The 72089-nt window shown below is 38.2% G+C and overlaps 1 long non-coding RNA gene across 1 annotated transcript; it reads right to left on the bottom strand.

The window, feature by feature from the left end:
- Positions 1–41704: 41704 nt before the first annotated feature.
- LOC139738124 (uncharacterized) lies at positions 41705–64180 on the bottom strand. Its single transcript, XR_011711419.1, has 4 exons — positions 64127–64180; positions 63616–63719; positions 56006–56068; positions 41705–44192 (listed from the first exon to the last, which is right to left on the bottom strand). It is a non-coding gene; the product is annotated as an uncharacterized lncRNA (long non-coding RNA).
- Between the last annotated feature and the right edge of the window lie 7909 nt (positions 64181–72089).

The following is a 72089-nucleotide window of genomic DNA, read 5'->3' as shown; positions in this document are numbered from 1 at the left end:
GACTACTTACTAATCTTTGCCATTACTAGTCTACCGGGATCGAAGCAACCTGCAGATTTCACAAAGTCTAACGTGTTTTGAAAAAAAAAAATCAACTTCAAGACTGTTTTCCAAGAATTCTTTGTGTTGAGTTACAACCAAAAAGCGCAAAATATAGTAGAAAATACAGTAGAATATATATATATATATATATATACATATATATATATATATATATAATATATATATAATCATATTTGCAACAAAAGAACATACTAGCATGCAAAGGATACATACAAATTGTACAACCAGCTTAACATACAATAATTTGGCATTTGGCAGCAAACAGTACCGCTCGTGCCGTCTGCAATACATATGTATCATAGATCATGTTACATGAAATAATCATACACAAGAATACACAGATATGTAAAGAAATAATAGTTGAATGTACGCCTACATTTTATTTTTTTTTTGGTACAAATATTAGTTATGTACCAAATTCAACCGGCTTTGGAATACATTTGCATGATTGGTGTGATCAATATTTGGCATAAATATGAATTATTTGGCTTTGGTATAGAAATTATGGTGGCGTAATAGTTTTCTTCTTATTTCAGTACTGACCAGAAATTCCTTAAAGGTCAATATAGACAAGTCGTTCAAACTTTCTATGATGATGTAATTTTCGACATTAGGCCCACATGCCATTTACTTGCACAGTTATTCTCAGAGCAGTGTTTTCAATGACCTGGAGTTTTTTGTGGTGGCAGTGGCAGTAGAATATTTGAATTAATCCAAATTGTATTGCAATCATCAAGGTGACGTTACTCCGTTCTTTTATACAGTGTAATAGCTGTATTCAAATCAACAAAATGGACATGTTTGTCTCAACACATGTAAGCTGCACAGTGCTTTTGACTTTAAGATGTACGTATAGAAAATTTTTAAAGCGATTTATCTCAGAATTCTTATCGGGTAATTGGATTAGATATTAACAAAAAACGCGATTTTAACGCGATTTGTCTCAGAATTCTGATCGGGTAATTGGATTAAATATTAACAAAAAAATATAAGATATTTGCCACTTCCCAATCCCAATTTTTGTTGTTGACGATACAGCCATTATTTCTGCACATCATTACATGGGAATTCATATCAATCCCTCCTTATGTTTTTCTTTTCTTGACCTTTAATGCATGGAATAATATGTTGATTTTATTGTACGGATATAAAACAAACAAAGAAACAAACAAACAAACCTAATTAATTTCAATCACACATCAACAACTCAATAGGAATATAACATACTCTAAAAACTAACTTTTACAATAACACTTCAAACTTTTTGACTAAATATCAAAGGTAAGATACATGCTACAATGTGTCTGACTACTTACTAATCTTTGCCATTACTAGTCTACCGGGATCGAAGCAACCTGCAGATTTCACAAAGTCTAACGTGTTTTGAAAAAAAAAATCAACTTCAAGACTGTTTTCCAAGAATTCTTTGTGTTGAGTTACAACCAAAAAGCGCAAAATATAGTAGAAAATACAGTAGAATATATATATATATATATATATATATATATATATATATAAAATATATATAATCATATTTGCAACAAAAGAACATACTAGCATGCAAAGGATACATACAAATTGTACAACCAGCTTAACATACAATAATTTGGCATTTGGCAGCAAACAGTACCGCTCGTGCCGTCTGCAATACACATGTATCATAGATCATGTTACATGAAATAATCATACACAAGAATACACAGATATGTAAAGAAATAATGGTTGAATGTACGCCTACATTTTATTTTTTTTTTTTTTTTGGTACAAATATTAGTTATGTACCAAATTCAACCGGCTTTGGAATATATTTGCATGATTGGTGTGATCAATATTTGGCATAAATATGAATTATTTGGCTTTGGTATAGAAATTATGGTGGCGTAATATTTTTCTTCTTATTTCAGTACTAACCAGAAATTCCTTAAAGGTCAATATAGACAAGTCGTTCAAACTTTCTATAATGATGTAATTTTCGACATTAGGCCCACATGCCATTTACTTGCACAGTTATTCTCAGAGCAGTGTTTTCAATGACCTGGAGTTTTTGTGGTGGCAGTGGCAGTAGAATATTTGAATTAATCCAAATTGTATTGCAATCATCGAGGTGACGTTACTCCGTTCTTTTATACAGTGTAATAGCTGTATTCAAATCAACAAAATGGACATGTTTGTCTCAACACATGTAAGCTGCACAGTGCTTTTGACTTTAAGATATACGTATAGAATTTTTTTTTAAGCGATTCATCTCAGAATTCTTATCGGGTAATTGGATTAGATATTAACAAAAAACGCGATTTTAACGCGATTTGTCTCAGAATTCTGATCGGGTAATTGGATTAAATATTAACAAAAAAATATAAGATATTTGCCACTTCCCAATTCCATTTTTTGTTGTTGACGATACAGCCATTATTTCTGCACATCATTACATGGGAATTCATATCAATCCCTCCTTATGTTTTTCTTTTCTTGACCTTTAATGCATGGAATTATATGTTGATTTTATAGTACGGATATAAAACAAACAAACAAACAAACAAACAAACAAACAAACCTAATTAATTTCAATCACACATCAACAACTCAATAGGAATATAACATACTCTAAAAACTAACTTTTACAATAACACTTCAAACTTTTTGACTAAATATCAAAGGTAAGATACATGCTACAATGTGTCTGACTACTTACTAATCTTTGCCATTACTAGTCTACCGGGATCGAAGCAACCTGCAGATTTCACAAAGTCTAACGTGTTTTGAAAAAAAAAATCAACTTCAAGACTGTTTTCCAAGAATTCTTTGTGTTGAGTTACAACCAAAAAGCGCAAAATATAGTAGAAAATACAGTAGAATATATATATATATATATATATATATATATATATATATATAATATATATAATCATATTTGCAACAAAAGAACATACTAGCATGCAAAGGATACATACAAATTGTACAACCAGCTTAACATACAATAATTTGGCATTTGGCAGCAAACAGTACCGCTCGTGCCGTCTGCAATACATATGTATCATAGATCATATTACATGAAATAATCATACACAAGAATACACAGATATGTAAAGAAATAATGGTTGAATGTACGGCTACATTTTTTTTTTTTTGGTACAAATATTAGTTATGTACCAAATTCAACCGGCTTTGGAATATATTTGCATGTTTGGTGTGATCAATATTTGGCATAAATATGAATTATTTGGCTTTGGTATAGAAATTATGGTGGCGTAATATTTTTCTTCTTATTTCAGTACTGACCAGAAATTCCTTAAATGTCAATATAGACAAGTCGTTCAAACTTTCTATAATGATGTAATTTTCGACATTAGGCCCACATGCCATTTACTTGCACAGTTATTCTCAGAGCAGTGTTTTCAATGACCTGGAGTTTTTGTGGTGGCAGTGGCAGTAGAATATTTGAATTAATCCAAATTGTATTGCAATCATCAAGGTGACGTTACTCCGTTCTTTTATACAGTGTAATAGCTGTATTCAAATCAACAAAATGAACATGTTTGTCTCAACACATGTAAGCTGCACAGTGCTTTTGACTTTAAGATATACGTATAGAATTTTTTTTAAAGCGATTTATCTCAGAATTCTTATCGGGTAATTGGATTAGATATTAACAAAAAACGCGATTTTAACGCGATTTGTCTCAGAATTCTGATCGGGTAATTGGATTAAATATTAACAAAAAAATATAAGATATTTGCCACTTCCCAATCCCAATTTTTGTTGTTGACGATACAGCCATTATTTCTGCACATCATTACATGGGAATTCATATCAATCCCTCCTTATGTTTTTCTTTTCTTGACCTTTAATGCATGGAATAATATGTTGATTTTATAGTACGGATATAAAACAAACAAAGAAACAAACAAACAAACCTAATTAATTTCAATCACACATCAACAACTCAATAGGAATATAACATACTCTAAAAACTAACTTTTACAATAACACTTCAAACTTTTTGACTAAATATCAAAGGTAAGATACATGCTACAATGTGTCTGACTACTTACTAATCTTTGCCATTACTAGTCTACCGGGATCGAAGCAACCTGCAGATTTCACAAAGTCTAACGTGTTTTGAAAAAAAAAAATCAACTTCAAGACTGTTTTCCAAGAATTCTTTGTGTTGAGTTACAACCAAAAAGCGCAAAATATAGTAGAAAATACAGTAGAATATATATATATATATATATATACATATATATATATATATATATAATATATATATAATCATATTTGCAACAAAAGAACATACTAGCATGCAAAGGATACATACAAATTGTACAACCAGCTTAACATACAATAATTTGGCATTTGGCAGCAAACAGTACCGCTCGTGCCGTCTGCAATACATATGTATCATAGATCATGTTACATGAAATAATCATACACAAGAATACACAGATATGTAAAGAAATAATAGTTGAATGTACGCCTACATTTTATTTTTTTTTTGGTACAAATATTAGTTATGTACCAAATTCAACCGGCTTTGGAATACATTTGCATGATTGGTGTGATCAATATTTGGCATAAATATGAATTATTTGGCTTTGGTATAGAAATTATGGTGGCGTAATATTTTTCTTCTTATTTCAGTACTGACCAGAAATTCCTTAAAGGTCAATATAGACAAGTCGTTCAAACTTTCTATAATGATGTAATTTTCGACATTAGGCCCACATGCCATTTACTTGCACAGTTATTCTCAGAGCAGTGTTTTCAATGACCTGGAGTTTTTTGTGGTGGCAGTGGCAGTAGAATATTTGAATTAATCCAAATTGTATTGCAATCATCAAGGTGACGTTACTCCGTTCTTTTATACAGTGTAATAGCTGTATTCAAATCAACAAAATGGACATGTTTGTCTCAACACATGTAAGCTGCACAGTGCTTTTGACTTTAAGATATACGTATAGAATTTTTTTTAAAGCGATTTATCTCAGAATTCTTATCGGGTAATTGGATTAGATATTAACAAAAAACGCGATTTTAACGCGATTTGTCTCAGAATTCTGATCGGGTAATTGGATTAAATATTAACAAAAAAATATAAGATATTTGCCACTTCCCAATCCCAATTTTTGTTGTTGACGATACAGCCATTATTTCTGCACATCATTACATGGGAATTCATATCAATCCCTCCTTATGTTTTTCTTTTCTTGACCTTTAATGCATGGAATTATATGTTGATTTTATAGTACGGATATAAAACAAACAAACAAACAAACAAACAAACAAACCTAATTAATTTCAATCACACATCAACAACTCAATAGGAATATAACATACTCTAAAAACTAACTTTTACTTTTTGACTTCAAACTTTTTGACTAAATATCAAAGGTAAGATACATGCTACAATGTGTCTGACTACTTACTAATCTTTGCCATTACTAGTCTACCGGGATCGAAGCAACCTGCAGATTTCACAAAGTCTAACGTGTTTTGAAAAAAAATCAACTTCAAGACTGTTTTCCAAGAATTCTTTGTGTTGAGTTACAACCAAAAAGCGCAAAATATAGTAGAAAATACAGTAGAATATATATATATATATATATATATATATATATATATATATATAAAATATATATAATCATATTTGCAACAAAAGAACATACTAGCATGCAAAGGATACATACAAATTGTACAACCAGCTTAACATACAATAATTTGGCATTTGGCAGCAAACAGTACCGCTCGTGCCGTCTGCAATACACATGTATCATAGATCATGTTACATGAAATAATCATACACAAGAATACACAGATATGTAAAGAAATAATGGTTGAATGTACGCCTACATTTTATTTTTTTTTTTTTTGGTACAAATATTAGTTATGTACCAAATTCAACCGGCTTTGGAATATATTTGCATGATTGGTGTGATCAATATTTGGCATAAATATGAATTATTTGGCTTTGGTATAGAAATTATGGTGGCGTAATATTTTTCTTCTTATTTCAGTACTAACCAGAAATTCCTTAAAGGTCAATATAGACAAGTCGTTCAAACTTTCTATAATGATGTAATTTTCGACATTAGGCCCACATGCCATTTACTTGCACAGTTATTCTCAGAGCAGTGTTTTCAATGACCTGGAGTTTTTGTGGTGGCAGTGGCAGTAGAATATTTGAATTAATCCAAATTGTATTGCAATCATCGAGGTGACGTTACTCCGTTCTTTTATACAGTGTAATAGCTGTATTCAAATCAACAAAATGGACATGTTTGTCTCAACACATGTAAGCTGCACAGTGCTTTTGACTTTAAGATATACGTATAGAATTTTTTTTTAAGCGATTCATCTCAGAATTCTTATCGGGTAATTGGATTAGATATTAACAAAAAACGCGATTTTAACGCGATTTGTCTCAGAATTCTGATCGGGTAATTGGATTAAATATTAACAAAAAAATATAAGATATTTGCCACTTCCCAATTCCATTTTTTGTTGTTGACGATACAGCCATTATTTCTGCACATCATTACATGGGAATTCATATCAATCCCTCCTTATGTTTTTCTTTTCTTGACCTTTAATGCATGGAATTATATGTTGATTTTATAGTACGGATATAAAACAAACAAACAAACAAACAAACAAACAAACAAACCTAATTAATTTCAATCACACATCAACAACTCAATAGGAATATAACATACTCTAAAAACTAACTTTTACAATAACACTTCAAACTTTTTGACTAAATATCAAAGGTAAGATACATGCTACAATGTGTCTGACTACTTACTAATCTTTGCCATTACTAGTCTACCGGGATCGAAGCAACCTGCAGATTTCACAAAGTCTAACGTGTTTTGAAAAAAAAAAATCAACTTCAAGACTGTTTTCCAAGAATTCTTTGTGTTGAGTTACAACCAAAAAGCGCAAAATATAGTAGAAAATACAGTAGAATATATATATATATATATATATATATATATATATATATATAATATATATAATCATATTTGCAACAAAAGAACATACTAGCATGCAAAGGATACATACAAATTGTACAACCAGCTTAACATACAATAATTTGGCATTTGGCAGCAAACAGTACCGCTCGTGCCGTCTGCAATACATATGTATCATAGATCATATTACATGAAATAATCATACACAAGAATACACAGATATGTAAAGAAATAATGGTTGAATGTACGGCTACATTTTTTTTTTTTTGGTACAAATATTAGTTATGTACCAAATTCAACCGGCTTTGGAATATATTTGCATGTTTGGTGTGATCAATATTTGGCATAAATATGAATTATTTGGCTTTGGTATAGAAATTATGGTGGCGTAATATTTTTCTTCTTATTTCAGTACTGACCAGAAATTCCTTAAATGTCAATATAGACAAGTCGTTCAAACTTTCTATAATGATGTAATTTTCGACATTAGGCCCACATGCCATTTACTTGCACAGTTATTCTCAGAGCAGTGTTTTCAATGACCTGGAGTTTTTGTGGTGGCAGTGGCAGTAGAATATTTGAATTAATCCAAATTGTATTGCAATCATCAAGGTGACGTTACTCCGTTCTTTTATACAGTGTAATAGCTGTATTCAAATCAACAAAATGAACATGTTTGTCTCAACACATGTAAGCTGCACAGTGCTTTTGACTTTAAGATATACGTATAGAATTTTTTTTAAAGCGATTTATCTCAGAATTCTTATCGGGTAATTGGATTAGATATTAACAAAAAACGCGATTTTAACGCGATTTGTCTCAGAATTCTGATCGGGTAATTGGATTAAATATTAACAAAAAAATATAAGATATTTGCCACTTCCCAATCCCAATTTTTGTTGTTGACGATACAGCCATTATTTCTGCACATCATTACATGGGAATTCATATCAATCCCTCCTTATGTTTTTCTTTTCTTGACCTTTAATGCATGGAATTATATGTTGATTTTATAGTACGGATATAAAACAAACAAACAAACAAACAAACAAACAAACCTAATTAATTTCAATCACACATCAACAACTCAATAGGAATATAACATACTCTAAAAACTAACTTTTACTTTTTGACTTCAAACTTTTTGACTAAATATCAAAGGTAAGATACATGCTACAATGTGTCTGACTACTTACTAATCTTTGCCATTACTAGTCTACCGGGATCGAAGCAACCTGCAGATTTCACAAAGTCTAACGTGTTTTGAAAAAAAATCAACTTCAAGACTGTTTTCCAAGAATTCTTTGTGTTGAGTTACAACCAAAAAGCGCAAAATATAGTAGAAAATACAGTAGAATATATATATATATATATATATATATATATATATATATATATAATATATATAATCATATTTGCAACAAAAGAACATACTAGCATGCAAAGGATACATACAAATTGTACAACCAGCTTAACATACAATAATTTGGCATTTGGCAGCAAACAGTACCGCTCGTGCCGTCTGCAATACATATGTATCATAGATCATGTAACATGAAATAATCATACACAAGAATACACAGATATGTAAAGAAATAATGGTTGAATGTACGCCTACATTTTATTTTTTTTTTGGTACAAATATTAGTTATGTACCAAATTCAACCGGCTTTGGAATATATTTGCATGATTGGTGTGATCGATATTTGGCATAAATATGAATTATTTGGCTTTGGTATAGAAATTACGGTGGCGTAATATTTTTCTTCTTATTTCAGTACTAACCAGAAATTCCTTAAAGGTCAATATAGACAAGTCGTTCAAACTTTCTATAATGATGTAATTTTCGACATTAGGCCCACATGCCATTTACTTGCACAGTTATTCTCAGAGCAGTGTTTTCAATGACCTGGAGTTTTTGTGGTGGCAGTGGCAGTAGAATATTTGAATTAATCCAAATTGTATTGCAATCATCAAGGTGACATTACTCCGTTCTTTTATACAGTGTAATAGCTGTATTCAAATCAACAAAATGGACATGTTTGTCTCAACACATGTAAGCTGCACAGTGCTTTTGACTTTAAGATGTACGTATAGAAATTTTTTAAAGCGATTTATCTCAGAATTCTTATCGGGTAATTGGATTAGATATTAACAAAAAACGCAATTTTAACGCGATTTGTCTCAGAATTCTGATCGGGTAATTGGATTAAATATTAACAAAAAAATATAAGATATTTGCCACTTCCCAATCCCAATTTTTGTTGTTGACGATACAGCCATTATTTCTGCACATCATTACATGGGAACTCATATCAATCGTTTAAACTGTGATTAGCTACAATATGGCGATGATTTGAACATGATAAGTTATCACTGAACACATATAAAACAAAGCTCAATATTGACGAATGTATCTGTGCCAAAAGTAATTCATAAAATGTTAAGGTACAACGATAGATTCGTATATTCACCATCAAACAAGTATAACTTTCCGTTAAAAAGACTGGTCTGCTTTACATGCTGAAATTACAGGACATGTGAAGCATCCCCGGTCACCTTATAACATGACCTACAAAACATCTGCATTTCCTTCGCTTGTAACATCGCACTGATACACGTCAGTGGGACATTTCTAAACATAACATGAAGAATTTCAACAATTCTTTGAAACATTTGTCTTTCTTTCTTTCTTTTTCAAACATTGTGAAAACCACAGTACTACTGAAGAGTGAACTAACTGCTGTTACCTGAAAACAAGCTATTTGGATTATTACTCATTAGACACATCTATCTCATGCTTAAAGAGCCCATAAGATATTGCAAAGCTTAACAGCTTAAAAATATTCAAATTTTACAAGTACGTATACTAGTCTCGTGAACAAGTACGCAACAAATTAACCTCGCCATTGCTCCAAAATACATTTCACTTTACAGCTAATATACCCACGCGTGGACAATTCATAACTAGTTTGAGACATTAGAAGTCGGTCTTGAACACCCTTCCCGAACACCTTAATTTTCTACCTCTCTTTTCTTTTTTCAATGCACATTACTACATACTATATTGTAATATATAGGAATGTATAATAAGAAGGAGCGGTATATGGGCGCATATAGCTAAAGATTTCAACAGGCTATATGCCCTACATCACACACGCACACACACACACCCTATATATAATATGGATATGTATATACATATATATATATTTGATCCGCGTATTGGCAGTACTAGTGATATACAGGAATAGTAAAGCCACGATAGAAGAATGCATTAAATGCCAATTGGTTTTTCTTAAAAATCCAAATTTTCGAAGGCCTTCCCCTTCGTCAGGGATGAAAGTAGTTGTGAATTTTTAGAATAATATTAACAGTATGGCATTAATATACAAATAATGACTGCTCCTGAGGATGATCGTGGAAATTATCATTCCCAAGGTGCCTTTCATACCGAATCTTCTTATCACCCCTGATAGAAGGGTCAGTAGGAAAAGTACGCTTATGAGAGTGCATACTTGACGTCATAATAGCTATGACGTCACACTGTATATTCATCCAGAAAGCTCGGGTGTCTTCCGATGCGAAAAGTTTTTAAAGTTTTCGTTACTCTGCATCTTAAATAAATATACTAGTAAGAAATGTTAAAATGATAAGAGACATGATGTGATTGGAATTCCGAAACCTGGATTTAAGAAACTTATCATTCTGATGCTGGTGGTGTTGTGGGTCTGTAGTGACGGTCTTTGTTCTTTACGTCATGACCTATCAATGGTTGGAACTTTATGTTATTCCTGTATATTTGTTAAGGTAAAACAGAAGTATTGTGAACAGATTGTGAGTGGAATTTTATGTTAAATTTAGATTCTTTAAAAAATGAATATTGTAACACTTTTTTTTTTGCTCAGTTAAGTAGAGAAAACATGTTTATATCGACATCATTCAATATGTTGCGAATAATACAACAGTCTGTCTTTATTTCATAGTATAGTATTTACTGCGTACCTATGCTTATCCATATGCCGTCGAGGGTGACTTGTTCCTCTGCTATATGCCTAGTCAATAACTATAGTTACTGGCTCGGTCACAAATACCATTAACAACTGCTACGAACGCCGTACGAACATTTTTTAGACAATTTCGTAAGATCTTCTTACAAAGGCGGTACAGTGTACGAAACCAGCGTTTGTAGACCGTTCATAGACCGTTCGTAAAGTTCGTAGCGGCCGTTCGTAGCCTGGTCGATAGTCTTGTCCAAGATTTTTTTTTTAAACTTCGTACGAAACCCTCTCTTCGTAAGGAGGCCGTACGAACGTTTTACGAACATTGTAAGAACTACGCAAGATTTTGTAGAGCTAGTCTAGAGACAATTCTAGAAGCCTTAAATTCTTACGATGATTGTAAGAACGCCTTAAGTCGTTCATAGAGGGCTCTTACATCTGTTACAAGAATGCCTTACAAACGGAGATTCGTACGGCGTTCTTACGAAAAACTTTTCGAGTTTGTAAGGCGTTCGTAAGGGACTCGTAAGGCGTAGGCACACAATTTGTTCAACTATTATGTTTTAGGGGTATAAAGCCAAACACGCGAAGTTCAGTTCTGCTGTTCAAATCCTCATTCTGATAGATGTTCTACCAGAAAGCATCTCTGTTAAATATGGGACCCAAAAGGGAAGGTAATCAAAGGAAAAAGGGGGAAGGGGAAGAAAAGAAAGGAGCGAGAAGGGGGGAGTTGGAGCACAACATCAAGAGATAATGGACATCCGAAGTGACAGGGAGGAGGCGGCGGAAGATTACGAGGAAGCGGAGGAAATAAATATACAAAAAACAGTAAAATCTTCTTACGAATGACTCGAGAATGCCGTGAGTTGCACGTACGAGCATCTAAAAGACAAAAAGCATTCTTACGAAAAACGTACGAATTCTAGGGCCATTATATAACTGAAAGTCATTTTGTTTCTCTAAAAGGTTTTAAGTTTTTCTAGCGAATTAAACAGCGTTCGAACGAAATTCATAAGAAGGCCGTAAGAATCTGTGCCCCATTTACGAACTCCAAAATTCGTACGAATAGTGACATTCGCAAAAACGCATCGTTCGTATGAACCTTTGTGACCGTAGCTCAACTTTTATATTGCGATATTACTGACCACTTGCCAATATTTCATATTTATAGCACGTCCTGGAATTACACATCTTTGGTAAAAATCAGAAACTGATATTCGAAAATAAAAATTGTAGAAAATTGGTTTATAAGCAAGAGGTGCATAAATATATATGGTTATCTGGGAAGATGTAGATATCCTGAATGATCCTAAAAGAACATTAAATGGTAAATTTTGAAGTAAAACAGCGTCAGTTATAAAAGAAGCATTTTCAACTTACCATAAAGAGGTCTGTCAAAGCCTTGACATCCTATATACATGTATATGGAAGTTTGTTATATTTAATAAAGTTCTTTACATATTCTTCAATATTTTGCATATTTTGCATCTATTTGACAACGTATGTGTATCTTTGTGTGTATATACAGCGTGTCCCACAAAAGATTTCAAATGGCACTCCAAATGAGTATAATTTAAAAATCACCAGATCATATTGTATATGATTTATTAATCGTAAACTAAAGCATTTATTTTATACAACTGGCTTAAATTTATGCGTTATGGTGCATTGAACACAGAGATATGAGCCTTCTTTCAGCATTTAGAAATCCTTTCAATCCAAGTTTCGTAAATACGTTGAATAAAGTACGTAGTCTAATTACGTCTTGATTCACTCTTATTTCATTTCCTTCTTTAGATTTTGGGCCCACAACTTGCGGCCTATACTTAATTTAAAAAAAAAAAAAACATACAAAAACGAACGCTTAATGAAATTGGTATGATATATTTTTACTCAAACATCATATCTTAAATCAAACATTGAAATCATACTAAACAATAACTACAAGGAATTTTTTTTTAATCCATGATCTCATCTTAGAAAGGGTTTTTTTTTCTAATTTGTATTTGCATTATTTACATTCTTTTCATGAGCAGAACATAATTTAGTGTGTAAGAAAAGAAGGTGTTAGAAATTAAATCCAGAAATGCTTCATCCACTCCTTGTTTTATCATCATCTTAATTATTGGCCATTTTTCCATTACTGGGGAAATTAACATGTTGAAAGGTTCTTTTTCTGTAACTAAATTATGGCCTAGCTGATCGGCCTTCAACTTGATGCCCGTCAAGGCGAAGGCATGTCTGTGCACGTTCAGCCATGTGGAGGACATCTCGATGGACAATTCTTGTCCTGCGCAGAGCCCTGAGTTCATTCCGAATCGGGCCTAGTTTTCATGTCTTCGAGATCCCTATAGGATATGGTGGTCCTGAAGTACGCTCGACGACAGGTCATGTGCGCCGTGAATTTTGCGACCAGGTCGCGAAATTCGCGATTTGGGACTCCAGGTTCATGACCCGGGACACAAACTTGGCGACCGGGGACATGAACTTGGTGACCGGGGACACGAATTTGGCGACCGGGGACGCTAAATTCGCGTCCTGTGGTCGCGAGGTTTGCGACCACAGGACGCGAATTTTGCGTCCCCCGTCGCCAAATTCGTGTCCCGGGTCATGAAATTCGCGTCCTGGGTCACGAACTTGGCGTCCCAAATCGCGAATTTCGCGACCTGGTCGCAAAATTCACGGCGCACATGACCTGTCGTCGAGCGTACTTCAGGGCCACCATACTGGGGATACTCTCTGTTTGAGATAACCCCACAGACAAAAGTTCAGTGGAGTTAAGTCACGGGAGCTAGCTGGCTATTCGACTGGGTGACCCATGTCGATGACCCGGCCAGGAAATGCCTCCTGTAACCTATCTCTGACACGGACAGCCCGATAGGCAGGGGCACCATCCTGGCACCACTACACCCGGGGGACGCTGCCATGTCTGCCTTGTCCATACAGACGATGGAATTCTTGGATACTACTAGTAATACAAAACTTGGATGGAGAGGTTTCCAGTATTGTGTAATGAAAAAAATGTTCCTATCTTTGTGATTATTGAACCATATCACATAAAATTTGATCTAGTTGTAGAAAATAAATTGTAGTTAACATGTGTAAAGATATAACCAATATAATGTTACAATTTCAATGTTATACTCATCTAGAGTGCCATTAGCATTTCTTGTGGGACACGCTGTATATAATTATATACGTATTATACGTATACACATACACCACAGACTCAAGCAAACAAATCTATATACCACCAGGCATGCACCAGGGAGGTGAGAATATACATTTCTATTGCTAAACTATCTAACATGTAGAGGTACTGGCCACTCGTTTATACCAGTAAAATTATTTTCTTGCTCCCTGAATCGCTAATGTGATAACCAGAGAGAAAGGCACATCTCTTTCAATAATGATTATACTTATTACGTTGTAAAGGGTATCCAAAATACACGTACGCCGTCGGCACATTAAGGCGTCTTCCGTAACAAGGTATATATCAGGTAACTTTTTGCTACGAAGATACTATCAGGTTGTGAGCTTAATGTTCATTATCTGTCTAAATCGCCCATTGGAATAGGGCATCAAATTATTATTTTTTTTTTCATTTTTATCATGCGCTTGAATATTACCGAGAAGCAAAATTGTTATTTCAATTTTCTATATCAATTAGGTTGCACAATGATCCAATCAAGACCGATCACTTACGATTTTAGTTTCAACTTTTCATATTACTTTTTAACTATGTAATTATTCAGAGTCAGAGTCAGACTCAGACTCAGAGTCATACACTCTAAAAAATTCCGAGTCCGAACTGACCCGGAACTGGGTCCGTTGGGGTCACACACCGTTCCGGATCAAAATTGACTTGGATTTTGGTCATGAAGACCCCAAATGGGGTCACCCTGACCCAATTCATGACCCTGAATGGGTAATATCTGACCCAATTCCTTGTCATTTCTGACCCGGAACGGTGCATGACCCCAATGGACCCAGTTCCAGGTCAGTTCTGACTCGGATGTTTTAAGGGTGTAGTCAGAGTCATTTGACGGTTTAGACCCCTTCTGGCCAATTTTCTTGCACAAGCCTACAATTTCGTCGTAGGCTTTCTTTACTTCGGCGTATTCTGTTACCAGTTTTTTCTTTAACTGTATCAGTTGTTCACTAGTAGGGGCGCTACTCTCTTCATACAATGCCTTTATACTAACAATCAGACTTGCAGCGGTTAATGGTATGGATGCGACCACAACGGCTTTTGAAGCAAAGCGACCGACCGCCGCCAGTGTCTCACCAGCAGCCATGGCTGCACTTATCCCGTCGAGGGCACCTGCAGTGATACTGCCTGCAGATATCGCCCTCGCAAGACCCGCTGCAAATGTCCCTACCTGCGCTCCCGTCTGAGCAGCATAACCGCCAGCAAAGATGCAACCTTTGATTTGATCCGCTGACATGCTGGGGAGTTCTTTAATTGCATTTTGAACTATTACGTTGATTTCTTCCATTGCCGCTTGAGCCTTTTTGTATTTTTTCCGATCTTCATCTATTAGCTCGCGAATATCGTCTCTCTTTCCTTTCTCAATGACGGCTCCTGTAATAGCAGCGCCTGTGGTTGTAACTCCGCCTGCCACCATGGTCCCAATGCCAACCAGAGCTGCAGGAGGGTAGAGAAACCCGGCCAACGTCACGCCGATACCGATCGCTGACACTCCCGCTCCTGTCGCCTTCGCTATATGAACGTTCCTGTAATGCTCGTCTAGTTCCTCGACTATTTCATCTATCATTTCTAGCAGATACTCCCTCCCATCAATCCATGACTGCATACATCTTCGAAACGTCAGGACGTGTGTCCATGCCTTCTTCACAGTTTCCCGAATGACAAGCTCTTTCAAGCCCTCTCTCATATTAGGCTGCAGAGAAAAATTAGATATAATGCTAAAGTAATAGATTATTCCGTTTATCCCATTTGCCCATAGAGCAATGATAGATGATGGATCATTCTTTCATGAAGAAACGGACATGCTCATTGCTTTTTATCTTCATCTAGTATCCACCATAATGCATTTTATTTTCTTAATTTGTCTTTGATTCAGAATTTTTTAAGGTGATGATTCTTTATGGAAGTGATATTGCCTCTATTTCAAACTCTTTCTAAAACATGGTTACAAATAGGGTATGCATGGAACAAAATAGGATGACTTTCCAACAGGTTATAGTGTTGTTTTTTTTTTGATTGTGTGGTTTGTTTTTTTTCGTTAGGTGTTGTGATCATTCAAGGTTTGGCAATACCCGGTTTTTTCATTCTTCTAGTTTTTGTTGTTCAAGTTGATTTTTGATTGGTCTCATTTGTATTCAATGAAATCCAAAATGTTGTCATTCAAATTTGTGGAAACTACTCCAACTTCGCAAAGCGGTCGCTAATCGAAATACGGGGTGTGGTTGCACAATGTCTCTATTTCGGAGAATTTATACTGCATTCGTTTCGGAGCAATGTATTTAACACTTCGAGCGATCAAATTAGTACGTATGGTGCATATATGGTTGTACTGTCCAACAATGATTCCCTTGATAACTTTGTAATCATTGGGTCAAAGGTCAAATTTCAGGTTAAACTGCTAAAATTGTATTAGCTAATTCTGAATTTACACTTTTTCTTCGTACCTTGGAAATTACTCTATTCATAAAATTAATAAAACTAGGTATATCCATGCATTTCTGCACAATGATTTTGTTGATAGGGAAAGACTTCGATCGTGGGGTCAGAAGGTCAAGTAAAAAATGTTAAAATGTCACATTTTCCCATATATTTTGAAAATAGCTAAAAGTATTGGCCTGAACAGTTAGGGATTACTTGAAGAATTAAGAGCCATGGGGTCAAATGGCAAGTGAAAGTGCTAAAATTCCCCAATACTTGCCTTCTTAAACAATTAGGCCGTCCATCCAAATGAAACCAAGTTTACTGAAAGTAATTACACTCAACACATTTGTGACAAACATGTCATTTTGATATTTTGGCAATTCCGTGAAACTGTCGTCACACATTATCAAGATGCACTCCAGACCTATCGGGAGAACCATGCAATATGGTGGAGGCCTACCTCGTCGTAGCTACATTCTGTTTTCAATGTTTGTATTTATTTTTGCAAAGATATTATGCAATTTTGTTACAGACGTAATAAAATCCCATTTCATTTTTTTCACTCACGATTACAATGATCTGATGATCAACTTCTTTGATCTTAATAACCGTTCAACACGTTGTGATTATTATTGTCTTCTTCATTTGCTATCTAGGCCCCAATATGTCTTGTGGGGAAAAATACAGTTTTTTCTTTATTTTCTCTCATCGGGGATGTAATGCACACGAAAATAATTATTGTTTTATATTTTCATATATAAAGAAAGTTTACTCCAGTGGAATGAGCCCTGTATTTACTGCCGGTCGAGGTGTCTCGTGAGGTAGGTCTAGGTGAGTCTATTCCAACAAAAACATTTCCTTTTTCTAAAGTGGTAGCGTCGATGTTATGCCTTTCGACCTGTTGGATGACATATGTGCTCGCCATTCTTCCATGGTCGAACCAGCTTCTTTTGTATTTGGTCGTGGGCAAACTCTTCGCTGCTACTCTGAATGAACTCCAGTGCTAACGGGCAAATTTGATGCTCGAAAAGACGCTCCCCTATTTTCCTACAATTCTACTAATTTGAATCCTCTCCACGGGAATAGATTGATTGATTTTATTTTCGCAAAATAAAAAAAAAATACGTACATTACTTCATATTAAATAATACAAAGAAATAATCACAAAAGTACATGAAACTACTCAGTTCCGCCCTAATGGTGGAGCTGTTCTACCGAGGGGGCGGGAACTTAAGTTATTCTATGAACACTATTAAGCCTAATGAATTAATTCAACAAATATATATACCTATGCTTCGAAGTAAAAAAAAAAACAGATACAAATACACTTCAGCTGAAAATTCAATACTATCATTGAAACATGATCCTCTGTAACTAAAAGATTTACGGCAGTATTGAGTTTTGAGTTTAGGGAGAACAAGAGTACCAACAGAATGAAGATTCAAAGTAGCTGCGACGAGTTTGACCAAATTCAGATGCGGAAGAAGATGCTGGTTCGATCTTGGGAGAATGGCGAGCATATGTCATACAACAGGTCGAAAGGCATAACATCGACGCTATCACTCAAGAAAAAGGAAAATGTTTTCGTTGGAATAAGGCATTATAATTTGATTGGGGAGCCGCTGAGTTGCTATATTTAATTTCGCGCCAGCTGGGTAGGCGTTCCATTTCGTCCAGAATGCTAAATCAAATCTAAGTTACCTAGGCACACAACTTTGCACTCTGTCTGTTCGAATTTAGTTTCATCTATAGGCACATTTGCACTTTGAATGTTCGAATTCAGTAAACTAAGAATTTCTTTAGTTTTATGTATACTAGCATTATTCTTACCGCATTTTGTCATGTCAAATTTTCATCTTTTTTACCGTATGATATCATTCTTAGTTTCCATCTGATCTTGTCAGTAGGGCTACAACATACAGCATGGTACAAACGAATTTGTTTTCCTTTACTTTTTACACCTACCCCCCTTGGCCTGCTTGGTAGCTTTGGGCCGTTCTGTACGTTGCCAAAATTGACCCAGCAGTATAAGATCTGTGCTTTACCAAGAGTGTCTCCCATTATGGATAGTCTTGCTGGTAGTCAAATGCCTAAACCATCCTACCTCTGTCCGTATTTGATATGTATTCACGTACTCTCCTCAAGAGTATAAATGAATGTACACTCAGCAAAAAAAAAAAGAAAAAAAGAAAGTAAACACTTTTTCAAGTTTATATTTCTCAAAGAATTTTTGGTTAAATGTTAATGTATTCTATACCATATGAAAGGTAATTCAATTGGCTATCAACTTGGTAAGCTAATAAAAGGGGAGACTTTATACAAGAGTAGACACCTTTGCTTTTCTCTTCGAAGGCACAAAAGTAAAAATTGCAAAAATGAACAAGTTGTCATTCATGTATATATGCTCTTCCATGAAACAATAAACACAAAGACAAATTTAACACAATAAAAAACATAATTCAAATTGCAAAAATATACCTATGATATCTATAATATCTTTGAAGCCAAAATATGAATGAAGGCTAAAAATAATGGAAGAAAATAAAGAGTTTTCTGTCAAATCAAAATTCAAATGAAATGAGAGAAGAAGCAATACTGACAAAAATGGTAGGAATTTGAATTGATTTCTAAAATTAGGAAAATTATAAATTATATTAAGTTCTTGAATTTGTCTCACGAATTCTTAGGTAACTAAATTGAATGAATGAAATAAAGATATTCTGTTCATTTAATCATCTTTGTGTCAGTCAGAAAATTCTTATTTTCCCCTCTTAAGTTTCCCACTTTGATTTTGTTTGAGGTTATAAAGAGATAAAGAGAACGTAACCTTATTTATTTTTGCTATTAAATTCATGTCTTTCATTTTACTAAAGTGGTCTTTTGTTATTGTTATCTTAAAGGGCATTAAGGATTTTGCGAATGAAAGACAATAACATGTCAATTTTACAATTTATACTTTTGTACCTTGGAGGAAAAAAGCGAATGTGTTCATTCATGCGTAAAATTTCGCTTTATATTAACCTACTAGGTTGATAGCCATTTAGATTACCCTTAATATGGTATATAATGCATTGATTGTCATCAAAATCTTCTATGAAAACTTTGAACTCGAAAAAGTGTTCACTTCCTTTTTTTTGGTGAGTGTATTATGTATTATGAAAGAAGGGTTTTATGCGGTGTTGCTTCAATGACGGTTTAAGAGGAATTTCAGATGCTATAATAAGGAAAAGGTAAGATTTCAAGACTTTTGCATATAACGTTTGCATATAGCTTATTCAACAGAGGAAGAGCCACAAAGAACATAAGCGGTAACGAAACTGCTGCCTCGCCTATCATGCCTTTTATTTTTTACTTAAAAATAATGATAAAAAAATGTGATAATTATTTTGATAAAATGCTTCATAGCGCAAATACAATTAGGAGGGATATCCAATTGAGAAAAAAAAATTCTGAAAGAATTCATAATTTTTGGAACAGTCTTACATTTAAAGGTTTCGTTTACCATTGGGAGCAGTGATTTAAAGATGTTCTATAACATTTGATGCGAACGGTATATGTAGGTCAGTGGTATCACAAAATATTCTACCATATACAAATTTTGCAATAAAAACTAAAATATTTATAAGAAGATACCACTATTTTCTCACTAAACCAGAAATGTAGACGGCTTAGTCTAGAAACACTTTTCTAATAACTATTCACATTTTGTACTAGGTGTTTCAAAAAACATTTCCCACTTTTGATCATTAATAGCTCAAAAACTATTCATTCGATAAAACTGTCATTGATATAAATAATAGCTGAATAGTGTACAATTTGGTTGGAGGTAATTTGAATGTGAAAACGTAAATCAATTTCATTAAATCTAAGATTGATTTTGAAGTAAGGTTTCAGATTTTGGTCAATTTTTAACCCTCTGTACAAAAATTGAACCTTGCACAGAAACCAATGATGTGTATGTGAGTGTGTGCTGACAATGGCCCTTAACAATGGACATGCCTGAACCACCTGTTGACTAGGCGTCAGTCTCGTGCTCCCTGGCACATGAATGCTTAATCAATAATTCATGTGGATTGCCCTGGGCACTGCTAGTCTGGATTCATGCACGGTAAGGGTGGGATTTCACGGAGCACGCGAACGATTTGCGAAGGACGCGAATGACAAAATCCAACATTCGGAAAAGTTTTTCTCCGAATGTTTTCCGACAATGAAGCCGAAAACTATTCTTGCGCAATTTGTGCGAAGTTCCCACGACGTATGTGCGATTGTCGTGTGTATCATTGCTAAAGTACAGCATGTTACGTACACGAAGAACACGCGACGGAAATGCGAACAACGAAACATTTTCAATAATCATGGGAGAAAATGTAGCAAGGAGAGGTGGAAGCAAGAAAAAAAATCAACTCAAAAAGCTTTCTTGAGTTGATTTTTTTTCTTTCATGTATTTCTCCTTTCTTTTTCTCTCATTTCTCTATCGTGTGTTTGCCTACATTTTTTTCCCCCTAGGACGTATCTCCACTAGTAAAGCATTTGTTCCTTTTTTTTTTTGCAGTTCCTCCAACACATAATCTCTATAGTTCAAATGAAATTTACATACTTAAAGGGAAGGTAAACCCAAAGAACAATGTGGAGTGAGTGAAAGCAGCAACATTAGTAGAACACATCAGTGAAAGTTTGAGGAAAATCGGACAATCGATGCACTAAAGTTATGAATTTTTAAAGTTTTGGTGTTGGAACCGCTGGATGAGGAGACTACTAGAGGATATGACGTATGAGTGGACAACAATACAAAGAAAATATAAAGGAAATTCAACAAAAATTCACTTTTCTAGAATTATGAAAGAGCAATGGACCAACCGCTTTCAGAAAGCAGGAAGAATAATTGCTACCCTTAACATATGTCAATATCAAGTTGATGGAATTTGTAATTTTCATGAAAAATGGATTTTTGCAGAATTTTCTTTATATTTTCTTGGTATTGTTGTCCACTCATACGTCATAACCTCTAGTAGTCTCCTCATCCAGCAGTTCCAACATCAAAACTTTAAAAATTCATAACTTTTGCATCGATTGTCCGATTTTCCTCAAACTTTCACTGATGTGTTCTACTAATGCTGCTGCTTTCACTCAATCCACATTGCTCTTGGGGTTTACCTTCCCTTTAAGATTGATTTTAAGTGTATTCTGCGATTTTTTTTTTGTATATCAAATATTCTTTCTCTTTGCTAGTCTTTAATTTCTTTCGTTACTATAGTTGTTAATATTTAATTGTTTGATGTTTAGATGTATACTACGATTTTTATTTGTAGAAAACGTACAGGGCATACATCCCTCAAACGTGCGCTAAACGTTCGCGAGAATGTCTCAAAAGGTACGCGAACAGTTCGCGATTACGTCGTAAAATGATCGGAAAAACTTCGCAGATTTCGCGTAACATACGCGAGACATTCTCCGAAGTTTCGGAGTCTGTTTGGGGTTTCACGAACATTTTGCGAACATCGCGCGTGTCTTGCGAAGGTCTTGCGCATATGACGAAGCTTTAAAGACACTTTCGAGAACAATTCACGAGCAAATCCCGACTAAGTGTGCGGAAAAGGTTCGCAAAAAATTTCAAACTTTTTTGAAATTATCGCCGAAGTAAAAACGACATTCGCGAACAATTGACGACGCTTCCGAACCCTCACGTTTGTTTGGCGATCTTTTGCAGACTAAAATGCGAATGCTGGATTTTGCCATTCGCGTCATTCGCAAATCGTTCGCGTGCTCCGTGAAATCCCACCCTTTAGGGTGGGATTTCACGGAGCACGCGAACGATTTGCGAAGGACGCGAATGGCAAAATCCAGCATTCGTATTTTGGTCCGCAAAAGATCGCCAAACGAACGTGAGGATTCGGAAGCGTCGTCTATTGTTCGCGAATGTCGTTTTTACTTCGGCGAGAATTTCAAAAAAGTTTGAAATTTTCGGCGAACCTTTTCCGCACACTTGGTCGTGATTTGCTCGTGAATTGTTCTCGAAAGTGTCATTAAAGCCTCGTCATATGCGCAAGACTTTCGCAAGACACGCGTGATGTTCGCAAAATGTTCGTGAAACCCCAAACAGACTCCGAAACTTTGGAGAATGTCTCGCGTATGTTACGCGAAATCTGCGACGTAATCGCAAACTGTTTGCGTACCTTTTGAGACATTCTCGCGAACGTTTAGCGCACGTTTGGGGAATGTATGACCTATACGTTTTCTACAAATAAAAAATCGTAGCATACACCTAAACATCAAATAATTATTAACAACTATAGTAACAAAAGAAATTAAAGACTAGCAAAGAGAAAGAAATGTTTGATATACAAAAAAGAATCGCAGAATACACTTAAAATTAATCTAAAGTATGTAAAATTTTATTTGAAGTATAGATATGTGTTGGAGGAACTGCAAAAAAAAAAAGAAAAGATCAAATGCTTTACTAGTGGAGATACGTCCTAGGAAAAAAATGTAGGCAAGCACACAATAGAAAAATGAGAGAAAAAGAAAGGAGAAATAGAGGAAAGACAAAAAATCAACTCAAGACAGCTTCTACCTCTCCTTGGGTACATTTTCTCCCATAATTATTGAACATTTTTCGTTGTTCGCATTTCCGTCTCGTGTTCTTCGTGTACGTAACATGCTGTACTTTAGCAATGATACACACGACATTCGCACATACGTCGTGGAAACTTCGCACAAATTGCGCAAGAATAGTTTTCGGCTTCATTGTCGGAAAACATTCGGAGAAAAACTTTTCCGAATGTTGGATTTTGTCATTCGCGTCCTTCGCAAATCGTTCGCGTGCTCCGTGAAATCCCACCCTAAAGAGTAAATTGCATGCACATGGAAAAAGGAAGCACACGTTTCCATGTGCTTGCAAACACCACATTCCATTCCAGCTGGCAACCATTTTCCATTTCTGCTTCACATATCACTAAATTTGGGATATAAATAAGCATAAGTGATCTAAAGTTCCTCATTTTAATACAACTGTCTACTAATTAAATAGTCTGACAAATTTTTCACTTTTTGATAAAAAGAAATCATTTTTGGTTAAGAGTTCAGCAGCATTTATCATTGGGGCGATATGTTTCACAGTAGATTTATTTAAGGCTCCATTTACACAAGTGTATACTCTAATTGATTTTCTTTGCTTCCTGTCACCATGTTTACGATAGAACAGAAGGTATTCATTGTAATTTCGTTTTTCAGAAGTTGGGAGAGCACTGTCGAGACCCAACGACAGTATCGGCAGGCGTTTGACTTTACACAGATACTGCCAGAGGCTGAAAAAGACTAGTTGTGATAGTGGAATTTCTCATGAATAAATAATGAAGCATTCAAACCCTAACCATTGTTTAGGACCATTGTCATGGTGTTAACCACACACTCCCATACACACCCATTGACCCCTGTGCAAAGTGAAATTTTGTACAGAGGGTTGAAAATAGAGCAAAATCTGGAACCTAACTGTGAAATTAATCATGGATTTCATGAAACTGATTTATGTTTTCATATTCAAACCACCTTCAACCAAATTGTACACTATTCAGCTATTACTCATATCAATGACAGTGTTATCTGATATAGTTTATGAATTGTTAAGAATCAAAAGTGGAAAATGTTTTTTGAAACACCTAGTATATTTAGCAATACTTAACATTGATTATCACGACGAAAATTTTTACATTGTGGGTTTCTATCCCTAGCTCACATTTAGAACTATTTTGAAGTAGTAAAGCAGGGTTTTCGTTTCATCTGCAAATGGTAAATGATGCCTTTAATAATAATGCCTTCCAAAGTGAAGGTGCAGGGTGAGCGAAAGCTAAAACAACAACAAAGTGATTATCAAATTAGGCCGAAATCGAGCATGCTATATTCGCGCATTCTTTACAAGACAGCTACCATCTTCCAAAGCAGTAGCTTCCTTCTTTCGAAAGTTATTCGAGTTGAAACTGAAAAGTACAAATACTTATTCATGACAAAAGACCAACCTAATTACAATATTCTACCCCCCCCCCCGCAAGAAAAAAAGCGTTCTAGAAAAACAGCTAACGCTTGACTAAAAATAAGCACGTTTCCCATTCGTTTTATGATTCCAAATTTTGTAAAAGAAGCATTGCTCTTTCAGGAAAAAAAACAACAACTTAAGACTGACTTCGTTGTCCCATTTTACCTATTTTGAGTCCTCACATAAAATCAAGAAGTGTGACTTTTTGCTTGTCTTGTGATACACGGTCACATTAGTGGTTGGTGGATTTGAATTCCTTATCGTTCATCAAGGCGGTTGCTTGAACGAATTCGCATCTGTATAACGTGTGACTTTTTAATTTGAACGCCCCTTTCAAATGTCTGTATGGGAAAATCATGAAATCATGTACGTCGATTAAGTTAATTGAATGCTATTTTTTTCGAATACTAATCTCGATGATCAATCGAATTTGCCCGAAACTGAATGACTGCATCTTAATACATTGCAAATCGAATGCAAATCTCACGAAATTGGATACCTTTATTACTGACGCAGTAACGGGTGTTAAATTTATCATATATTACGCTGTGTTGACAAAGGCTGGACTCACCTCATTGAAGTCGCTCATCTTTCTAGGTTTCGTGACTGCCTGCGAAACTTAACTTCTCCTTTACTGTGGAATCAAAGGTGTGTGAGACGATCAAGCTCTTACTGAGGATCCTACAGAGGAAGGAAAAGACAATGTTAACGAAGAGAGAGAGATAGATAGAGAGAGAGAGAGAGAGAGATAATGTATTTCAAGATGCCGGCTTTATTTATCAGATTATTTTGAACTACGTCTTATTTAATTGCATTACTGCAAATTCATATAATGATCGAAGAGGCCATAGACCTAAATTTCAACTTACCATGCACGATGGTCGAATACCGTAGAGTCGAGCTGTCCTTGTCCCTATACAGAGGTAACACTGGAAGGGTCTAAAATGTTGTCCTTTTTATAGACTTATGTTTGAATGACGTTTTTGATGTAGGCCTATTGACCTTTGAATTCCTTGAAAGCCTGATTCGATGATTGGAATATAGATATAAAAATATGTTACCCATAATTGCACTCAAGTAAGTTAATGATGACAAGGGTCAATCAAGTGAATTTTAATACACAAACTTATGGGCACAGAAACGTTCTGATAAGCAGATATCGTATTTTTCTCGGAATACTGATAACGAGCTTATTGTTTTACTTTTAGAATTTTGACGTATACTGACTTAGTTGCGAAGGACGTGATGTCTCCTTGCCCTCCTTCAGGTGACACTCTTCAACGACCTTGACCACAGGTAATATCATATACACTATATGAACTGTTAAGTGTAATCGTTGCTATTACCTGCATTCCAAGGACAGCAATAGGCAGAGGTGATGAGCATCCTCCTAATGTTTTAACTACCTGTTGAAAGTGATAACATTTTCCGATCAAGCCCGTAATCAAGACTTTTTTAGAGGAGGTGCGTAGGTCACCAAGTTTTTGTGGAATATTTAAGAAATTTTCAAAAAAAAAAAATTCAGGGACAATGTCAAGAACGGTCGAAAATTGATGACGAAAAATGAGATAGTGCTCTGAAATCCAGTTCCCCGTCGGCGATTCTAACTGGAAAGGGAAGAAAATAACAATTCCCTATTTTCAACTGAAAATGTATCTATTTATTCATTCATTTATTTTTAATCTTTTCTCAGGATAGCCCATTCACCAATTCACCAATAAGTAGTGGTCTTCCTTAGGGCCCTGAATAATATGGATGAACATGATTATGTACATTAGATAGCAAAAATTATACAAAAGAAACCATACATACTGTACATTGCACTGTAACATAGAAAAAATGAAAAATAGAATCACAGATCGTCTATTTTCCGCACTTCATTATGATGAAATGTCGAAAATTTACTCAGAATCTCACTTTCTTCACATGAAAAAAAAATAGGAAAAAAGAAAATAGGATATGATTTGATAGATTTGATATTCGCTTTTCTATGATATTCATGATACTTTTGCAATGAGCAACGGGATATTGGAAACTGCCCCTGGCGACTACCTCATTTTGATAGCATTATTCGTGGATAGTTCCGAAGAGAATAAATACATGTAGTAGCGATTCGGTTAATCATCAGCATACTCTCATTCTTGATGGTCTTGACGTGCAATGTCATAATATATATAACACATATCATGTATAATATAGATAGATAGATAGATATGTGTGTGTGATATGTGTGTGTGTGGGCGCGCGCGCGTGTGTGTGGGTATGTGTATGCGTGTGTGTGTGTGTGTATGTGTGTGTGTGTATTGAGATACAAGATTATTCAGAAAATTATCCTGAAAGACTGAGCGAGATGTATTCGCTGAATAACCATAATTATCCAGGGCTATAAATGGTCACTTCGTTGTTTGTTTAAATTATCGTGCTCTGAGGGGCCTCATATTCGAGAAGGCCTTTATCTCCTAGTGTATGCATTTCTTTTCTTCCACGACCTTACATTCAGGCTACTTCGAGATGATATTAATCTCTTTGACTTTGCCTAGTTTTTTTTTTATCTTGCAAGATGGTTGTTATCATTTTTTTTTGCGTCACAGACTTGTTTGCCGTACATCAAGATACAAGTACAAAAGTAGTCTGACTGGTATTTCTGCACGTACTCAATCTTTCATCTTTAAATGTCGATGGATTTTCGGCAAAACTCATAGACTTACACAACGTTTTAACAAGTGCTTGGCAGAAACTGTCGACAACGATATGTTTTCAAACTGTTTTAATTTAATTAATTTCCGAGTACGTGACATGCTAGATTTGAATTCAAGAAACGATTGTCGAGCTTCTGACACTGTTGAACTTGGACGACAGGTAAAGATATATTCCATATTCTCTAAAACAAGTATGTAGAGTTAGTTGCAATACTTTCAAGACTAGAAATACTATGTATCAATATTACAAGTATACAGGTAGTAGTTGGTGTACAGGTAGTTTGTATTTCTTAATCAATTTCGATGGTGAAGCCATGAATGCATTCTACTCACGCGCACCAAAGTACGATGTGCTGCCCTTGGGGAACTCAATTCCATTTTTTATGTGATTATGTGAATGACATGACGCATCTATTATAGCTTTCTTCGGATAGTGCTTCTCCATGAGAATTTTCTACATGTTACCGACATCACCTGTCTAATTATCATCTCTGCGTTTTTAATGAATTCGAGAATGCACTTCAATACGTTCATACAAATTCCACTGATTTCATTGTGGTTGGTGATCTAAAATAATTGTGACGTGGGCAAAATATCCCCAACAGACCAAACGAGGAAACATTCTGAAGGTCATTAAATAAAGAAAGTCATTTTGAACACAGCTTCTGGATTATTTGTTTGAAATATAAATTCCACTGTGTAATCAATGTAAAACTGCTCAGGTTTAGTTCTCCGTGTACATTTTAATTAAGTTGGCTGTTAGTATAGATACATGTAAAGTATGTGCCACAGACTATGAGTTTAAGGGATCAGTCCCTATGTTACTATACAGCATTCATTTTGTGCTAGCACTTGTGCTATAAATCTTCGATCCCCATGACAATTACATCCTGTGATATATATTGTACTATTCTTATTCTCCTCTCTTAGTCGTCTTCTTCTTTCTTTTCTTTTTCCTATTTTCTCTGTATTTTATATTTTCTCTATACGTTATATTCTTGCCAATGAAAACCAGTTTAGTTCTAATGTTAATATACATGTGTATTTGTCCAGCTTGATTTGTTTTCAATTGTATTTTAAACTATTGTATCCCATCTTAATAATAACATTAATGATAATAATGACAATAATAACAATAATAATAATAATAATAATAATAATAATAATAAGGTCTTATTTACCCAGGGTAGCCTCTTCAGTGTTGCCACTGCTCTACCAGAGGGCCCTGCTATCATTATTACCCTAGCGTTGCCAGGTACCCATTTATACACCTGGGTCGAGAGGGACACAGTGGGTAAAAAGATCTTGTCCAAGGACGTAAGCACTGGGCGGGATTCGAACTCGGATCCTCCGATCGGGAGTCGGGAGTCTTATCCACTATGCCACAGTGCCCCCACTGTAATAAGCCAGTTCACAGTTACAATCTGAGTATGTGCAGAGAAAGGTCATTGCAGACCTTTGGCCGAATGCATAAACGCTAGCAATTGCTTGTGATAGCCTTTTACTCGAATCCGTATGCATAAAAACAAGCAATTGCTTGCGAGCAGAAGCAATTACTTGCGAGCAGAAGCAATTGCTTGCGAGCAGAAGCAATTGCTTGCTGCCCTCAAGCAATTGCTGAGAGACCAAGCATTTGCTTAAAAACGTATGCATAAAACATACCCTTTGCAAGTTCTTGCTAGCAATTGCTTACGATTTTGCAAGCCCCGTAAAGTGAGCTTGAGCTTTTTCTTAACCGAAACGTTCCCTTTTTTAATCATTTTCGTATTCATGAAACGCAAAATGTGATGAAAATCAGGTAGGATGTCTGACTTCGGTAGAGAGCAAGGAGACCTCTCTCCGCGTGCGATCTGGCAGATCCGGGCTACTATAAGCTGCAGTGATGGGAATCAGCCAGTAATACGTATGTGTGTATAGATGTGTGTGTATGTGTCTGTGTGTGCATTTCATAGCTCTTCTGCTATGTCAGGAAATGTTTCCACATACACATGCCCTTTCAAATACATGCTGTCACACTCGCCTTTGTTAAATTCTTGTGTTCGCACAGGCGTGAAGTCCCTTTTGTTGAAAACGCAAGCAATTGCTTGTGCGGGACAAGCAAAAGGTGTAATAGCATAAGCAAAAGGTTATGCATATGGATTAAAGCAATTGCTTGAGCTAGACCTTTTGCTAGACGAGCTTGTGCTTTTGCTTGAAGCAATTGCTTACAAGCAATTGCTTGTTTTATGCATTCGGCCCCTTCTCTTGAAATGGATTTGCAACTGAGGTATTCAAACCCTAGATAGGGCTTCTTGACAACTATGTTCCAATGAACCAGGTGCAGATTGGTATTTACAGGTGAATGTGCATTCTTTTCAGCACCATTAACAAAAGCCATTGATGCAGCACTGCGCCGAATGCATAAAACAAGCAATCGCTTGTAAGCAATTGCTTCAAGCAAAAGCACAAGCTCGTCTAGCAAAAGGTCTAGCTCAAGCAATTGCTTAAATCCATATGCATAACCTTTTGCTTATGCTAATACCTTTTGCTTGTCCCGCACAAGCAATTGCTTGCGTTTTCAACAAAAGGGACTTCACGCCTGTGCGAACACAAGAACAAAGGCGAGTGTGACAGCATGCATTTGAAAGGGCATGTGTGTGTGGAAACATTTTCTGACATAGCAGAAGAGCTATGAAATGCACACACAGACACATACACACACATCCATACACACACACGTATTACGGGCTGATTCCCATCCTTGCAGCTTGTAGTAGCCCGGATCTGCCAGATCGCACGCGGAGAGCTGAGGTCTCCTTGCTCTCCACCGAAGTCAGACATCCTACCTGATTTTCATCACATTTTGCGTGCTAACCACTGAACATTCCCGTTGATGAAATGAAAAAGTGTCTTACACTACTCAGTAAAAAAGGGAACGTTCCGGTTGAGCAAAAGCTCAAGCTCATTTTACAGAGCTTGGAAAATCGTAAGCAATTGCTAGCAAGAACTAGCAAAAGGTATATGCTTTACGCATACGTTTTTAAGCAAATGCTTGGTCTCTAAGCAAATGCTTGAGGGCAGCAAGGAATTGCTTGTGCTTGCTAGCAAAAGCTTCTGCTCGCAAGCAATTGCTTGTTTTTATGCATACGGATTCGAGTAAAAGGCTATCACAAACAATTGCTAGCGTTTATGCATTCGGCCCACTGACATGTAAATTACTACCATGGCTGTTTTTAACTGCTCTTCTTGAAGACTATTCCATGTATTGTAAAGTCTGTGGTTGGAGAGGTCATTGCAGACTAGTGCTATTACTGTGAACTGGCTTATAATAGTAATAATAGTAATAATAGTGATAATAATAATAATAATGATAACAATAATAATAATACATTACATTTGTAATGCGCTTAAAGGGATGGTACAGTTTTGGTGGAGATGAGAATTTGGCTTTTAACTTTTTGCGAGATACCAAGAAAACACTTATGATAGAGTACAGAACATACTATTTTAAGAGGAATTCAATGTTTATTTGACGAACATCGGGTTTGGAATGACTGAAACATCCAAAAACAAAGTAAAACAAAGCGATCATAATAAAGTGTGGGTCCCACAATTTATCAGAATCGCTGTTTTTTGATATTTCAGCCATTTCAAGACCAATTTTCGTCAAATAAACGTTGAATTCCTCATAGAACTACATGCTCTTTCACATTTTATAAGAGGTTTCTCATTATCTTACCAAAAAATTTTAGAAACCTGAAATTAGGTCTCAACCATAACTGTACGATCCCTTTAATACAATGTTTCTAAGCGTGTATTCATGTATTCATGTACCCATTTACTCATGCACATGTTATTGTTGTTAATAGACTTCAAACTTCAAAATTTCACTTTTAGAGATTGTATCTGATTATCGAATCAGACAGTTTGTGTCTACATCCAAGGGAATCACGCCGTTTTCAGCCACGACAATCAATGTGCAATAGTCAAACCCCGAACTTGTACAAAACTGTGATTATCCACAAACGGACAGAAAAAAAAAAATTCTGGAACAGATTTTGTGAAATACGATTATATTCATATTGGTACAATACTTGTATTAGGATATTCAATGATCTGCCCAAAAATATTAGAATAATAGACAGTCTGAATTCCTTTATGTTAATGCTGTTGTCGTGAATTTTCATACATGCACTCAAAGTTCTTAATCATTGAAGTGTTTGTTTTAACCTGAAGACGACTTTACCTTAGATGATTGTTGTTATTTAATATTATTTTGCTTTTCATAGTACGTTTGTTCTTTGTTTTGTTATGTAATATGTTTTTTTTTTCATTGATATGTATCTCTTCTACCTTTGAATTGATATTGTTTCGTTCTGTATCTTAGATTTGCTAATTTTATGTCAATTGTTTTGTCTAACAGCCTCTCTGAAAAATATTATCTCGGCTGATTGAAAGCTTTTTAAGGTCTGTGATTAGATAAAACAAGCAAGCAAGCAAACAAACAAAAATAAACAAACAAACAAGCGACTTACAAATTACGCAATCAATGTTAATCTACAGATGATCAACAGCTATGTATGACGTTATTGTTCTCCCTATATCCCTGTTAGGATCTGACATGATGTACAACGTTATGTATATTGCAAGTATTGAATAAAAATCATATTGCGTCCTTTGAATCATCTGCTTGATAAAGTAGCTTGATAAAGTAGCTCATGCTTTAGATGATGCTTCCCACACCATCGGTGTTTTTCTCGATTTTTCGAAGGCTTTTGATACCATCGACCATCATATTTTGCATTATAAGTTAAGCCATTACGGTATCCGTGGGAGGGCTTTAGAGTGGTTTAAAGACTATCTCACAAACAGAAAACAATTTGTTTACATAAATGGTTATGAGTCAGGTATGACGTCAACTTCTTGCGGTGTCCCCCAGGGTTCTCTTCTTGGCCCACTTTTATTCATCCTGTACATCAACGATCTCCAAAATTCGTCACAGATTCTTTCTTTTATTTGTTTCGCTGATGATACAAATCTATTTCTGTCTCACCGCAATCCCAATACCCTTGTAAGTATAATGAATAATGAATTGAAATCTGTTCAGTCCTGGATTTACGCTAACAAGTTATCATTGAATGTTGATAAAACACATTATATGTTATTTAGCAATTCCTTGCAAGTTATTCCTGATGATGTTAAGATTAATGATATTAACCTAACCCGAGTAGATAGTACAAAGTTTTTAGGACCTTACATCGATAGTGACCTTTCCTGGAAAACTCACTTTAATTTTTTAAGCAAAATTTTGTCACGAAATACAGGAATCCTAAACAAACTGAAACATTTTTTGCCCAACCATATCTTGCAGATTGTATATTCAACCATGATTTCCCCATATCTTAATTATGGAATTCTTGCGTGGGGTAACGCATCTAAATACTTACTGGATTCACTTTTTCTTCTTCAAAAGCGAGCGATCAGAATAAAGTGTTAACCATGCTGGGTATTTATCTCACACAAACGCCTTATTTCAGAAAAATAAAATTTTAAAACTGATAGATTTGTTTGGTTATAATTTAGGTATTTTTATGTATAAATTTTCCTCAAAAGATCTTCCTGGTGTCTTTTTACAGATGTTCATAAGAAACAATTCTGTCCACCACTATCCAACTCGCCAGAGTGACGCTATCACCTTCCACGAACTCGAACAGTTTCGCTAAAAACACAATTATGTATACAGGTCCTAAATATTGGAATGATATCCCAACAGAGGTTAAAAGCTGTTTGTCATTATCATCCTTTAAGCGTAAACTCAGACAGCATGTATTGAATAGCTACAACACACAAGTGCACTAAAATTCCTTTTTATTATGCTGATGGCTGCTCTGTTATACTACTCGGTTGTTGCCATGTGAACAGACTCAAGCATATACATTTTAGTTGCATGCTCTCTCAAATTCCTTCCCATCGGTGTTTTTCCTTCCACTTCTAGTAAGACCTTGGTCGTGTCGCATAGTTTCCCCTCCTTTCTTTCTTTCCTTTCTTTTATGCGTCATTGCAGCTGGTTGGTATATCACATATAGGAATTGCAATTGATTCATGTTCTCCATTTTTCAAATCTTTCCCCGTGTCTATGGAAGCCGGAATGTTTAAACCCTAAAATTTATATAGTACTTAAGTATTCACGTCATTATCACTCCCATGTCAAAATTGCTTTTAGAGCAACTGATATAGTGTGCAGCATGTGGTTACTTGTTCTCATTTTATCACACACATAAATACATGTGAGAAGAATCTTCTGAGCCCCGAGTAATAGTCATTCTCTTTTGTTTATCCTTACTTTTGATCTTAATTGTACCCGTGCTCCTCATCCTGTTCCCCTCACTAGGCTTTTGTTGGGACCTACACTCAACAAGCTTTGCTTTTTAGTAGGTTCCATCGTATTTCTCTTCGCATCCTTTACTTTGATTGAAAATGACACATCGACCGTTATGTATTACTTTTGTATTCCTATTTCTTCATGTATATATCCAAGCTGGACATTCTGTATTATATTTTGTTATATACCATGTATTTTCCATCGAGAAATACGAAAATAAATTGAAATTGAAATTGAAATTCAAATTCAAATAGTAGTTCAAAAGCTAAATATTCTAAGAAATATGTCTTTCGTTATATATCATCTTATCAACCCCTTAGCGTCAACAAATATTTGTAAAACCCGTGCAAGTGCAAAACAAACATTGTTGTACTCATCTATAATAGAGCTCGTCGATATTCATCTTTCGTCGTTTGTCCAATTGATTCGCTGTCCACCGAGGTGCAAACGAAAACCACTAATAGCACCGGTCAGCGAATGATACGTGCTTCAAGACATACCAAAGTCCATGCATATTATACGACCATCGGTAAGGGCTGACTCTAGTCGAGATTCTGCGGCTGAGTGTATACTTACGTTGATATCAGTGATAAAGCTGTACACAGTTCGAAAAGGGGATTCTCGAATAAGTGGACCGGGGCCAGCTTTCCAACTCCATGCAATCCCCAAGATACGACGCTGCACGTTCTTACCTGTAATGTAGAAACCTACAACTACATGACAATAATGTGTATAAATCATATTCAAGAGATCTTATACTTCAGAGTGTTCAATTCATAACCAACATTAAAGGTACTGTTTACCTTTGGGAGCAGTAACTAAAAAAATGTCCGAGTTATCACATTTGACGCATAATGTGTAGGTCAGTTGTACACAAAACATCCTATCATAAAAGTTTCGCAATAAACCTTAAAATATAAGGAGGTATCACTGTTTTTTTCATAAAAAAACCATTACAGTACATGGTTTATCAAAGAAACAATTTTATCATAACTATTGTGCACATTAGGTATATCAAACAATAGGCGTACTGATGGAATTTTTTACATTGGTTGTTGAAAACTACAATATATGAAGCATTAAAGCTGGGTTTTTTGTTCACATGTGCTTGTAGTTGGATGCCATGAAAAAAGAATGATACGGTCTAACCATCACACGTTCTGACGTTGACTAAAGCATACAAAAGAACAACCAATTAAAATAACGTATGTACATAATACATCAGATGACAAAAACAAACAAACAAACAAACAAGCAAGCAAACAAACATATCCCTAAAAATTTGTAGGTACACACATTCACTCACGCACATAGAATGAGAGATGAGAGAAAGAAGGACAATACAGAAAAGGGCAGCTTAGACGGTGTTGCAAGAAAGTCGAGTTGCAATTAATTGAAATATCTATAATTGTAAACTTTGCAATAGATAGATCTATTGCAACTTGCAATCAATCGCAATTTGCAGTCGCATGAAGGAATTTCAATAGATTTTGGGAGTTGCAATTAATTGCAATTTTCATGCTACACCCCCTTAGTCAGTCATCGATAGCATTTGTCTGAATACACTCTATTTAAGAGATTTAAATCCGGAAACATGGAGTTGGAAATTTAATGTTGTATTTACTGCTCTACTATGCGATCTGTACTGTTTCATATTTTGCCAAATGAATGAATGAATGAATGAATGAATGAATGAATGAATGAATGGATGAATGAATGAATGAATGAATTGTTCTCCCTATCCCTGTAATGATTTGACCTGATGTAACATTACGTACATTGTAAATATTGAACCGTTACACGTCTCTTGAACCCAGATTCTGAGAAATCAGGCTCAACTTTATCTATATAGCTATTGTTATTTATACAAATATTTGTAAGACTCCCATGAGTTTGCCATGTTTGTAGCACTCCCCTATTTTTAGAGCCAGGCGATATACTCGATAAACACTTTGTTCGAAATCGCTCTGATAGATTTGACCTCTGTAATGTATTAACTCTATAGCTGCATAGTGAAAATAAGAAATGTGTGAGATCTTGTACTTCAGAATTGTCAGTTCATTTCAACAAAATAAACTGATATAGTCAGCATCTCGCTGCAAAAGATATCCATGACTCTCATTGTACCAGTGCTTATTTTGTTTACTTTATCTTTCTTTGTTCTTGTTCTCTCTCTCTTTCTTTCTCTCTCTGTCTCTCTTCTTTGCTAATTGGCTACATTGGCAACCATACACTATAAGCCACAGAGAGATCAAGCAAAAAACATAAAAGGAAAAAGAGGAATCATAAAAATGTGAAAGTTCGACAGGCATCATGTAAAGTACAAAGCAAGGCCCTGAATATAAAACAAGTCATCCTGGGGACTGTTTCATGAAAGTTGTTGGCCCTGACAAGTTGTCAGTCTCCGACAGTTTCAGTTAGATCCTTGGTTTTGATTGGCAGTGAAGCTCTGCTCACTGACTGTTACTATGGTAACTGTTGGAGACTGACATCTTGTCGGGGCTGACAACTTTCATGAAACGGTTCCCTGGTGTACGCGCACACACACAAAATACGCGTATACAAACACACAAGCAAAGACACACATTCATTATACAATATTGATTGCTATATATATGCCGAGGTCACTGAAATTTCTGCATTCATATAGGTATAGGATCTAGGATATAGGTGATAGGTTATATCTCTTAAATACATTTTGTGACGGGATAGTTTTTATGCCAAATAATATTTATTCTATTTCAAAGGACATCTGTAGAAAACTATATCTTCAAACTTAAAAGTATATAACTCAGAGAAAATAATTATCAGAACAGTTTCTTGTACATTGTGGACCGATTTATAATGAGATATTCTTCTATGTAAAAATTTAGGAGGCTCTTATATGAACACCAAACAATGAAAATGTTAATTTTGAAGTTATGTATATAATTTCAAAAGTTTTGAAGAGAACAACGTTGGCTGATTATGAGCATATTAGGATGAACTGAAGAATGATTATTTTGATGTTGCTATTGCAACAATCGATTCATAGCTCGTTCTGTAATACTGGCCTATGAAATTACACAACAATCAGTTAATGTGAGGTGCCAAGAATGCATTACACAACATCAGTATTAGTCATAATCATTTAGACAAAATGAATGTTAACATTGTTGGACATTAAGATAATCTCTCGCAATTGCAAAATGCCATACACGGATCATCACACCCCAACCTTCTTTTGTCGTTTGATAAAAGTGACATCACGATGCATTGGATAACCGTCTATGAAAATAAGATTGTACTATCGAGACCAAATTTATACAGAAGCCTTTTGATAACAGTAAACCTTGCCTCGAAACATTTTGTTATTGAAAGCGATTGCATTTGCATCGTTGTAAAAGCTTAAAATTTGGAAAGGAGCGTAGTCGGAATTGAGACTGATGCCGGCGCAAAAAAAAAAAAAAACAACAACAACAACAAAAGGAATGCAGTAATTCAGTTCTGTACAATTCGGTATTGGTTTGCTTTTTTTTTAGATCACTGAGATCTTTTGTAATCATGATGTCTTGTTCTCTTCCCACTTTTCGTTCAAACTTTGTAAAATGCGTTTTGAACTGGCTCCCTCTATTGACGTATCACTTCCAGTGACCACTATTTCCCCTAACTGCCACACGCGTGATTTCTCTCGAGATTGAACGAATCTCCCTGGAGGATTTTTAATGAAAGAAGAGAACGGCAGAACGTTTATCGACAGATATGTCTTTTACAAAAGAATGAGCTCCAATGTACAGATTTATTTTTCTTCAATTCATTCGTCATTCGTCATTCTGACGGTCTTGAAATGAATGTTTCCGCTTAATCATTGTCACAATGATGCAAACTTTAGAACAACACATAAATTGATGTCAGCGTTTCACAAATCTCTGTGTCGTATGAAATAGCAATGTTTGTTTTTTATGTACAGATTGTGAGTGTGTGTGTTTTTTTATTTATCCGTCAATTTTTGCTGCAAAATGTACACAAATAGGCCTACATACGGAATATAAGATAACGCTTATAATAGCCCGATTCCAGTTGGGTAACGACGGAAATGCGAAATGTTATACACCTATAGGTAAAAAGGTTCACCGGAAGTACTACAATCTGAGCTCAGAGTACGCAGTAAGTTAGATGTGGTAATGAAATATTACTAAAAATTCAGAGTTCATGCAATCAGTTTCAATTGCTGTATCGATGTTGAAGTCATATCTTAATTAGAAGAGTTAATTTCCCTGAGCAAGTTTTCCAGGTCTTCAAAAAAATAGTGAGAGATTTGTGTTTGGAGATCTGTAAATTACACAAGCAATAAGAGAGTTACAAGGTGTTACATAATTTCGTGTGGAGAGTATTAGCACTGGATGTAGAGAACATCAGGTCATTTCTACTTTTGGCACCAATGTATGATTATCATAAAAACCACTCCTCCACTTCTTTCGCATTTCCTGGCAGCACGAATAAGTTTATAATCAACGGTTATAATGTATTTATGTTACCCTAATAACGTAACAGTTAAAACTGTAAGGACGAGAGCAAATGAGAAAAAAATCAAAGTGATCTGCTAGACTGCAAGTATTACATCGACCTGTAACAAGCTTATATCGGAGGGAACAATACAATATGACATGATGAAATAAATGACGAATGAGGTATTTTGAATTACCATCTTTATTCCGTTATTAATCGTTTACATGGTTAAACACGGTAAACATGGATATCAAATGACTTTTCCCTTATCTGAGTACAGATGTAATAAACGCATAACTTTGCAACAGAGTATCGAACGAAGAGGAAGAAAGAGGGATAGGAGAGGAAGGGCGAATCAAAAGGTACATGAATCATGATAGGCATAAAACAAATGTATAGTCAACATTTGAATATCGGTATGACATGGCGTATTGTCCCTATCCACTTTCAACAGAAACAGTGAAAAGAAATATGATTGAATGCATGTAACACACGTTATATAAGACTTAAAGTGTATCTTTGGCCAAAAAAAAAAATTATTTTGGATATGTGAAAGAGACACATTTTAGTAATCCATTGCACCATCTTTCAGAGAAAATGGGTCATTAATTAGTGAAATAATGCATCTCAAAGTTTCCAAACACACTGTGTCTGGGAGATTCAGGAACCGCTGTGGTTCCGTAACCCACTGCAAAAAAATAGGGTTTGCTGTAGTCTTGCCTCCCAGACCCATTGTTAGGTGTTAGTGAATCTATTGTCAGCTATAGCATGAGACCTTTGAGCCTTGACCCTTGACCTTTGATCCACGACCTCAAAATTCTCAAGAGAATCACTGACGGGCAGTACATCAACATGTACAGATAATTATGCACTTTAAATTAACCTTTGACCTTTTTTGGACATCAACAAAATACATGTCAGTCCATGAGTCATAAAAAAATGCCGTTGAGCTGGACACTAGGCAAAAAAGCCCATGAACTTTACATTTTCATTACGTTGTTTAACCCTATAAAGACCAAGGGGGGGGGGGGAAGGCAGCACATTTTGCCCCCTGCCAATATTTTCATTTGCCACTCATTTGTCCTTTATCCAATTTCAACCAAATTTGGTTACCTTTCCAAAAATCATATTGCAAACATTTTGATATATAATTTAGCTATACTTGATATCGCTGGTTGCCATGCAAAATGCAAAATGTGAAGTAAATACGGCGCTGAAATGTTTTTCCTATCATTTCCTTTGTTTTTATTTGACAGAGACATAAAACAACAGATATAATAGAGATAAATGAAAACAACAGTATTTTCCAAAGAGTGCCCTTCTACTTTGTGTCATTTTGATGCCTTCACCCAAGTCATGCCTATAATATCATCAGTTTATCATATCAGAAATCTCCAAACTTAAAATACCAATATCATGGGAATATAAAATGTGATAACTATACACGTATATATACCTGTCCCAAAGAATGCATCACAGGTTTCATAATGTATTTCTTTATGTCGTTATGAGTAGCGCCCCCATTTGGTGACCTTGAGAAATTTCCACCATAACAAATAATGAGATTTGACTTGTACATCATTTGTGCCAAATATGAAAATGATTGATCTATGACAAGACATATATATACCGGAGATAAAATATATATATATAACAGAAAAATCATGTTCCCAGCATATCTCTATGTATTCCTTTATATTTTGGTAAATGGTGCGCCCTCTTTGGGTGACCTTGAAAAATTCAAATAATCGGTCATGTAAAATATGAGTTGCTCTATCCATGTGCCAAATATGACGATGATACAGCAAACAATACAAAATTATATAGGGGGTCCCCTTTGTGCCGGGGAAGGGTCAAGATTGCTTTGGCTTTATATGGTTATTGTGCGCAATGTCGGTCTCTTGGACCGTATATGCTAAGTCTCGAGCTCATATTCCTTATTTCCGTATGTCGGTTCGCGGCACAGACTGAGGGAATTGGACGGCTCCCATTTTCCGAACACTTTCCTAACACAATCCTAACTTTCCTAACAGTTTCCAAACGTTTCCGAAATTATGCCCCTGTGTCACGTGACAACTTAAAACCGTTCTGCGAAGGCGGATGCATCCGTTGGCTATGAATGGGGAAAATACTTTTTGACAAAGTCTGTGTTTTTTTTCATAAAGAAAGAGCTTAAATCCCCTTTTATTTTCTGTACTGTCATGCTTAACTGTAAATTACTCCTCTTCAATAAATAAAGCAATATCAAAAAGAAGTACCACCCTTGTGCGCAAAGAGTGACACTATGTCCTGTGGTAGAGACTTCGTCATCAGTAATGATGTCTACAACGTGTCGACAACATAATGTGTATATCAATTTCGGAAGGCAGAAACTGCTGCATCTGAAAGAGGAATAACGAAACTGTCTAATTTTATGCCTCCCTGATGGAAGATTGGAAACAATTGATATACGCCATAATGCATAACAGACATTCTACGCCTTTACTTGTGAAAAAATATCCGTCAATAGACGAAGTATACTTCCATTTGTAAATTGCAAAACGCACATGGGTTGTTTCTCTGGCTGCAGTGAAACTTTAAGAAATTATTCCTGATACAATTAAAACAGATTAATGCTACACACAATATATTGTAAACATACATTTCAAAGCAAAAGGAAAAATAAGCACGTGCATATTGAGTAATGTATCTAAAACAGTTTGTTTAAATTCATTGTTTTTGGTAAAAAGAGGCCCATAGAAAGGACGTGGGTGACTCAATAAATTGAACTTGCGAAAAAAAGAGTAAAATAAAGGAAGAACTCAGAAGAACACACACACATACACAATCGATCCGCAGTACAGACACAAACTAAGCCATGCCAGACAGTGGGCACAGTAACTGACATAAAAAGTAAAGTATGTCCAAAAAAAGAAGCTGATTTTAAAAAAGAAAAATCTCAAACAGTATTAAAGAAGCGAATAAAACTTTCTCTAATTTTCTTTTAGATAAAGCAAGACTTTTGCATTATCATCTCATCGCTTAATTGATTCCGAAAACATAGTCCTGTATAAACAAATGACATAAAACTCTCACCCCCCCCCCCACCCTTTGCACTAAGTACAATTTGTCACTCAAACATTGATTGGCATTTTACCAGGCAGAAATACAGTAATGTATGGCAATATAAGAGTATAAAAGAAAGTGAATGATGAAGTATTGAAGGAGAAATAATGTTTAGAGATATAATCATAATAATCATTGACAGGATGTATTCAAGACTATTTGCTATGTACATAAGCACCAAAGAATTTATCGTAGATGAGACTATTTCAATTGTAATGTCATCAGAAGCAACGTTGCCTGGCAGCGTCTCTAGTGAATTGCAGAAAATTGAAAATTAGTGTATGCAGGTCTAGAGATTATGTTAGCTCGTACCTACTGCGTAGCTTTTTTTTTATAGTGTTGGAGTGCACTACAGCAAATGCCAAGCGTTGTAGATAAATTGTTGTCTAATGGTTAGGTAATTCCTGAACCATTGTAAGAACTTTCTACGAAAACCGTTATACTTAACTTATGTGTACAAACAGCAACCTTATGCTAGTCTAAACAGAGAGAGAGAGAGAGAGAGAGAGAGAGAGATACAAACATATGGTGGAGACATGAATTTTCCAACATAATACAAAAGTCACGTTGCTCATGAATAAAGACCTTTAATAGGAAACACATTTTTACTAGTAGCCTACGAAAGTAAAATTGCATATCAAGAAAAAAAGTAGAGCCATATATATTCACACATATACATTTTTTTTTTACAAGGTGACTGCTATACAAACACATATAATAAGTAATGATGGAGACGACCTCGGTTTTTTTTAAAGATTCTTTAATTTGAGGGTCTTTTGGGCCCTAGGAGGGGTGGGGCATGGTGCTCTTTAGAAAAAAAAAATCCTATCACCGTAGGGACACCTGCCAGGTTTTAGTGAAAATTCGTCACGGGGTTTTCAAGAAAAAGCTCGAAATCAAAATTAAAATATCTACAACGGACGCTGGACGATGAATGTTCTCGATATCTTTCTTGGGCATTTGGCTCAGGCGAGCTAAAAAGTACATTGACGTTACCCTTACTGCTAAGACTGCGAAATCTGTTGAAACATGACACTAGATTATAACGTCTAGCACTTTGAAGTAGCGACGTATGCATGAGACAACAAGAATTGTATATGCGATTATATAATACAACGCATAGATTAATATATTCGAATATGAAACTGTAAATGATATATAAAGAACTGATGCTTATGGTCATGAAAAGCAAATCTTTCTTGGAATAGCTTGATAAGTGAAACAATGAACAAAGTATACGTGATGGAAAATTTTGACCATCTGAGTTGCAATGTCTATAAAATACAGTCTTTATCGATGATTCTTTATCGATGTTATATACAGTGGTAGTCGTAGTTATTACCGAAAAAGCAGAATGATAAGCAGAAAATTCATTTTCGCAAGTTAGTGTCAGGTTGATATTCATAACTATCGATTACTTATACATCAACATTTATTCTAGCGAGTTGATGGTTATTTTACACAAGTGATTTGAACAGACTATTCGGCGACTAGGGATGGATGAGTCGGTTCCCGTTCGTGTGACGTGTAATGGTGGCGTTGTCGACGTTCATGATGATCCTCGGTATGGATTGTCAGTTCCCGACACGTGTTTGGCTAGTCGATGACCGTCGTTCAGAGGATGATGGCAGAGTCAGCATTACAAGCAGGTTGCTTGTTGCAATCACCAGATGAACGACTATGGGCGATGGCGAATTCTTAAAAGAGTAAATTTGGTTTCAGGCTCGTCTTTGGCCTGCTCGGCTTCTTTGTTCTTTTTTTCGTTTTATGTATTGATTATGGGTATCGTTTGACGGGAATCATCTTTGTAGACACTCAAATTCATGTCAAGGCTTACTCAGAAATCAATTTCTTGAGTATTTGCAAGTGCGAGCTAAAACTGCAATATACTATTTTTTTATCATTTGAATTTCACAGTTAATTTTACAACAGAAATTTATTAACACATTCTTGTCAAGTTTGCTTTCCTTACAAAATAAAGTCAGTCCAATAATTTTGCATGCAATTAGTTAAGTCAATTCTGCAAAATGAAACGCCTCTTCACGCAATCTTAACATTTCTCCGTACTTTGCGTTCATTTCATTATATTCGTCCATCAGTTGTCCCCTTAAGTTCATAAGTTCTTCACTGGTAGGTGCAGGACGTCTTTCAACCAATGCTTTTATACTCAAACCCAAACTAACGAGGGTGAATGGAATAGAAATCAATAGAAGGCTTGTTGAAACAATGCGACCGACCGCCGCTAATGCCTCGCCTGCACCAAAGACTACACCCATACTGCCTGCTGATATCGCCCTCCCAAGACCCACTGCAAATGTCCCTGCCTGCATCCCTGTTTGGACAGCATAGCTTCCAGCAAAGATGAAACCTTTGATTTGTTCCACCGACATAAGAGGAAGTTGTCTAGCAGCACGTTCAGCTATTTTAATAATAGCTTCCATGGCTTCCATAGCAGCTTTGTATCTTTCCTCATCTTCTCTTATGAGCTTAAGAACATCATCTCTTTTTACTCTCTCAATGATTGCTCCAGTAATAGCAGCACCAGCAGTAGTCACTCCGCCTGCAACTGTAATTCCAATACCAACCAGGATTACCGGGGGGAAGAGTAATCCTAACAATGAAATGCCGATGCCGAGAGCTGACACACCGGCTCCTGTAGCCTTAGCTATATGACCATTATTGTAATGCTTGTTTATTTCCGTGACTATTTCATCAATTACTTGTATTAGATGGTCCCTCCCTGTCAGCCATGAGTTCATACATTCATGAAACCTCCTGACGGGTGTCAACGCCTGTGCCACAGTCTCTAGAATGATTGCATTCTGGTCCGGTTCCGGTTGACGCTGCAATGAAACATTGTTAACATTATTTCGTTTATCCACTACCGATAATTCTGTAGATGAACAAATAGGTAAGCTAATATGATTGTATGTCTATCTTTTGCCTCATTCACCGTATTCGTGTGTGAAATTCAGTACAACAGAGAAATACTCTATCTGTCGTAAATTGATATTGTTTCTAATTAAGATGTAAAATCTCATTCTTAAAGGAGCCTCTCAATTCCACAGCAACACTTTCTTTAATGGTATCAGGACATGGATATGTGCTAAAGAACTTCATCAGATAAAAGTGAAAACAAGTGTGGGACCAAAATGGTACGCCCTTCATTTTTTTTATGATGGACTAAATCTTATACCCCCCTATTGTGTTTGTACATGTATATAGAATGTATATGCCAAGAAATTGTACCTCCATGATTGTACCATCTCATGTTATCATTCCACCATCACTGCTTTGGTCACTCTATCCTGTCTTTCTCACGGTCTATCCGACATTCCTTTCTCCAGCCACCACCATGCCTCATTACCTCACACAAACACCACCACCTGTCCATCTCACTTCCTCTGCCACCCACCCTCTTCATCCCATGATTGTAAACACATGTACGATATACACTGGACTTGTTATATAACCAGCCTGTTGGCTACAATAAACAGATTGTCTCTCAGAGCAGCACAAAGTCGGACGTGTCGAGTCTCCTTCCCTCTAGAGTAATGGTCTCCACCCAAATAAGTACATGGGTATATAAAAGTGGCGACGAGGATCATTCGAACCTGCAATATAACTATGGCACAACGCATCGACGTCCCTCCGCCGGCTCCCTTTGAAATGACCTCGGCGAGAGCTTCGACTGCGTGGACGAGGTGGACAAAGCAGTTCAGTTACTATATGTAGAGGCATCTGGCATAACACGTTCGAGCCAGAAAAAGGCCCTCCTTCTACACATTGCAGGCCCAGAGGTCCAGGAGCTCTTCGAAACCCTCACTATTCCAGCCGCCAGCGCCGGCCAGAACGAATATGACATCGCACTAAGTGCGCTAAATGAATACTTCTCGCCTACACCGAACATTGCCTTCGAACGCCACCAGTTCAGGCAGGCAGCTCAACGCCCGGATGAATCGGTGGACGAGTTTTGCACCAGACTGAAAGGCTTAGCAGCGTCCTGTGCTTTCACTGAGAGGGATGAGCACGTCCGGGACCAATTCGTGGACAAATGTGCATCATCGGGTCTGCGCCGACGTCTTCTTCGGGAACCGAATTTGACGCTCGCATCTTTGATGGACATCGCTCGGGCGAGCCAGGCGGCAGACCAGCAAGCAGCAATCATGGAAGGGCATGGTTCGACACCTCTTGCCCGACCTCGTTCCGACATCAACATTGCTGCCCGGCCTCGCAGCAGTGGCTATAATCGTCCTCGTGATCAGGCCCCTCCATAAGTCATCCAACATGATTTTCGAGCCCGACGAAACAACCAGGAGCACGGACATTCGTCCCAATCGACCAGGAAATCGACGCAGGCCTGTACAAACTGCGGTTTTGACGATGGTCATCAGCCTGGCAATTCTGGCTGTCCTGCCCGAGGCCGCACTTGTCGCAAATGTCGAAAAATTGGGCACTTCGGTCGTGTGTGTCGCAGTTCACGACAGCATCAGTCGCGCCCAAATCCCGTTCGAGCCATCGACGACCACCACCACGATGGCGACTCCCCACACGGATCTTCTGACGAAGAATACAACTACCAAATACACACCGCGAATGTCACCCTCGCACGCGCAGACGTCAACATCGGTGATCACACGATCTCCATGATCGTGGACTCAGGAGCGACGGCTAACCTCATCGATGCGACGACTTGGAATAAACTCAATCAGCAACGCCCGCGGATTCGTCTTGCACCCAGCCATGTACGCCTGTTTGGCTACGGTAGTCGACAGCCTAGCTCCCATTGAAGGGTGAGTTCAAACACACGATCATTTCACCTGCGACAGATAAGCGAGTGTCTGCTCGCATCGTTGTCGTCGACGGTAACGGAGGATGCCTCCTCGGCAAAGACACTGCCATCGATCTGGGATTGCTGACATTGCACGCGAACAACGTTCATGTGGGGAATGTACCCCATGACTCCCAGGGACTGAAACTGGAACTGATAGAGAAATACCCCGAAGTCTTCGACGGTGTCGGTAGGCTAAAAGACTTCGAAATCACGATTCATGTGAAACCCGACGTAGCACCTGTCGCGCAGCCTCCGCGTCGGATCCCTTTCCATCTTCGCAAGAAGGTGGACGAAAAGCTCAAAGAGTTACAGGACATGGACATCATCGAGCCCGTCAGCGACGCGACGACCTGGGCAAGCCCCCTGGTCGTGGTTCCGAAATCAAATGGCGATGTTCGTGTCTGCGTGGACATGCGGAGAGCAAATGAAGCGATTGTGTGCGAACGCCACCCAATACCAACATTGGAGGAGACACTTGAGTCGCTTCACGGTGCCGCTGTGTTCTCGAAATTGGACCTTAAGTGGGGATACCACCAAGTCGAACTCGCGAAAGAATCTCGCAACATCACGACGTTTGTAACACATAACGGCATCATGCAGTACAAGCGATTGATTTTTGGAATATCGTCCGCCAGCGAGATATACCAATACGCGATGCAGCAAGCCTTGCAGGGCTTGGAAGGCGTGAGGAACATTTCGGATGATATCATCGTTTTCGGCGCGAACGATGAGGAGCACGATCGACGGCTTGAGCGTACCCTAGAGCGTCTGCGAGACCGCGGGTTAACTCTGAACCCAGACAAATGCCTATTCAGAGCTCGCAGCCTGAAGTTCTTCGGATTCGTCATATCGGGAGATGGTCTGGCGCCTGACCAAACCAAGATCGACGCAATTCGAGACGCTCCCACGCCGACAACGACTTCGGAAGTCCGATCTTTCCTAGGTCTGGTCAACTATTGTGGCCGCTTCATTCGGAATCTCGCGACCATCTCCGAACCGCTGAGAGAATGAACACGCGAAATGGAAGTGGACCACGGCCCAGCAAACCGCATTCGATCGGCTGAAAAACGCGTTATCTAACGACGACGTGATGGCTCACTTCGAAACTGGAGCGGCTACCGAGCTCCGGGTGGATGCCAGCCCAGTCGGCCTGGGCGCAATTCTGATGCAAACTCGTGACGGTGTTACGCGGCCAGTTGCATACGCTAGTCGCACACTGACGGACGTGGAACGCAGGTACTCGCAAACTGAGAAAGAGGCCCTCGCAGTAGTTTGGGGATGCGAACGCTTTCACCTCTATCTCTACGGGGTGGACTTCGATCTCGTCATGGATCACAAACCGCTAGAGTGTTTGTATACACCGCGAGGAAAACCGCACGCACGCATTCGCACTGTCTTGTGGTACTGTCCTGTGGTACTTTCCTGTGGTAATGTCCTGTGGTACTGCCCTGTGGTACATCCCAGAGTACCACACGAGCCTGTGACACAGTACCACACAGTTCCTGTGTTAATATATATTTGTGTGGTACATTGTGTGGTACCAACCAGTACCACAGGGAGTACCACATGAGCCTGTAAAACAGTACCACACAGTTCCTGTGGTAACATTTATTTATGTGGTACATTGTGTGGTACTGACAAGTACTACAGGGAGTACCCTACAAGCCTGTGGTACAGTACCACACAGTTCCTGTGGTAACATTACAAGTGTGTGGTACATTGTGTGGTACCGACAAGTACCACAGGGAGTACCACAGGACTTTTTTGTTAGGGTTGAGAGGTGGGTACTACGCCTGCAGCAGTATCGGTATAGAATCAGGTACAAGCCGGGAAAAACCAATCCCGCTGATGTGCTCTCCCGCCTACCACTACGAAATCAAGCATCCCGAGAGCGAGCGATCGCGGAGGAATACATCAACGCGGTCTTAACGTACGTGGTACCGCGAGCAATGTCACAGAGCGAGATCGCCAGAGAGACGATTGCCGACCGCGAACTCCAACGCGTAATGTCCAGCGTCCAATCCGGCAACTGGGACGGTTTCGACAAAATCGATGCATACTTCAAGGTCCGCCACGAGCTCGCGATTAAGAACGACATACTTCTTCGCGGAGCACGAATTGTCATGCCGCGAAAACTGCGTCGACGAGCGCTCGATCTCGCGCACGAATCACACCAAGGGGTGGTGAGGACAAAACAGGTCCTCAGAACGAAGGTGTGGTGGCCGGGAATCAACGAACAGATCGAGAAACTCGTAAAGGAGTGCCGCAGCTGCCAACTAGAAAGCGGCTTACCACCTCTCCAGCCCCTCAAACCGACAGTTATGCCCCCACACCCATGGCTTACATTGCACGTAGACTTATGTGGCCCTCTTCCAAACGGCGAAATTCTCTTGGTGGTCGTCGACAACGCCAGTCGATGGCCGGAAGTTGAAGTAATGAGATCCACAACGACGACCAGCATCACAGCAAAGCTAGATCGCATATTTGCTACTCAAGGACTACCCGTTTCTATAGTAACGGACAATGGGCCCCAGTTCACATCCTCTGAATTTCACGACTTCACTCGCGATCGCGACATTGTACATCGGAAGGTGACACCGTACCACCCGCAGGCGAATGCGGAGGTGGAAAGATTCAATGCAACGATTCTGAGAGGAATTCGAGCCGCCATCAACGACGGTCGCGACTGGCACCGCTCTCTTCCGAACATACTGCTCACCTATCGGAGTACTGTCCATCCCGCGACGAATGAGACCCCGGCCAAACTCCTCCTCGGTCGCGAGCTACGAACCAAGGTGCCATCAGCGACAACGCCTTCGAAAACCACCGCGTACCGCGAAGCTCTTCGACGCGACGCGACGTACAAACGACAAATGAAACAGCGAGCAGATCGAAGCGCGAGAACACGCGCGAGTTCGATAACGCGTGGTGACACGGTCGTCATCACTCGACCTCGACCCGACAAGTTCGCGACAAAGTTCGACCCGCGCCCATGGACCGTTGTCGAACGGAAGGGACACAGCGTGGTGATCGCGCGCGACAACTCACAGACCATGAGACATCTGTCGCGGGTAAAGAAGCTGCACGGATCGCGACGCTGTGCCCAAGAGCGAGACGAATTCGACGACGACAATCGCGAACTCCGTCAACCGCCCCCGCCGGTCGCTAATCGCCCAACACCTACACACCTCGAACAACCGCGGCGATCGCTTCGACAACGGCGGGAACCGCAGAGATTTACGTACTATCGCGGTGGACCAGCAATGTAGATATCTGCTGGTGTAAATATGTGCAGATAATAATTGCGTAACTGAAACGCGGACATTCGAGATGTGTCGAACTGTGAACTGTAATGAGAAACAGTGTGATATAATGACTTAAAAGACTGTAAAAAGAAGCAGCGAAAACAAAATCTGAACAAACTGAACAAACAATGAAGCAACAGTTAATGTGAAACTCATGTTCATCATGCCATGTTTTGTGCGTGTACAAGCATTGTATGTTCATGTCTTGTGTATACATGTATGGCTACTTTGTTTCTTCTTGTTTCATACTATTCCTTATCTCCACTTCTCACTCTTTCCTACAGCCTATCTGCGTGCTCAGATTGAAATCGTTCTTTCACAATCTAAAGAAAAAAGAAAAGGAAAAGTGTCGATCATTTATTATGTATACTAAAATATGTCTCTGTGCTTATTCAAAGCTCTGTGGTTAACTAAGAAGTTCTGAGATTGTTCGAAGTTCTAGAAGATCAAAAAAAAAATCTCTGAAAAGTATCATTTTATCATGTTCTCAGTTCTGTGTTCCGTTTCATATCTTTTGATTACTGTCCAATACTCTCATACTCGCTCCTACTCTCTTCTCTTCTCTTCTCCCACTCTCGAAACAAAAGTAAAAGCGACGAATAATTGCAAATTATTGTCTTGTCAAGTACCTAAGCATTGTTACATACTGCCCTAGTTACGAACGAGAGAACTGTAATCATGCTCTGTTGTATTATTGTTATGTGAACCTCCCTGATTTCCTTTATGTCTTGATCTCTGACTGTCCTAATTTCTAACTCACTCTTCCACTAGACTCCTTGACTCTTCGATCTGATACACTATGCACTTTTTCTTTCAACAAGGGGAGGGATATTGTGTTTGTACATGTATATAGAATGTATATGCCAAGAAATTGTACCTCCATGATTATACCATCTCATGTTATCATTCCACCATCACTGCTTTGGTCACTCTATCCTGTCTTTCTCACGGTCTATCCGACATTCCTTTCTCCAGCCACCACCATGCCTCATTTTACCTCACACAAACACCACCACCTGTCCATCTCACTTCCTCTGCCACCCACCCTCTTCATCCCATGATTGTAAACACATGTACGATATACACTGGACTTGTTATATAACCAGCCTGTTGGCTACAATAAACAGATTGTCTCTCAGAGCAGCACAAAGTCGGACGTGTCGAGTCTCCTTCTCTCTAGAGTAATGGTCTCCACCCAAATACAGTACATGGGTACATAAAACCCCCTTCTCATGAAATTATCTTCAAACAAGGGATATACAGCCTTCTCTTGTGAAATTAATCCGTTTTGGAGTAAGTTTTGACTAATCGCCCTTGTTTTATCGCAAATCACAAGAATCGGCAATGCTGCCTTATTACGTCATCGACAAAATATTCGAGACCAATTCGCGTAGCCCGTGTATACAGCAGGGTGGTATGCAACAGAATGTACAAAACTTTGATGATTTTGTAACAAGTTTGCGGTACGTTGGTATGATTACTTCAAATCCGTACTTGATATTAGGAACAAAAGTGGAAAAAAATAATGTTGAGAATGGCAACTTTGTTGTTTTACCGAATATGACACTGGTATCCCTAACTACCCAACAAGAGATCCGCTAAACGGAACAAAAACAAAATAGCACCTTGCATCGCGTTCTCCTCCACACATTTACATAAACTCCATTGTTGCTTGGTACATCTATTACATTATGATCCTGCATTCACTATAGTTGGCGCACTGCGTATCTATAGTATAGTTGCCTTCAGACATCCTGGCTGAAACTATGGGGCGATGTGACTCCTTACGCGCTACGTAGGTATACGTTTGTAGCATATGCAAACGCCTTGCCTTAAGAGTTTCTTGTTTTGAAACTATAGCGGAGATGACTTCAAAATGACAATATTTACCGAGGGGCGCAGAAGCTCACTAAATATATATAGTACTATTGATGATGACGTTCGTCCTTCACTGGCAAAGACGACCACAACTTCTAGTAACATCACATTCCGTGAGTGCGAAGATGGCTAATCAGTCCGATCCTCACCCCAAAATGCCTGCTGAAATGTGGACATGGGAATGCCGGAGGCACGCCAAGCTGAGAGGTCGCTCTGCTTTTTCGTCGTTTGCCTTTTTCGCTCCTGCTCCTCCACACGTCTTACTTTGTAGACTGACACACCAGAGCTGACCACAGACCGCCAGGCAGAACGGTCTTGTGCTGTTGTTTCCCTTGTGTCCGATTTGATGCTACAGCATTTCATGGATGCTTTTAGTGTGTCCTTGCAGCGCTTCCTCTGACCTCCTTGAGAGCGCTTGCCTCCCATTAGTTCACCGTAGAGCAGTCGCTTTGGCACACGTTCGTCGGACATTCGAAGTACATGCCCCGCCCATCTGAGCTGGGAGCGCTTGAGCATCGCATTAACACTCTCAATCTGGGCTCTCTGAAATACTTCGGTGTCTGGCACCTTGTCTTGCCATTTCACGTGTAGCAAATTTCGGAGACATCTCATGTGGAAGGAATTCAGCTGCTTGGCATTCCGGCTGTACACTGTCCATGTTTGGCAGGCGTACAGTAGAGAGGGCAAGACGACTGTGCGGTACATCTTAAGTTTGGTTTGAAGACTTATTCCTCTTCTCTCTCGGTCTGCCGAAGGCCGAGCAAGCCCTGACAAGTCTGTAGGAGAATTCTTCGTCGATGCTGATATTTCGTGACAGTGCGCTGCGCAAGGTAAGCAAATTTGTCTGCCACTTTCAACTTCTCGCCGTTGACTGTGATGGTTGGCTCTGTGTAGGGAATTGCAGGAACTGGGTGATGCATCACCTCAGTCTTCTCTATGCTTATCATCAGACCGAAGTCGTCACAGGCGTTGACGAATTGGTCAATGCTTTCCTGCATGTCAGAGTATGTCAGAGTACTACCATACAGGGCACAGTCATCAGCAAACAGAAAGTCACGGGCGATATCCTCCTGAACTTTCGTTTTTTCTGCAATATCCGTAGGTTGAAGAGCTTTCCATCAGTTCTGAATCTGAAATTGACTCCGATGTCACCCTCACGAAATGAATCTGTCAGCAGGGCTGAGAACATCATACTCAACAGGATAGGGGCGAGGACGCAGTCTTGTTTCACGCCGTTTTTGACAAAAAAGGGCTCTGAGCGTTCACCGTCATCCTGCACGCTAGCTTGCATGCCGTCATGGAACTGTCTGACCAGTGAGATGTACTTGGCAGGGCAGCCAAACTTGGCCATGATGTTCCAGAGCGTTAGTCAGGTCTACGAAGGTGGTGTAGAGACCGACATTCTGCTCCTGGCATTTCTACTGGAGTTGACGTGCTACGAAAATCATATCCACTGTGCTACGACCCTGTCTGCAACCCGCATTGACTTTCAGGCAGTAAGCCTTCCTCTAAGTGGTCAATCAGGCGGTTCAGCAAGATTCTGGGACAGATCTTCCCGGCAACAGAAAGCAGCGAGATGCCGCGGTGGTTGTCACACACCTGTTGATTTCCTTTGCGCTTGTACAAATGGACGATATAAGCATCATTAAGTTCCTGCGGGATTTCCTCTTGGTTGCACATAGACTGTAATAGCTCAGAGAGCTTTGTAATCACGGTTTTGCCACCAGAGGCGTAGATTTCTGAGGGGATAGAGTCAGCACCAGGTGCTTTTCCATAGGACATATGCTTTACCGCCTCCTCCACTTCAGCCTCTGTAGGAATATCGACAAGAGAGTTGTTGATTGGAACCTGTGGCAGCCTTGCGATTGCTTCCTCGCTGATGACAGATGGACGGTTGAGAACATTTCTGAAGTGTTCTGCCAAGCGTTCAAGAACCTTTATCTGGTCCGTGATCAGTACTTTCCATCTACACTAAGGAGGGGAGACGATCCCGACGAAGTTGGTCCATATACAGTCAGGTCGTTGAGGTGTGCTCGGTGAAGGCGATGCTTCTCCTCCGGCAAAGACTGAATGCGTTCGTTGTTGTCATCGAACCATTCCTGGTGCTTCCGTGTGATGGGACCCACGGTCCCTCTCTGAGGCAGAGGCATAGACAATGCTGCGAAAGAAAATCTAGTCGGATTCAACGTCCAGTGAGGTGAAACTTTGTTGTTGCAGCTTGCTGTCGATCTCTTTAATGAATGATTGCTTGACATGATCTCTCTCCAACTTTGAGACATCTAGGCGTTTCAATGTCTTCTTTCCCCGAGGACGTATGCGTAGTTGAATCCTGATACTGAGCTTTGAGATCAACAGACGGTGATCTGTCCAGCATTCTGCAACGCACATGGCTTTGGTGACTCTAACGTCTTGCCTGTCCCTTTGTCTGACGATGATGTAATCCAGCAAGTGCCAGTGTTTGGATGCATCCATGTTGTCTTGTTACGGCTGGGTAGACGAAAGACTGTATCGGTAATGAGTAGCTGGTGTGCAGCGCAGTTTTCCAGTAGCAATAAGCCATTACTATAGCATTTGCCCAGACCATATTTCCCTAGGACTCCTTTCCATGAAGCATAGTCGGTGCCGACCCAACATTGAAGTCACCAATTGAAGGATGATGAGTTTAACTGCGTTGGGCACGGCGGAAATGGTCGCTTGCAATTCCTCATAGAACCGTTCCTTCACATCATCAGGGTTGGTCATCGTGGGTGAAATTGATAGGGCATGTCTACCTCAGCATGCGAAGATTGGATCCGGCGAACCACGCGGAGGAAGCCATCAGATTGGTTCAACGGGCGGGAAGGCGGCTACAGTAAAGCGTTGTGGAGCGCAACAAGGGAACAGTAAGACACGTAAGACACTGATGGCCATCCACTGCAACCAGACTGATCTCCATCCGTCTTGATTAAGTCTTGCCACTGGCTATAGATGGGCCAAGACGAGAGAGTGAGGCTGACGACCCTGCACAACTCTTTCTGACTTTAATCCAATTCATGCGCAAGTCATACAGACTTCCCTTATTATCATCGTTATCATTCCAAAGATGATACCACTCATAGGCGCATGGAATGTGCGCACTCTCTTGGACCGTGCCGGGACTGAAAGACCTGAGAGAAGGACCGCACTTATTGCTGCAGAACTAGCAAGGTACAGGGTACAGATTGCCGCCCTTGGCGAAACACGCCTTGCTGATGAAGGTCAACTGTCAGAGGTACGCGGACAAAATGCGCGTACAAGTACATGACTTATTGTATCACTTCATTGCCATTATGACGCTTCTATGTAAGGTCATCGCTATTATCATTGTACACGTGCAACTTATAGCGAGTGTGTGTATCGTTCCCAACTTGGGTCTGGGGGCATTCATGAGGCATTTCGTCCGACAAAGTTATCGGACAAATTTGCTCTCAGCCAATCAGAGTGATGTGAGGATTTCAGTAGCTTGTTAGAGTTTGTCAGAAAAATATCCCACCAAACCGCTTCATAAAATGACCCCCTGATCTGAATCTTTCCCAACTTTGGGTTCAATGCCTGGCTCCGTATCGTTCCCCAATGGCTTAATGAAACAGTTCCTAACTTTTGGGGACTGATCAATCCCATAACTGTCCCTGAGATCAGTAGAATTGAACTTAGAAATGATATCATGAGATACTTATTTATGCTTTGATTTCTTCTCGGTTGAATTTTTCGAATTCATTGTTGTGTAATGTCCCCCCAAAAGATGTCACAAAACTTCAACGGTTGCAAAATTCTGCTGCCCGGTTGTTACCTTTCACTAATAATTTTTATTTCATGTCACCGATTCTCCGTTCCTTACATTGGTGACCTGTAGAGAAAAAAAAATCGAGATTCTGCTAATAGTATATTATTCAGTTTCTTCTTCTTCCCTCGCATACATATACTATGTTAAAAAATACAATCCGACACGAAGTCTACGTTCGTCATCAGATGCATTGTTGGTTCAAACACCCAGAGTAAAACATGCATGTTGTGATCGTGCTTTCTCCGTTATGGGACCAAACTTGTGGAATCAGTGACCTATTCAGTTAAGGTAACTGTCATCTACAGAGAAATTCAAATCCAAACTTAAAACGTTGCTGTTCCTCTCACACTGAGGACTGTAATTGCTGTCATTAATGTTCGGAACAATATTGTATTCTTTATTACCTCCGTCAAGGATCATCGGCGTTGGTTTGTCTGTTTGCAAAACAACTCAAAAAGTTGTTGTATTGCAACGGATTGAAATGAAACTTGGATGAATAGTCGATATTGACACAAGGAACACCTCATTCAATTTTTGGTAGTGATCTGGGAATTTTTATGGATTTTCTGAAGGATCTCTCATTTTTTGGCATCTACGGTCAACGAACTTGGGGTTCAAGCTGCGCGTACTGGAGGTTTACATTTTTTTTTTGGGGGGGGGGTGGTAAAACGCGTCGTTCACGCATATAAATGTATATAAATAAATGTCTCTGGAATGACATTGCATTACAAATGTGACTTTTTAAATTTTGACTCAATAATAGCTTAATACAAAATGTAATTGATCAGACGTGAAAATCTTTATACATTCCGAAGAGCTTGCTCGCTCTGGACTTACCTCATTAGTCTCTTTGAGTAGCACCATTATGCCTGAAGCAGTATCTTCTCCTACGCAATGTCACTGTAGATTCAAAGGTACATTATAATAATATGATATATTTTAATACGGAAAAATAAATAAAGAACAACCTTTCTCTTCATCGTAAAAGATAAATTACCAAAAATGGATCTCGCAAGACCAAGACATCCTTTCTAATAATGGGATACAGTGACGTGACAAACAGATACACACACATACAAACACACACAAACACACACATTATGTGACCCTGCATCACAAAACGAACTAAAGGTCGCCAGATATGAATTTTTAGTTAAGAGCAGATTCTGAAAGAGCAGACTTTAAGCTTTAAAATGATGTATAACTCAATTCAAATGGACTCTCTTAACCTAAGTCTCGTGCCAGGTCGGTAATATGACTAGATCATTTTGTAAAACAAATTACTCAATTTAACATTTCTATCCAGATTATCACTACCCCAAAGGGGTTGCGAAAATGAAAATCACCTACAATCAATAATTTTGCAGGATGTTTAGCTTTACGTATATACAGATCTACAGCACCACAGCTTATCTACTTACAAAGGTTATAGTAATTGACTACTGTAAAGAAAACCTTACCCAAAAAGATATCTAACACTCGCAATGAAAATTCAGATTCGCAGTCTTTATAATCATTATAATCATTATAATCATATAGAAACATCCTCCTCTAATTTGTGTTGTTCTATTTTTAAACAGACAAACATAATTAGGAATCTGCACAACATTATCATCATTAAACCATATCTCCTGTACACGTATCAAATGTATAATACCAGCTTTATTTTTGCTTAAAGTTGTATCAATTCTTGTCCGTTTCCACTCCTCCCCTGAGCATTCCATTGGAGAACGAGGAATAGGGGTAAGCTTCGTTTGTTCGTTTCCTGAGTTATTTTGCTTTTTCTCTTAGTTCCTTTCTCCTTATTCTTTTCACGTGAGATACCTTTGCTTTTTCAATTCCATCTGATTTTCTGTCTCAGACATTTCCGTGGGGATTCCAGATATTACTCCTCTGACGGTGTACATTTGATCTTGCACCTTTACTGGCATGGTGCCAATGGATTAAAGTTCCATCAGTTTTCCGAACTGTTTCTCATTTCTATATTCCGCCACAATGTCATTTCGCGTAGACTTAACAAACTCTGATGGAAATCTACAGTAAGTATGAATCGCTTTGGCTACCGTAGCCAGGCTTATGTTTTTAGGGACCTTTTCTTGTCTGTTGAACATAATGTACAATCTCAGATCAGGTGGTTTAGATTGGGGGTACCAAACTGTTCATTACCATTCATAGATTCATCCTACGCAGAGGAGTCTACTCTTGTCGCGAGGTCCTCAACATTAGCACTTAAATTCCTTCTTGTGTTTTCCTCTTTTTCCGACGGACTTGTCTAGCAGACACTATAGTTTAAAATTCGTCATCTGGCGTCACAGTACCCACTTCCGAATACTTGAATGGATCGGGAGGGGGGGGGGGGGGTTGCGGCAGCCTTATTGGCGCTACAGTCACAACTCAGACAGTCACAACTCATGCACGTTAAAGATCCCACTTCATTTATTCATCGTTAAGAGCAGGGCGTTTAACCCGGTAAAGTGGTCCCATCTTACATCCAACTAGAGCCCATTGAAAACCAGCTATTGCAGCTGAATATAGGCCGTCCAGCCATTTTCTTAGAGAGAAAATGGAGCAAACAAACCAACAGACATTAGGCACTGCATATGCCTACAAACGAGCATAATACGGAAGATTGGTTTGCACCTTCGGGGAAAAAAAACCACAACAGTTTCGACTACATTGAAACTGATAACAATCCCATGTACGTTTTCTACGTCTTATTTGTTGTTTATTGCTATCTTATTGGCTTAATTTTGCAGGACTATGCGAGATCATTGTGTGCCAGTTTGTATTCAAATTGATGCATCGCCATAATGTGGTTAGTGTTGGGGCGTTGGCAGCATGCATGCCATCAAGAAATATGATTAGACTGTGGTTGTGTTGTTTGGATGCACTGCTGATTGGACCTCACAAATTGAGATAAAAAACAAAGAATACGTGAACAGAGAACAAAGTAAAACATTTAAACGATCACTACAAGCAAGCCTTAATTGATTGTGTTTGCCATTCCTCCTTTCTAAAAAAAAAAAGTCTATGCCATTTTCCTCGTTAGATTAATTGCACGAAGTAGGAAATGAAATTGACCGCTCCAAACAAGCTCATTGGGACTACTACGTGACTAAAGTGTGAATTTCAATGCAAGAGCATGAAATGCTATGCTCGCATTTGGGAATTGAACGCCCAAGCGTGAATTTGATTTGACGAAAATCGAAATAGAACTCCCATTAATGAAATTGATCGCTCGGATTCTGAATTTGAATGCTCGGAATATTTTCGCATGCGTGCGCTGTGTGAATTTGAATGCACATTCATGAATCGGAATGACAAAAGTAGGAAATTGACCGGGAAAAAATATATTATTCTTTGGAAGCCTCTCTATAAGAATTGCGATAACACCTGGCTATTTTTCTATGGAGTTTGTCGATATAAAATATCGCTATGGGATCGCCACATTCAGATCCAACGATCGACTGTATTGCGCGCTGCCGCGAGAACATGTACCGATGGTTTAGACGTGAAAAATTATCATTTGTGAGGATCTTAAGCGATGACAAGCCCAGAGAGAGACAGATTAAGGGGTTCAAGTATTGATCTGGGCTACAGATTGTATTCTAGGCCTTGCCGTAAAACTGGAATGCAGGCGCGAAAGTGCCCCATACGAAAAAGTCCTGTGGTACCCCTGTGGTAATTACCACAGGAAGGTACCACAGGACAGTACCACAGGAAAGTACCACAGGACAGTACCACAGACAGTACCACAGGAATTGTCCTGTGGTATTTTGGGACATACCACAGGACAGTACCACAGGAATTCCTGTGGTATTTTGGGACGTACCACAGGGCAGTACCACAGGAAAGTACCACAGGACCGGTACCACAGAACAGTACCACAGGACAGTACCACAGGAATTCCTGTGGTATTTTGGGACGTACCACAGGGCAGTACCACAGGAAATCCTGTGGTATTTTGGGACGTACCACAGGGCAGTACCACAGGACTAGTACCACAGAACAGTACCACAGGAACTGTCCTGTGGTATTTTGGGACAGTACCACAGGACAGTACCACAGGTCGATCATTACCACACAGCATTACCACAGGGCAGTACCACACAGCATTTCCATGGTACCACAGGAGAGTACCACACAGGATAGATCGAAAAAAAAAACTGGGAGAATTTTAGTCACATATCATGGAATATTCCTGATGGGTGAGTGATGGATTTCAGGACAAACATGGCCCTACTTAATAACCTGTCCTACTCCTAACATATAACCTCAAACGAGAGTCTAATGGCCAAGTGCCAATCTAGTCCTATAATAGATCTATATAATCATATTCTATTCCTAGGTAGCCATCGACCGTTTCAGTACATATATATATGGCCGTCTATCCGTAAAGCATTAAGGCATGGTTACTAACTCGATTTTACTTTATTATCAAGATATGAAATTACACTTTCATAACAATATCTGTGATATTGAAAATAATATAACATAATTAGACAATCTTTCATAAAGTTCAAAGTAAGTTCCATCATTAATACTTTGACTTTTTAAGTCATATATGTATTTTCAAAAATCTAGAGTGCTTTTTATGAATATTCATGAGCTATGTAAAAATTTGTACCACAGGAGTACCACAGGAGTACCACAGGAGTACCACAGGAGTACCGTACCACAGAAGTCCTTATGAAATTTCTCGTGCTTTTTACATCAGCACTTTCACTAAATAGGTAATACTGTAGGAGTATAGGACAGGATAAGTAATGGCAAATCAATTGCTATAATTCACAACATAACTTCTCTATCAATTAATTGAGGAATATCAATATGTGCTTTTCTGTTTGTATTTTTATAATAAATTTCAGTAGATTCTGCCTTACAATTTTCCTGTGTGGTACTCCTGTGTGGTACTGCTGTTTGATATTCTCCTGATGTGATAGTCCTCTGGTATAAAATGTTAAGAAAAAAAAAGAATATCCTGTAGCATTTTTCTGTGGTACTTACGAATTTAATTTGCTGTGTGGTACTTGCGTGTGGAATAGCACCATATTATGATTTTCCTGTGGGATTTTGGACAGTTCCTGTGGTACTCTCCTGTGGTATACATCGAAAATTACCACAGGAATTCCTGTCGTACTGTCCTGTGGTACGTCCCAAAATTCCACAGGACAATTCGTGTGGTACTGTCCTGTGGTACGTCCCAAAATACCACAGGACAAGTCATGTGGTACTGTCCTGTGGTACTATCCTGTGGTACTTTCCTGTGGTACTGTCCTGTGGTACTGCCCTGTGGTACTGTCCTGTGGTACGTCCCAAAATACCACAGGACAAGTCGTGTGGTACTGTCCTGTGGTACTATCCTGTGGTACTGTCCTGTGGTACTGCCCTGTGGTACTGTCCTGTGGTACGTCCCAAAATACCACAGGACAATTCCTGTGGTACTGTCCTGTGGTATGTCCCAAAATACCACAGGACAAGTCGTGTGGTACTGTCCTGTGGTACTATCCTGTGGTACTATCCTGTGGTACTGCCCTGTGGTACGTCCCAAAATACCACAGGACAAGTCGTGTGGTACTGTCGTGTGGTACTGTCCTGTGGTACGTCCCAAAATACCACAGGACAAGTCGTGAGGTACTGTCCTGTGGTAATATCCTGTGGTACTGTCCTGTGGTACTGTCCTGTGGTACGTCCCAAAATACCACAGGACAATTCCTGTGGTACTGTCCTGTGGTATGTCCCAAAATACCACAGGACAAGTCGTGTGGTACGGTCCTGTGGTACTATCCTCTGGTACTTTCCTGTGGTACTGCCCTGTGGTACTGTCCTGTGGTATGTCCCAAAATACCACAGGACAAGTCGTGTGGTACTGTCCTGTGGTACTATCCTGTGGTACTGTCCTGTGGTACTGTCCTGTGGTACATCCCAAAATACCACAGGACAAGTCGTGTGGTACTATCCTGTGGTACTTTCCTGTGGTACTGCCCTGTGGTATGTCCCAAAATACCACAGGACAAGCCGTGTGGTACTGTCCTGTGGTACTATCCTGTGGTACTTTCCTGTGGTACTGCCCTGTGGTACTGTCCTGTGGTACGTCCCAAAATACCACAGGACAAGTCGTGTGGTACTGTCCTGTGGTACTATCCTGTAGTACTGTCCTGTGGTACTGTCCTGTGGTACTATCCTGTGGTACTGTCCTGTGGTACTGTCCTGTGGTACATCCCAAAATACCACAGGACAAGTCGTGTGGTACTATCCTGTGGTACTTTCCTGTGGTACTGCCCTGTGGTATGTCCCAAAATACCACAGGACAAGCCGTGTGGTACTGTCCTGTGGTACTATCCTGTGGTACTTTCCTGTGGTACTGCCCTGTGGTACTGTCCTGTGGTACGTCCCAAAATACCACAGGACAAGTCGTGTGGTACTGTCCTGTGGTACTATCCTGTGGTACTTTCCTATGGTACTGTCCTGTGGTACTGCCCTGTGGTACGTCCCAAAATACCACAGGACAAGTCGTGTGGTACTGTCCTGTGGTACTATCCTGTGGTACTTTCATGTGGTACTGCTCTGTGGTAACTGCTCTGTGGTACTGTCCTGTGGTACTGCCCTGTGGTACTGTCCTGTGGTACGTCCCAAAATACCACAGGACAAGTCATGAGGTACTGTCCTGTGGTACTATCCTGTGGTACTGCCCTGTGGTACTGTCCTGTGGTATGTCCCAAAATACCACAGGACAATTCCTGTGGTACTGTCCTGTGGTACTGTCCTGTGGAACTGCCCTGTGGTACTGTCCTGTGGTTCGTCCTAAAATACCACAGAACAAGTCGTGTGGTACTGTCCTGTGGTACTATCCTGTGGTACTTTCCTGTGTTGTACTCTCCTGTGGTACTTTCCTGTCGTACGTCCCAAAATACCACAGGACAATTCATGCGGTACTGTCCTGTGGTACTGTCGTGTGGTATACGTCCCAAAATACCACAGGACAATTTGTGTGTATACTGTGTTGTGGTACTGTCCTGTGGTACTTTCCTGTGGTAATGTCCTGTGGTACTGCCCTGTGGTACATCCCAGAGTACCACACGAGCCTGTGACACAGTACCACACAGTTCCTGTGTTAACATATATTTGTGTGGTACATTGTGTGGTACCAACCAGTACCACAGGGAGTACCACATGAGCCTGTAAAACAGTACCACACAGTTCCTGTGGTAACATTTATTTATGTGGTACATTGTGTGGTACTGACAAGTACTACAGGGAGTACCCTACAAGCCTGTGGTACAGTACCACACAGTTCCTGTGGTAACATTACAAGTGTGTGGTACATTGTGTGGTACCGACAAGTACCACAGGGAGTACCACAGGACTTTTTTGTTAGGGGCATTCTAGCGCCCAAAATATTTTTAATTGATTAAATTAGATGACACTTCAGATACTAACTTCTGCAAAATAATCAGTTATTTCACTTTTCATTTATGTATGTCATCATCTAAAATTTGCTCAATATACCCCGCTTTCCCCTGTTGACTGCTTGTGTGGAGAGCTGCAATCATTCAAGCTGTTTATCCACCGAGTTATTCCGACATGTCATATTCAATTTGATGCCATTAAAGTGAAAACGGAGAATTTTTTAACAACTACCAATTTTTTGAGCCTAAGATGGAAATGTTTTTTGGTTGTTTAATACTTAGGGTAAATTTGTACATGTTCAAAAATCATTTGATGAGGAGGTGGAGAAGTACGCTAGCACCCATCCTGTAACAAACTCAAATTTAGCGCTTAATGGTACTGTACAGTCCTGGTTGAGGTGGGGATTCATGTTTTGAACATTCCTTAGTGAAATAATGAGAAATTTCTTATCAAATATTAAAGAGCATGTAATTCAAAGAAGGATTCAACGTTTATTTGATGGAAATTGGTTTTCAAATGGCTGAGATATCCAAAAAGTGATAATATAAGAAAACAGGCCACGCCTTTTATTAGGATCTCTTTGTTTCACCTTGTTTTTGGATATCTCAGCCATTTCAAAACCGATTTTCATCAAATAAACTTTTGATACCCCTTGGAATTGTATGTTGTTCTTTGACATCTCATGGAGTGGTTTCTGAATATCTCGCAAAACGTTAAAAGCAAAATCTTCACCTCAACCAGAACCGTACACACCCTTTAACGCTACAATTGGTGACCAATGGTGTACCGCAAGGCCTTTCTACTACCAGATGTATTCCCGCGCGAAACTGATGTCTCGCGGCAACTTGACACAAATATACCAAGCCGAGAGGGCTAGAAAGATGACTCTTTAACCTTTAAGAACCATCAAATTTTATCAAAGCACATTCTTCCGCACCAAACACAACCATGGAAGACCGGGTGTTGGACAACGTCAGGATGCACAATCGATACACAAATAAATATACGTATAACGAAAAAAGTGTGATTTTACCTACCCAGTACGTAAAGCAGTGTGAGGAAAGAAAAGTTACTGGTAACCGGATGCTAACGCCGGACGAATTTGCTATGTATACGTCCCCGACTGCCGTTCGTATAATTTCTGGTGGGGAGAATTTCCAGATACATTGCAGCATTAATTCAAATCCAATACAATTTACATAAGATAAGGACGACAAAGGATGGGTCTAGGTGGGTCACGACGAAGTGTAAGGTTCTCAGAGGAAGTTTCTAGAATCCTATTTACACGTACTGATTCAAGCAGCGGGAAAGGAGAGATGGCAAAGGCAGCATTATAAGGACGTACGCAGTGCAATATGTCAAAACTTCACTTTGGTGCTATTTTTGAAATTGAAATGCTGGCAATAACTCAAGTAATAATCTTGAAAATGAATACTGACACAACCACGGAAGACCGGTTTTAGGACAATCTCGGGAATCTTACAAAGGAAGGATGTACAACCGATATAAAAATACATATACAGTATAACGCAAAAAGTGTGATATTACCTTCCCAGTGCGTAAAGCAAGAGGCGCGAAAGAAAGGTTATTGGTAACTGGCTGCTAACGTCGAATGAATTTGCAATGTGCAAGTCGCTATATATAAATGCCGTTCTTGTTTTCTGTTTGGGGATTTCCAGGAAACAAAAGAAAAGAAAGAGTCAACAAAGAGTGGGTCACGTCATGATCACGTGAACAGGTGAAAGGTTCACAAAGGAAGCTTCTAGAATCCCATTCACACGTGATTCTCGCCGCGGGAAAGGAGAGATGACAAAGGTAGCATTATAAGGATGTACGCGGTGCAATATCATGTCAAACTTCATTTTGGTGCTATTTTTGAGAAGATTGAAATGCTGGCAATAACTGATGTAATAATGTTGAAAGTGAATACTGACACAACCACGGAAGACCGGTTTTAGGACAATCTCGGGAATCCTACAAAGGAAGGATGTACAACCGATATAAAAATACATATATTGCCTATAACGCAAAAAGTGTGACTTTACCTTCCCATACAGTACGTAAAGCAAGAGGCATGAAAGAAAGGTTATTGGTTACTGGCTGCTAAAGTCGAACCATTCAATCTTCTCAATTTTGTTTGCGTTGTGCAAGTCGCTATAAATTCCGTTCTTGTTTTCTGTTTTGGGGATTTCCAGATTTTTTAAAACATGAAATCAATACCAATACAATTTACATAAAATAAGAGTCGACAAAAAATGGGTCACGAAGTGATCACGTGAAATGTTCACATAGAAGGTTTCTAGAATCCTAATCACATGCGATGCAAAGGACCAACGCAGTGCAATGAATGTCGCAATTCCTTTGAGAATCTTTCACCTGTTCACGTGATCATGTCGTGACCCACCTTTTGTTGACCATTTTTTTTTTCTGGAAATCCCACCCTCAAAAACAAAAGTGAAGTAGAAGTGAAATGCGTACGATACAATACCAATGAATGTTTACCTGAACGACACCAAAGGATGTTTTCCTAAACAACACACAGTTATTGAAGAAGTCTCTTCAATCGAATCTTTAAGTTTGAAGTTACATATCGATGCCATAAGCAGTATTATTCAAAAAATATAGGTGTCATAAAAAAGTTAAATTTTGCTCACCCAGGAACGTTGCTTTGATTTCATTTTCATCTCTGATTTTACCGTATATTTAAGTTATGGTATACTCGCCTTGGGAAACACATATTCCTCGCAATAATTGGAAAGAATACTTTTGTTACAGAAAAAACAAGTTCTTCGTATTATTTGCAATGAATCATGGAGAAGTGACACTGATGTTTTATTAATTTTCATGAAAACAAAGTTTTAAAGGTTAAGGATTTGCATTTTCTACATGTATGACAATTTATGTACAAACTAACCGACAATTCTCTCCCCATATGTATTTGAGTTCATGGTCACTAAAAAATGGAACTGTTCATTTTTACCCTACCCGGCAATCCAACTCATTTAATTTGCCATGAAGTAGGAGTATTTTTTGCTAAACAGACATTTTCTTTCACTGGCCCCAAATTTTGAAATTCTCTCGATAATAGTATGAAAAAAGTTTAAACGCATTCACAATCACAATGCGCATTCTTACAGTTACGTAACTGTGTTGCTCGGGTGACAAGGAGTCTTGTGAACGCGTTACAGGTGGCTACTTTGTATTTCGCTATGCTTTCGTATATTCTATTCCTTTCCTTTGCTCTTTTTGCTCTCTTTTCTTTTACGTCCCTTTCCTTCCTTTCATAGTTTTCGTTTCTAGGTTGTTTAAGAAGACCAACACTTTCATATATACAGGGACCTATACATTACAAGCTTTGCTTTTTAGTAGGTCCCCACATTTCATGTTTGTTAAATTGTCTTCTCTTGTATTTTTTGTAATTTACGACGCTATGTTCAATCTTATGTTCAATCGATCGTATCATGTTTGATGTTTTGAAATGTGGAACAATAAAATCAAATCAATCAAATCAAATCAAATTGAAGAAGTTGTTCATAAATTCTTATATAGCGGAACGAGTTGCATTTCAGCAGTTAGCCTTTACTTTGAGTTTTTGTATTGTAGAAGATACATGTACTTCAAACCTGGATGATGCTGTTAAAGTATTGGAAGAGCTTTTCCTTGAAATAGTGCATAAACATATTTATGTCAGTGAGAATGACACGTGTCGGGAATAAATACTCACCCTGAATGACTAAGGAGATTATTGTGTCAATAAGACGACGAAGATAAGTAAAAGAGAAAGGCTAAAAAGGTACATACAGTATGTGTATTTCGGATGGAAAGAGTGATAATCACAAACATATTTTAGAAGATAATTAAGCCGAATTATTGGGAGAATATAAGACGATGAAAACAAAGTACTTTTTTTATTAGGAAATCGAAAAAGAATTACTTTAAAAAGAGGATGTAGACAAATTTAGGCCAAATCAATCATGGGATGTGTTGAAGGAAATATCCTCATCAGGCAGTAGACCTATAAGTCGCTTGATTCAGTCGCTAATGATATCGAACGAGTTAATGGTTTTTAATGATTGTTTTGGAAATATTGGTGCAAATCTGGCATCACATATTCATCATGTACAACGATGTATTGTAAATGAAATTTCATTACAATCAAGTTTGACTTTGCATGTGGTAAATGAGGGAGAGGTACTTAAAGTCACCAAAGGAATCAAAGCCAAAAAGTCAACTGGTCTAGATGGCCTATCAGTTAAAATTGTACAATTATCTGCATCTCGCACATTGTATTTACTTATACTTACCTTATTAATCGGTCACTGTCAGATGGCAACGTTCCTCATTGTTGGAAATGGGCAAAAATAATACCAGTTATTAAATCTGGAGACAATATCTCTGCCCATACCAGCAACTATTGCCGATTTCAATTCTTTCACCTCAGTCTCTCAAAGGTTCTGGGAAAGATCGTGCAATCACAGCTGTCTCTCTGCTTGAAACATAATAGTCTCTGCTTGAAACATGATAGCAGATTCAATTAGGAACAGTCTGGATTAGGTCAAGACACTCAACTCTCACATATTAAAGCGGATGATACAGTGTTGTATTGCTCTGGAAAAAGTGTAAATGAAATAGAATGTGTATCGAATTCTAAGCTGCAGAATATATTATGTGTATGAACATGAATGGATATTTTTAAAAAAAGATTAGTGTAAATTGTGAATACAATATGTATGTTATTGGGTTGTCGTTATAATTTAAGTAATTGTGGTAAATTGAAATTATTTATTTTTGGAAATAGAATAGAACGGAAGTATGTTGTGAAATACCTGGGTGTTATGATTGATGAACAGCTGAAATGGGATATACATATAGATACGATGCGTAAGAATATTGCCAACCTGGTGAAATTTCTGGGCCGTTTACTCTCTATAAAAGTCGAGTGAAGATATTCACTTTGGAAGGAGTGAATACAAAAAAAAAATCTTCGAGTGATCCCTGAGGTCACTCCAAAATGAGTGGAAATGAGCATTTTCACTCAAAATTCATTCCAATTTCACTCTAAATTTACTCTTTTTTGTATGCACTCCTTCAAGAGTGAATATTTTCACTCGATTTTTTTAGAGAGTAACTATACGCAGATATGTAAATGCTTCAACTTTGAAATAGACATGTACAATTTTTATTCTCCCATTATTTGATTATGCAGATATTATTTATGGTTCATCGGCGGCAAAACACACAGATGAATTACAAAAAAAAATACAAAATAGAGGACTGAGAATAAGTATTCGATTAAACTATTATAGATATGTTTCAAATCAAGAAATCCATACTTTGATGAACCTTCAATCATTAGAATCCCGGCGCAAAGATTATTTTACTCCATGACATTTAAGGCCATAAATTACTTTTGTCCGCCGTAACAAACCCTTTGAATATCCGATGTTTTGCAATATGACATCATACTGAGTTAAATGCAAAAGCCTGAGAGTTACGGGCCTGTACACGGAGACGTAAATGAAATTCACTCCGATACACACATGTTTGTATTTGCAGGAAATCACACACAACTCACTTTGGAAAAAAAAATATTGCATTTAAATGCTACTTTTCACACTTAGTGGTGAACGTGCATACCATCATGAACATGGACAGACCCAAATGCGACAGGACGGTCTGTCCATGTTTAACGCGTTCATCAATAAGTCCGGAAATGGTATGAAATACAATTTTCAATATAATATTGCAGCTGTTATCATCTTCTCTCATCAAAATTAAGGTACTTTCCATCAGAATCCACGAAGTGTAATGCCTGTAACCACACCATGAATAAAGAAGTGGCTGTGAGGAAAATTTGAATAAGTTTGCATTTTTTATGTACATGTACATGTGTTATGACAGTCTGGGGAAATAAAAAGAGGAGAAAGAGGGAGAGAGTCAAGTGTGAGTGAGAGAGAGAGAAGGAGAGAGAGAGAGAGAAAGAAAAAAGACAGAAAGACAGAAAAATGAAGAGAGAAGAAAAATAGAACAAGTGCAATGAGAGAGAAAAAAAAGAAAGTGACAGAAAGATAGAGAAAAGAAAAGGAGAAAGAAAGAAAAAGTCACATGAGGGAGAGAAAGAAAGAAAGAAAGAAAAAGACAGAAAGATAGAGAAATGAAGAGGAGAAAGAAAGAGTCAAGAGAGAGAGAGAGAGAGAGAGAGAGAAAGAAAGGAAAAGACAGAGAAAGATAGAAAAATGAAAAGAGGAAGAGAGAGTCACATAGCACATTTTAACCTGTGCGCGCGCATAGATACGCAGGTTTGCGAAAACTTTACTTCACGTCTCTGTGCAAGTTTCAAGGACGCGCACCCGATACGTCACGTATATTTCTCTGTGGGAGGCCAGTTTTCGTGGTTTCGCATAGTGAGGTACCACTTTGCTTGCTTATATCTTCCCTTTTCTTGCATGTAACAACTGAAAATTCATATCATCAGACAGAATGAATACTTAAGTATGCCTGCATTTAAAAAAATCAGCAATCCAATGCAATAATATACCCGAATTTATCGTTGGAAAATTGAGAAATCTTTAAATGCGTTTTTCTCGAAACTGTCTTTTTTTATTCGCGCGCTGAGATACGTCGGATTGCAAAACCAGCGACGATATGGAGATATCAGTATTTTTCTCATTAAACCATAACTGTAGACGGACGGTAAAGTCTCGAACATTTTTGATCATTACTATTGTTCACATTTTGTATATTTCAATGTACTTAACAAGAGTTACATGGATTCAAATTTTTACAGTGGTTGTTTCTTTTCCTTACTCATATGTTAGAACTTTTAAAGCACTTATGCTGAGTTTCTGTTTCATCTGCTAATGGTAAATTATGCTTTAAATGCCAGTTGGGACTCTTTTTCTTTCTCCTCTCCACTGGCTCGCTATCATTGGATAGCACTTATCAGCATTTTATTTTTGCATTGATATATTATACATACTCCGTATACATTATACACATCCCCCAGACATTCATCCTTGGCAACAGCAAAGAAGACTTGTGAAGGTGAAATCAATGATGAGACTCACGAAAGATCGCGGGAGATATCTTCTGCAACGTGGACAAATATTGACATTAATTTTCAGCAAGGATTTAGGATTCAGCTACTCCGAGCTACTGAGATCCAATACACTGAACCATGCTGGTGGCGATGTATCATCAGCCTTCGAATGGCGGGAGAGTGTTGAGCCAGCCCTTCAGCGGGACAAGCTTTGAGAGGTTCTGATTGTTGTGGAACTTATTCGAATCCAGGAGATATATCTCCCACATAAACCCCTTTCTTATTATAGAACAGACACAGTCCTGCCACATAGTGAAACACACAGTGATGACCAGCTTCAAACAAAGTGTGCACACATGTGAGTTATGTCACACTATGGTTACCTGTGAAATTCGGACATGAGGTACTGCTGTGTTATTGTCACACTGTGGAAAATCACAGGATTGATACTGTGATAACGGGTGTCATTGCCACATAATATCTGAAAATGTCACAGTGTGTCACATTCACATAATCCCTCACAGTACTGCCCCCCCCCCCCCCCCCCCAAAAAAAAAAATCACACTGTAATAGACTGTGGTATTTACCACAGTATGTTAAACTAATGGATCCCATACCGAGTTATGTGCCACGGTCTCTCACGCTGTGTTATGTACCACAGCCTCTCACAGTCTCACACTGTGTTATCTATCACAGTCTTTCACACTGTGTTATCTATCACAGTCTTTCACTCTGTGTTATCAAGCACAGTAGGAAAAAAATCTGGGACAATCAAAAGCCATATACATGTATTACAGATAGATTTCAGGACAAACGTGGCCCTACCTAATAACCTGTCCTACTCTAATGTGCTTGCCAAGAAGTACCTTTCAGAATTTGCCTTTATTACGCAATGCGCGTGATTTGAAGACGCGCCGATGCGAAGCACGTGATCTGTTCTTCGTCATTATAGTCTTCATACGTAACAGACATTGATATCTCGTACTATTGAAGCATAAACAAGTTCTATCCACTCGCAGACCTTTTAACTTATAACGATTTTGTTTTTTAACCTCGAGGTGTGTTTTTTTTTGTCAATTTTGTTGAAAACAGCTTTGGTTTAAAATAATCTTATTTTCCACAAGAAGATCACATGAAATTGCTAATCGTCGTCCCCCTTACTGCCTAGAAGCACAATTTTAGAAGAAATTGTATACAATAGACTACACAAATTAATTCTAAACAGGATGTACTTAGTTCAAATCAATATGGTTTAAGGAAGAATTATTCTGCTGATGTAGCTCCAAGTATATGTTAAAATTACGAAAGCTATATATTGCTATCAAAGAACATGTTGTTTGTAAATTCCGTGAACTCTGTCATTATGGTATTCGGGGTCAGTCATTTTGGTTTACAGATTATCTAACCCAAAGAATACGACATCTTACTGTCAATGGGTTTGATTCCGACTCTCTTTTAGTCCAATGCGATGTTCCTCAAGGCTCGGTACACTGTATTACTACATACTTCTCCGTGTCAATGATATCATTAATACAATCCCTTGTCTCTTTTGTTTTATTTCCTGATGATACTAATATATCTTACTCTCAGAAATATCTTAAGTCTTCAGATAATACTTTAAATTTTGAAAATGACGAAAGCATCAAATTGCTTTAAGTTCAATAAGCTCTCTTTGAATTAATCAAATAAGCACTTAAACTTCATTTTCACAACACAGATAATCCCATGCATACTGTATTAAGATTAACGATATATTATCAGAAAAAAATAAGTTCTTATTTTTTGAAATTACAGATGAAACTTTGACTTGGAACGAGCATTAGCACAACGTAGCAATGTGTATTTCTAAAAACGTTTGGATTATTGCTAAGCCGAATTTTCCCCCGCACCGAACTTTACTTTTGTTTTGACTGTATAACTTCTTAATTTTTCCATATTTTGAGATATTGTAATATTTTATTGGTAAATTGTGTATATACAAACATACATTTTATCGTTGAATTGAAAAAAGAAAGTTATATGTATTTTTAACTCAAAATAATTTTTTGTTTTATGACATTATTCATGTAGCAGTCATTACGTTTCAAGTACAAATTTTATGATCAACTTCCATCATCTCTTGATAACATGCTTAGATTAAACACTTCTGTTCATACCTTCCCAACTCGCATGTGTGGAAATCTCCATCTTACGAATCTCAAATTACTCATGATTCATAAATCTATCACACATTCTGATCCAGTCATTTAGAATGATCTCCCCCCACAATATATAGCCATATTCAACTATCTACTTCTTTAAAGGTACATTTATCGGTATTTGATATAATTATATATATGATTCCATTAAGTGAAGATTATAAAACTTTCTGCAGGTTTATATTTGTTATTTTTTAATCTTTATTTTCACCATTCAACTGCGTTCTGCACCCACACCTGCAACTGTATTTCATCCATTCTATCACTCAATTTC

The sequence above is a fragment of the Diadema antillarum genome, unplaced genomic scaffold (assembly GCF_040938485.1).
Source record: "Diadema antillarum isolate AM-2024a unplaced genomic scaffold, OU_Dant_1.0 seq00000723_RagTag, whole genome shotgun sequence".
In the NCBI taxonomy this organism is placed as follows: domain Eukaryota; kingdom Metazoa; phylum Echinodermata; class Echinoidea; order Diadematoida; family Diadematidae; genus Diadema; species Diadema antillarum.
This window is presented reverse-complemented; position numbering and strand designations above follow the sequence as displayed.